This window comes from Lactuca serriola, chromosome 2, assembly GCF_051521515.1.
Source record: "Lactuca serriola cultivar US96UC23 chromosome 2, Lser_US96UC23_V15, whole genome shotgun sequence".
Classification (NCBI taxonomy): domain Eukaryota; kingdom Viridiplantae; phylum Streptophyta; class Magnoliopsida; order Asterales; family Asteraceae; genus Lactuca; species Lactuca serriola.
This window is the reverse complement of record NC_136409.1, coordinates 154,052,646-154,124,734: the sequence shown is the minus strand read 5'-3', so window position 1 is coordinate 154,124,734 and position 72,089 is coordinate 154,052,646. Positions and strand designations below refer to the sequence as shown.

Below are 72,089 nucleotides of genomic sequence, written 5' to 3'. Positions count from 1 at the left end.
TCCTTGGCTTATGAGTTCTCGCTATCGGAAAACCCCTCTCCTCGCAACGAAGACAACATTGTCACTCAGTCTATAGAAGAGATATCCAAAGGATTTTTGCGGATAACCGATGAAAATACATCGCTCACTATGAGGTTCGAGCTTGTCGTGAGTTTCTCGTCTTACGAAAACTTCACAGCCCCAAACCTTGATATGTGCCAACGAGGGAGCTTTCCCTGTCCACATCTCGTGAGGTGTTTTGGCAACCTTCTTTGTAGGGACTCGGTTAAGGATATGGGCGGCAGTCTCTAAGGCATACCCCCAAAATGAGATAGGTAGTGAAGCACGACTCATCATAGAACGAACCATGTCTAACAAGGTTTGATTACGCCTTTCTGCCACACCATTCAATTGTGGTGTCCTAGGTGGCGCCAATTGCGAAACTATTCCGCATTCCTTGAGATAGTCGTAGAATTCAAGACTTAGGTACTCTCCTCCTCGATCGGATCGAAGCATCTTGATTTTCCTGCCCAATTGATTCTCCACTTCATGCTTGAACTCTTTGAACTTTTCAAACGTTTCTAACTTGTGCTTGATTAAGTAAATATACCCATATCTACTATAATCATCGGTGAAAGTCACATAGAAGCGGTTCCCATCCTTTGTGGTGGATCTAAATGGCCCATACACGTCGGTGTGTATGAGATCCAATAAACCCTCACCCCTCTCACAAGTGCCAGTGAAGGGTGACTTGGTCATCTTTCTAAGTAAACAAGATTCGCACGTGTCATCTTCCCTAAGGTCGAATGACTCCAATACTCCATCCTTTTGGAGTTTGGCTATGCGCTTCTTGTTGAAATGTCCAAGACGACAATGCCACAAGGATGCTTTATCCATACTATTGGAAGAATCCATACACAACACATCATTTCCTAGGTTATCTACAACCATAACAGTTTCATAAATTCCATTACAAGGCATTGCTTCAAAATATAAAACACCATTTAGATAAGCATAAATTAAACCATTCTCATTATTAAACGAATATCTAAATCCTTGTCTAAATAAACCATGAAAAGAAATGATGTTTCTTGCCATATCTGGCGAGTAGCAACAATTATTTAAATCTAAATTCAATCCATTACTAAGCACTAAAGAATACACTCCAATCTTGGTAACAGGCGACGATCTTCTGTTCCCCATGATTAGATTTATTCTTCCAAGCTCCACATCCCTATTTCTTCCTAGTCCCTACAAATCAGAACAAATGTGGTAACCACACCCTGTATCAAGAACCCAAGAAATAGCATGAGATGAATCATTAGATTTAATTGTGTAAATACCTGCGAAAGATGGCTTGATCTTTCCGTCCTTGATGGCTTGCAGATATTCCGGGCAGCTTCTCTTCCAATGCCCTATTTTGTGGCAATGATGGCACTCTGCCTCCTTTGGGTTTGGGTTGGGCTTAGCAGGATCAACCTTGGTCCCACTATAATTAATTAATTATACTTTTAATTAATTAAAAGTAAAATTAATTAAATTAGACTACCTAGTATTTTAAAAGTTTAAAATACACCCTATATATATATATATATATATATATATATATATATATGTGTGTGTGTGTGTGTGTGTATATATATATATATATGACATTAAAAGTCTAATATTATGTATGTATAAGTAAACAGTCAGTCTTACCGTTAGTAGGCCCCATTCACGAAGCTGGTCTATAAGGGGTATTTAAGGAAATTGTCTATAAAATGGCGAATGAATGAGTATCCACTCTTACCCACCGCACTCTTGACTAGTGGAGGGTCGTTAGCCGAATGGGTAGGATAGGACAGAAACCTTCCATTATAAGTATAATGAAGTACAAAGTAACTAAATGCTTTTATGAATTCCCAAATCATAGTTACTTTAGGCAAAATGTGAAATTGTATGCTAGCCCATGGAATTACACTCCGTACCCTTGTCAAACGTTAATGGAGCATGTGTGGTTAACCGACACACTAATTTGGGGATGATATTGGTAGCGAAGGGTGGCTCGATGTTTATCATAGATCAATGGAGCGTGTGTGGCTAACCGGCACATTGATTAGGTGATAGTAGCGTTGAGTGCACCATGTAGATTCGTATGGTTATTCACACCTTATTTGTGATCCCCGACATCCCAGTCGCAAACTTGAAGGGCATAATCGAGATTAAACATGCCATTGAAAATTTCAATGAATCTCAAAAGACCTTGGAGTTTCAATTCATTTAAAACTTAAACCTCATTTTTGCTTTTCATGGTGGAAACTGGTGAATCGTCATTCATCTACCTTCAAATATTATGCAACTAGATTATGGCATCCTCTTCTAGGTTGTAGTGTATTGTGTTGGATCCTAGCCTTGATGTTTCATTTGGGTGTTACATCAAGGATTCTAATCAACTATCTTGAATTTTATCCCATTTTTGGAGATGTACAATGGTCTTCCCAAATTCCATGGAACAAGCTTTCCAAATAAAGATGACATTCCACGATATGATCGAGGTACCCGAGGTCATGCTTCACTTCCTCCACCTCCTCCTATTGTTCTCCCTAACCCACGTGATCGAAGGCTTGAAAAGTTCAAGCTCACTCAAGCCCTATTGGCAAGTAAGCACGAAGATGGAAAGTCTGTGTGTGCACATGTCTTAGAGATGAAGTCACACATTAACAGGTTGGGTATGTTGGGTGTTGTCATCTTCAAGGATCTGGGTGTAGACTGGGTTCTTAAGTCGCTTCCTGAATCATATAGTGAGTTCGTAAGAGAGTACTATATGATGGAAGCATGACACTCATTGATCTCACCTATTTGCTTGTTGTTGCTGAATCAGCAATGATTTGGCGCACTAGAGAAGCAAAGCTGATTGGTAGATCTGCCTTCCAAACCTCTATGGAAATAGGCAATGGCAACGAAAGACATGTCATGGTTAAAAGGTTTGACCATAAGAGAAAGGCAAGGTTTGAAGTAGTGTCATGTGTTGTTCCAAAAGAATCAATTTGCTTTTATTGCCAAGAGAAGGGGCATTAGAGACGAAGCTGCCCTATTTACCTGAGAGATCTAAGAGATGGGAGAGTCAAGACGTATGGCTCTACTTCAGGTAAAATCCATTAACTAACTCTATAAGTTCCTATTTTGATTCTTGATACATGACGTGATAAGATTACATTTTGATGTTTTGAAAGATCATAGAAAAGAAAGGAAGCTTAAGGAAGAAGAGTGTTGAATCTGATCATGAAGAAATAGATTTCAAACGCATGGATTCGAGGATCAGATTTTTGAGTTGCTACTTTAGAGTTAGGGTAGATTGCTAAGAAATATGTAATAGCATAGTTTTTCAGTTGAATTGCATTGTAAGGACAAAGTTTTTCCGCAATAAAATAAAATTTGATTTTGTCTTATTTATTTTTCCTTGCAATAGCATGTATGAAAAATTGATGTTTGAATGTTTCTACTATTAGCAATAATGGATTTGATTCTTAATTATATTATTTGTGGAAATGTCGAGAATTTACCAAATATGGAGAGTTTCTCATCGCCCAAGTTTCAATTGGACAGAAACTTGGAATCAGGCAACCTGCATTGTGTGATGAATGAAAAACTTTCATATTTGGAAATTAGATTAATTCCTTGAAAAAGAGTCAAGTGAAGGGCTAGGGATCAGGTACACTTGGTTGTGCGCTGGTTAAGTCCACCACAAAGAGAGATAAAGTATTCGTCATCATTTTCTAAAGTTTAGTAATATGATTATACTTATAAGATTAAGTGTAATTCTGAGTTGATTGAAAATGTTTCAATAAATGGCAGAACAAATAAGAAGAATCAAATAGGCAGAAAGATAAAAGTTTCTCCATTCTAAGAAGAAGGGAGAGTACATTTTATTGTGTTTTATGATAAGTCTTAATGATTAAGAACCATATCTCAATTGATCCTATAAGTGAGTCTTAGTGCATTTGTATGGCTAAGAAGAGGAATCAAGAATTGTGGAAATGGTTAAATCAAGAAGTCAATCATACTTCGTTCCAATATCAAGTCTTAGAGTCATACTCCAAGATTTTGACATTGAGTGACATGTCTTTAGTAGGTTTATAACACTCAACAAATGTGGAATTTGGAAGTTTTCTTATTCTTCCACATTTGAAATTGGTTGGTTGTGATGTCTTGGATAAGACAAAGACCACCCAGGACCAATTATGTGAAGTGTTTTTGTCTTGATAAGAACTACACTAACTCTTGAATATTTGTTTTGTCTAGGAAAGTTTCCTGACAAGAGAATCATATATGTCAAGAGGTCAGTGGGAGTTTTAATGATCTTGAAAACGTTTCAAGAACAAGTCAAGAATAAACCTTATCGATCATCACTAGCACACGACTTGAGGTTTACAACCTATCGTGTTGACATAATCTTGTTTTTGTGCCATTCCAGTTTGGTTAATTGTGCATGTGAGTTCTATGAGTTCTCATTTGAATGCATAAAGGCAAAGCACCTTGATCAATGGAAAGTACATTGATATGTAGGGGTGAGTTGTTGAACAACTTGGAAGACATGGTGGGCATTCGTGCTACCATGAGGCAAGAAATCAAAATTAAACAAGTTCAGTCCATATAAGTTTGTATTTGTCGCAAACCTTGTCTTACGATAATGGTTATGGCAGATTCACATGGATAGGAACACATACACTTTAAAATCTATGTGTCATAAGGTTTCTCTCCTTCATGAAAATGATTGTGAGGAAATACTTTCACTAAGAGAGATTTTAAGAACATAGCATTTTGAAAATTGTATTCTCAAAATTCGATTATGATTACGACATCCTTTTTCATAGTTCGAATTGTGAGATTTGGCAATTAATCTAAACATTTAGGACTTGTTGCTATAAGTTCTGAATTGATTAAGACACATATTCAAGCTATCTAAGGAAAGGTGTATGAGTTTAAAAGGATTAGATCAAGGTTTATCAAAGCATCTAGTATTAGAAATATGGACTTTGGAATTCAATAATTATTGTTTTCTAGAAGTTCAAGTGTTTTCTGAATACATATCAAAGCTAGTGGGAGCATAAGTGTTATGCTTGTATGGAAATAATCATTATGTTAGTGGAATCATGATTATTATTTTAAGTATTCCAAGTTAGCATTATTAATTATAGCAAACAAAGATTCACTTTGCAAAGTTGCAGGGGTTGAAAAGTTGTTTTACTATAATTAAGGGAGTAAATATTATACTTTGTTTCAAAATCTAAAAGCTTAGATCAAGAAATGTAATAAAAGTTAGAATTGTGAGAACATGGCTAACAAAATATTATGGCAGAAAACTGATAAAGTATCATGCCTTTATGTGAGACATTATGCAGCGTGTCCCATATGCTTCAGGTATAGGATCAATTGCATATGCTATAATATTTGACCATTCTAAATTTTTCCAAATGCCTAGGGCATTAAGAGGGAAAAGGGACTAGAACTGGTTTTGACTAAAATAAATAAACAACTATCAAAGGACGATCCAAAGTTCGCTGAGGATTGGTCGCTTGTGAGTAGTTGGAAGTAGAGTATTGGATGGACCATATCGACATTATTATGAATAGATAAGATTCTATTTAGAATGAGTTGTCATATGGAAAATATGGAAATGTTTCCATAATTGGGAGTTGGAAATTAAGAATTTATGTCTAGATTAGAAAATTTTATGCAAAAAGGATGTTCAAAGGAATGTACTTTGAGTGAGAGACATCACATCTACAGATTTGTTTTGTAACGATTTCTGATAGAGTACCTTGTGATTTGATTGGCCAAGTTTTTGTGACTTTTGTGCTGTGACTTCACGAAAGGATCATTGCATAAAATGTTAGAATCTGACATATTCTAAAAGTGGCAAGAATTTGGTATTCTTACACTAATGATAAGGATTGGGGATTGTGACATGAGTTTCATTGGAAAAGTTTTTCAATTGATCTATTTCACAAAGTATGGACCATAGGAAACCAAAGTGTGCATGCTTGGAGCATGGGACAGTTGTGGTTATAATTCGAGTAATAAAGTTAATTTTCCGAAACATTAAACAATGAATAATGAGTAATCAATATGGTGACTAAATAAAAGATGTTTTATTTATACTCAAGAGTTTGGGGCCATATAGGATTGAGTATTATCGTTGTGTTTCACTTTGTATGTTTTGACTTCCAGAATAACTGGGTTATTCGAATCTCCACAGTCGGTCATACGTTGGAAGTAGGTATGAAGGAAGACTGTCATGAATCTGTCTATAGATTTTCTAAAGTGTTTAGACATAGCACAAGTTTGCTGCAGAGTTCATGAGTGCTTTGATAAGATTTAAGTATTGGATTAAACCCACACTCACTTGAATCACTTCATGGATTTATCACGGGTGATTAATGAGACGATAACATTGTATATTCTTGAAACTAAGACGTGTGAGTTGTTATTTGCTGGTCGGTTGCACATTGATGATAAGTAAATGCACCAGTAACTTGGTGTTATAAAACTTATTGTTGTGTGTGATTCGATTAGTAGGTGCAAGCAAGCATTTGAGTCGAAGTTTATCCATTCCTTTACCCAAAGCAGGGTAAAAGCGATATATGTGGGCACCTCGATGATTTTGTGATGACACCCTAAGCGCTTGGCCAAGCCGGGACTAAGTTGATGTGTTTAATTGTAATCTGTTGTCAGTCGTCATAAATCAGATGTCGGGAAACAATACATAGACGGAGAGAATGATTTATAAACATGTCTCGTGTTTATACGATATCTTGAGACTGGAGGAATATATGATCCCTTTTCTAAAGGACACGCTATCTGATAAGATTAGAGTTGACAGCGGCTTTTGAAAGCTATGATTGCTTATCAGGTTCTGAAGTTATGCAAAATAGTTATTAGACTTATCCAAGTGGGAGACTGTTGGATTAGTGTCTAAGTACATAACTTATTTGGTATGTACTTGACCCGATTATGAGCATGGTCCTTTTGGGTTGCCTTCACCATAGCAACTTGTAGGATGAATTGAGGAGAGAAAGGATTAATTATGACTTATTAATATATTATAAGAAGAATATATTAAAAGAGAAATCATAATGTTTAATTAATATTAGTCCAGAATTAATTAAGAATTAGTTTTGTAGCTAAAAGAGATTAATTAAACTTAGGGGACTGATTGTGTAATTATAAGATAGTTACATAGATGGGCTAATGGACTCCATAGAAGGTGGAGTGGACGAATTTTATGGGGAAGCCCATAAGAATTCGTCCAAGGCTTCTAAAGAGGGAGTCCATGGGCTGCTTAGGGGTTAAGCAGTCAAATTAGGGTTTCCTTGTTAGATAACGTTAATTGCCTACCTATTTAAAGAACCCTTGAGACCCAAAAACGTGGCTAACCTTTTCAAGAGGGTTTCTGGACATTTGTGGAGTTCTCGTTCTCTTTCTTCTTCATCTAATTGCTATTGATGTTTGTGACTCCATTAGAGGTGCAACATTTGAGGCACTAATCTTTATGAAGCCAATTACAAGAAGGATTAGATTGTTATTGCTATATAACAATCAAAGGTTAGATCTAAACCCTATTTTATGTTAATATGATTAATTGTATGCTAGATCTAGGGTTTATAGCTTTGGATATTCAATTTCATGTTCATTAGACAAACTAGATCCAAATGCTATTAGGGTTTGCATGTACACCATATGAATGATGTAGTGCTTAAAACCCATCACTTTGTTGTGCTCTGGTGTTGAGTTTCTCCTTTCGTTCATCTCAACGCTTTCTCCTCTAGGTTTAATGTCTTTAATCTTGCTATTTTATGGTTTTTTCTGTGTTACCTTCGCTTAGGGTTTTGTTAGTTGTTGCAACTGTCAGCCGTCCCATGGCCTCTTGCCTCTGTCTGTCGCATATCATTGTCTTCTCCTGGTTTTTCTTTCGTCTCAAACTGTTCTTACCATTTCCAAGAACCGAGTGAAACCCCACATGCAACTGTGGAGATTGTGCCTATTTTGCTCCATATTTTCCTTTTATCTGGAAATAATAACACCTTTCAATGTAGAAAGTCGATTACGCCTATGATTTCTTCATTGCTCCAAAGGGGGGAATCGAAGAAAGCTTCATCATGCTCATATCAAATCCCCAAACGAGTTTCATCTATACATCCCATTCTACTTTGTGACTGTGAAATCGGCCATTTCTTTGCAGTTTTGGTGTTGTTTCCTTGAAGAACATCCACTACAGCAATCCCAGTTTACGACAACAAGAATTAGTTTTCATATACCACTTGAAAACAAGGTTCGTTTCTATAATTACATGTTTTGATTTTTACGGTGTCTTTTTCTTTTTAGTCTAAGTTTCGATCTTACTGAGGGAATTATTAGGAATAAGAAGTCATTAGGAAGGATTCAAAGACTAGGGTTAGTAAAACATAGGACTTTCTTTGGAAGAAAGATGATTATAATTTTGAACGTGTTGGGTTAATCGGTTGGTTCAACGGGTCATGGGTCGGATCTAGTTAATGATCTAGGAGCGTTTGATTGAGTCATGCTGAAATAAAGGGATTATACCCATGTTTTAGAATGTGCACATCAGAAAAGGTCAAGTTTGACCAAGTTTATAGGAAATCACGAGATATGCATGTGCATGTTTAGTATAAAAAGGTGCTTATTTCCTTTGTTCTGTATCTCTATTTTTTATTGAATTGAGAAGCTTTCTCCCAGCAAGTTTACTTTTAGATACATACATGACTAGTGTGTGTTGTGTGTGATTATTGTTAAGGACCTGTGCCAACAATGAAGCCAATATGGATGCCTTTTCGCCCACATACAAGCCAAAGAAAAAGTAACAAAAAACTATCAGTTTCATTATTGCAATTCATATATGTCAAAATTTATCAAAATAGAAAGTAAATATGATTTGGTATCAATTTATTGTGAATCTATGCAACAAATTTCTTTTTTACCTTCAATTTTGATTTCACAGATATTGGGATTTCAAGAATGATTTGCCTCCCGGTGTTACCAAAGAAAGAATTATGTAGTGATGTGTAAGGATAGTATGTACAACTATGATTTTTTCTATAAAATTTGTTAATAAACATACAGTTCGGTTCTCCCCAGTTCTCTCAGTTCGATTTGAGGGTAAGCTTTGGTGTTGGTGTTCCTAATTTGGACGTTTTTTTTTATTGATCACAAAGGGCAACGTATGTACTCTTTCATGTTTAGAATCCTGTTAATTGAATTGTTACTATGCTATAATGGTTGGAAACCACTAATCATACTAAGATTCACTCATGATGCTTCAAGTTGTGAGTACAGTATATCTGTTCACACACTTCTTTCCATAGGAAAAAACATTATTATATGATAATTTTCCATTGTTCATATGTAATATTTCTAATTCCAATTTTATGTTACATGTCATTTCGTTGGATATATTGTGAATGTTTTTCATCCGGAATATATTGTCATGATTGCAACTGCGTAAATTGTCATAACAATGTTGAAAATGAGGGTGCAAGGGGTAGATGTTGTTGAATTACTTTGGAACGCAATCCAAATGCATTTAGGCCTAAAACTGCTACCAGCCCACATTGAAACCATCATCATATGGCGAGTCTTTCTTAAAAATTTACAAAACAACCACGCATCAGTCAAATTATATCATTATTATTTTATGACACAATTGTTCAAGCTTTGCATTTATGTAATTACCATTGTTATTATACATGCTATGCGTATGAAACTTTTGCTACATGATCATCAGGTGTGTGTAAGCAAATTTTACAATAGTTCTGTTTTAATAGCTAATTAAAAATTATATTTTTGCATATTTACACCATATAAAAGTTTTATAATAATTCATTCTCTTTTTTGCATAGATGTGTTGTATGTTGTTTCAGAGAGGTTACCATCCAAGTTAGTTTCTTTGTTTCTTTGTTTGTTTTTATAATATGTGTATCCTTTATAATTTGTATTATCATATGTAGATTTTGTTTGGGATATGCAACACCCGAATCATTGATAATTGATACACAAAAAGTCTCAAAGGGGGAGATGGGGTGAGGTAACCGTGTAAGAAGAAGCAGCCTTCCAAATGCATATTTGTCTCTGAGGATACAACGATGGAGTGGTGTTTGGTCTCTTGAAATGGGAACATTTACATTGGCACCATACCGTAAATAGATCACAAAACGTTAGATTTAGACCACATGTAAGTTTCGGTTATTCAAAAGGGCATTTTGGTCATTTACTTTGTTAATTGAATTTATCGTCTAAGTTGTACTGTGATTTCTTCCTACAGTATTCCACCCAATATGTACATCCCAGGATCGTAATATAGTATCGGTAGAGATAGTTGAGTGCAACTTTTTTAAATGGCATAAGGTATGAAAACACCATTATTTTCAGTTGTTCTCACAACCCAAAAGTCATTTTTTTCTAAAAAGGATTAAGTTCAAGAATCGGTTAAGCGCATCTCACTTTTATGTGTTCTTATACAAAAGTAGCTACATTTGGCTTTATAGATTTTACTATTTAATCGACTTATTAGCAAAAAAACAAAAACAATTAAAAGATGCCTTTCTTTCTCAAAAAGTTCATAGAATTTCATCCATATATTCTCAATTTATTCGTTATTGTCTTTGTGCTTTCTAACATATTTTTATTTTTATTTTAGAAGATGTTGGCCAACACATTTTCCAAGGGTGTTCGACCATGATATGCATAATTTCATGTAGTTGGAACCAGGTAATAGCATCTTATTTTTATTTCTCTATGTAATATGCATTGTATTTTGAAATTTTAGCGTTGTATTTTTACAAGTGTCTTATTAGGATCTTGCAGTATAAAAAATTGTAATCAAATATAGCAATAAAGATTGCTTTGTATTTAAATGAAAATGGCTATAATGAGTACAATTTGCACTATATAAGTAATCTACTTTTTTTTACCATTAATATCAATTTACTGTCAATTGCTTACCCATTATAGCATTTTACTTCAATTTTTTTTACCAGTAATAGTAATACACAATTTGTATATATATTTTCATTTATATATAACTTATTTTACCTATAGGTTGTTAACCGACTAGAAAAGGAATACGTGTATGACACCCTTCTCAACTATGCTATAGAGTATGACCATACTCGGATATACAATAAAATTCGTCATGAAATCAATAAATTATGTAGTGTTCATGACTCCCTCCAAGAAATTTGTATCCAAATGTTTGATCATGTATATCGATTCTTTTATATAACTTTAATGACATATTCATAATAAACAGTATTAGTTTCATGTTTATAATAAACATTCCATTACCAATATGATCATTGTTCTTTTATTTGTTACATTTGCTACTATGGGTAAAAGAGTAAAGGTAGAAAAGAATAAAGTAGGTTGTTATATATTTGCAGATTGATGAAGATGTTCTTCAAGCTAATTGCACACATTATGCACCATGCAACGAGTTGATGAATTCAAACCCGCGCTATTGGCACGGGGGGCTTCACTAGTTACAAATAATTCGTCATCTTTTACGTATAGAAAGAGAATAAACAATTAATTACCTTGTATATATTTTAAAATGTGGTCATTGACCATTATTATGATTTAAATTGATGTAGAGTAAGTCAATTTATAAACCGCATAAACTACATCAACACCATACAAACCGCACACATAAAACTGCACCAAGTAACTCGGTTTACCATCTTCGTGGTACAGTTAGCGGTTGTGACTCTAAACTGCACCAAACCGCACCGTGAATACCCATAATATTTACTAATATTATTTAATATTTAAGAAAAGCATTCACAAGCATATACGAGACGGGTTCCATTTTTGTGAAATGCATCGACATCAGATGACAAAAAATAAAAGTTAGAGCAAAATGCCATAAGTGCAAAAACAGGGTGCAAAAGCACTAGAAAACATCAAACACATGCATGCATACGCTCACATATCAATTACAAAATAGAAGAAATAATTAACGGTCAAAATTTTAATAAAATTTAAGGTGTATATTGTGTAAATTGTAGCATTTTGTCATGATCCTGTTGTTGTCATCTAGCGATGATAATATATCTAAATGAGGTGTTAATCAGAAACATAGTAACACTAAAATTTGGAAGTCCAGTTATCTATTACCATAAAAATATCAACCAATGAGATGAACATTGCATATGTAAAAATATTGTATAGAAATAAGATAAGCAACTACCAAACTATTATATCAATCTAGATTATCTCGTGTTTTAATATCTTTTCAAAAATAATGAACTGGTATCACACATTCTAACAATAATCATTAGAGTAAATTACATGAATGGTCCCTATGGTATGGAGTAATTTGTACGTTTGGTCCCTGACTTATTTTTTTACTTGAAAGGTCCCTACTGTTTGTTTTTGTTGTGCGCTTAGTCCCTGTCTTACCTAAAAAGACTATTTTGCCCTTGATTTTTTCAATTTATTTAATTAAACAGACCCCCAACCTCACTTCCAGTTCACCTTACCTTTCCTTACCTATCTCACCTTATTTAAATAAATTAAAAAATCAATGGTAAAATAGTATTTTTAGGTAAGACAGGGACCAAACGCGCAACAAAAACAGACTGTAGAGACCTTTCGAGTTAACAAAATAAGTTAGGGACCAAACATTCTAATTACCCCAAACCATAGGGACCATTCGTGTAATTTACTCTAATCATTATTCTATCAAAAACCTGTCTTTTCTTTCGCATGCATGACATAGCATGTATCAAAAAATAGCTTCTAACTGATAAGTAAGAAGTGCCTTATCACATGTTATCTCAAAGGAATATCAACGTGTTAAAACAAACAACATGAAATAATGAACATACCTTAAAAAGTGTATAATTTAAAATGTGTGTCGAAATATTCCCCTTAGGATTTGCATTGTATTTGTCACAATTAGGAATTTTTGTGCCTTGTAACCAACACTTAAACCAATTTATGAATCAAAAATATAAGAGCATGTATGATGCATACTCTATGTCAGCAAAATTTCAATCAAACACCCCATGCAAGCAATTCAAATAGTCATTAAGCAATTGGAAACCCTAGAAGTTCTTGTTTAAGTCCATTTTGGACTAGGACTTCCTTATTGGGCCCAATGGACCAATAAGCTTCCAATTTGGCTATCTTGGGCTTAGAACTCTTGAATGGGCTCTAATTGGACCCACTTCCATTTAATTCCATATTTTGGGCCATATTGGGCCTAGAATGAGATAGATTAATTATATGAACCATTTTGGGCCATAATTAACCTAATCTAACCTAATGGGTCATAAAAATCATATTTATATTTTTTTAGGGCCAAAAATCATCCAACCTAGCTATAACATGGGCTTAAGGGCAAAAAGCCCAAAAACCTCCTCTCACCTTCCCCATTCTCGGCCCAAGCCCAAAAGAAAAGGGAGTTGACTTTGTGAGTGACACCTCACAATTGTTCATGGGACATCCATGCATGAAGACTCAAACATCCATGCATGAAGACTCAAACATCCAAGTCTAGCCACTCTTTTTCTCCCTCTCTCTCTTACTCTCGGCCGACACACACACACACACATTTCACTCACTTTTCTCTCAAGGAAACACTCTCATAACTCATCCATACTTCGAGATCTAACTCATCCATACGTCTACCGGCGAAATGTAATAGTAAATACACCTTCAACACCAAAATCGTTACCAAACGAATTGATTCTGTCTCGAATCAATAACGAATAAAAAATCAATAAACAATGATACTTCAATACACACGCTGAAATTTACGAGAAGTCAATACACCATCTTTGGGCTCAAAAGTTTCAAATCGTGCTTGTTGGGCCTAGCTAGCCCAATGACATGATCTTTAGGCCCGAAGGGAACACGCTTACATGTTATTGGGCCTTATATGACCTAATTCCGTGTAAAAGGACTTTCAATAGCTTTATTGTGCTGTTGGGCCCCAAGGGTCCTTTGGTACTGCTAGCAAAGTCGAGAAGTCAAATGCGAGTCGGGCCAAGTGCCTTTCGCATTCACGATAGCCTTGAACGACTTATGGAAATAACGGGGGGCTTCGCACCCTCTTTTCTCCTCGGTTGTGGGGCTATGAAAAGTCAGGGTGGTTGGATTAAGTGAGTAGTACGGACAACGCCTAAGGGATCGTTTGTATAGTTGTAAACTAGTCATTTTCATTAATGCGTGATTATAACGACTCACAACCCATAATTAATCCAATGTCACCTGGAATTATAGAAAAACAACGTCGTATCGGAATAATACTAACTAAGCCACATAATTTGATGTATTGGGAAAACATCGGGTTTTCCCTGGGAAATTCAACACTCTTGATTATGTGATATATATACAAAGTCTAATAATTATTCACGTTATAATAATTAACAAGCATACTTACGGATCTTCACACTTTTTCTCATATACAACATTTTTTTTAGAAAATATCGGATTTTCTGAGGTTTTCAAAACTATACAAATCATTTCTTTTCAAACCTTACTTATGAACTCACCAACATTTCATATATTGACGTTTTTTCAAAATACTTGTATTCTCAGGTAACAGGTAATTGAAGAAAAATGTATCCAGTGATGTCATGATGTTTGTTTAATTAATATCGAACGGCTTATGTTTGGAAATTTAATGTTTTGAAACAATGTACTGAATGTAAACAATATCGGTTGTAATATTTCAATGCATGGTGATGAATGATGTTATGATTCATGTATATTCATTGTGATGATATTCAATTGAGTCACAATAGCCCTCGGACGTTTCCGCCGTCTGGTTCGGGGGTGTTACAGGTTGGTATCAGAGCTCTGTTTATAGTGAACTAGCATATCTAGCCACACATTGATATGAAAATATAAACCAAAAGAGGGACTAACACAACTCTGAACAAAACAAGTAAAACATAACAATAAAACACCCTTGCTTGTATTAGGAACGAGAACCTAACACCGAATCAAACAAGATAATGCTAGTATCTCGGTTAATCCAGGACTGTACTTAGTTGTATCAAGGAACGGATGTAGCCTGATCAACTACATTCCTACCAAGGTATCACTACCACACGTCCTGAGGAGATCGTGATAGCTAGGTAACCTAAAAACATACCCCTTTATCACCAAAAAGAGAACATCTGTTTAGTCTATACCATAGTTGTAGAGTCATAGGAGTAACGATAGTTTATACCTTCCCCCAGTCTTCATGGAGGGAGAGCAGCAGGGTATCCAATTTCATCAAGTCCTAGTTGCTCACGGAATGCTTGAAGATGAACCAGAAGGGAATCAAGAGGAAGCACACGACGTCGGACCTGACGAATACACAGACACCGACTACGAGTTCGAGGAGACCGATGATGACATAGAGGAAGGACGAGACCCGGGCAAAGATCACGCCACGTCGTTTGTAAACGAGGCGCAATAGGACCACCCCGCCTCACCAGTGAACCCCCCAAGGAAGAACCGCTCTCCCGAAGCTGAGATCACCGCCCTGCGGCAACAGCTGTACGCCATGGAAGCACGTGCAGTGCAAGCTGAGCATGAGAGGGATGAGGTTATTGGAGACATGACTGAGATGGCTCAGTTGCTGGCTCAACACTTCGGCATATGACCCCGCCACCATATAGGACGCACCACAAAGTGTTAGGGATAGGTTTATCTGACCCGGCCATTAGGATCTATGCTATGTACCCCGACTCTATGTTTAAGTGACTACACTACTCATAGAGTCGTTATGCTGCCGAACTAATATCACTTTTGTATGCTCTTTCGAGCAAAATTTTCATGTATCAAATGCGGGTAATATTAATGAACTTTTACGTGTTTTATTATGACATTACAAATTGCTATGTGTTGCGAATCCATGATTGTATGCTAATTTGTAGAAGTACTTAAGTTCGTACCATGCACCTAGTCAGTAGGATCACAACCTCACAGAACCCACAAACACTCAACATCTTTCCGTTTCATGACAGAAAGATGCCTCGCCGACCTACTCGCGGAAACCCTGGACCAACCCCACCCGAAGTTGACTCCACTGCATTCCAGGCAGCCGTATCTGCTGCGGTCACCACAGCTATGGCACAAATTCACCAAGGGAACAACGGAGGAGGCAACGGGCAAGGGTTTTATGGGATGTCAAAACCGATTTTCTTAGTGGGAAGTTGGCTGAGGATGTTTATATGAGTCAGCCAAAGGGTTTTGTGGATGCTAAGTACCCCAATAGAGTGTGTAAGCTTGAGAAATCAATCTATAGTTTAAAACAAGCTTCTTGCAGATGGAATCTTTTCTTTGACGAGAAAGTTAAAGAGTTTAGCTTCTCTAGAAGTAAGGATGAATCTTGTGTGTATGTCAAAGCTAGTGGGAGTATAATGACCTTCCTAGTGTTTTATGTTGATGACATACTCCTTATGAGAAACAACATTCCAACTTTGCAAGAAGTTAAGTCTTGGCTTGGAAAGTGTTTCACTATGAAGGATCCGGGAGAGGCTACTTATATCCTAGGGATAAGGATTTTGAGAAATAGGAATAAAAGACTAATTGGCCTTAGTCAAAGTACGTATTTGGATAAAGTTTTAAAACATTTTTGCATGGAGAATTCCAAGAAAAGAGAGTTACCTATCTAGAGTAATACCAAACTTCGTAAGACTTAGAGTCCGAGTACTGATGCAGAGATAGAAGAAATGAGTCGAGTTCCATATGCTTTCATTGTTGGATCGATCGTGTATGATATGACATGTACTCATCCTAATGTGGCTTTTGCTTTGAGCATGGTTAGTCGATATCAAGAAAATACAAGTAAATCTCATTGGATAGCAGTCAAGAATATTCTTAAATATCTACGAAGAACTAAGGACCGGGTCCTTGTGGTTGGTTGTAGTGATAACTTGAGACTAACTGGGTATAGTGACGCCAGTTTTCAGACAGACAAAGTCAACTTCTACTCTCAATATGGCTAGGTGTTTACCCTTAATAGAGGAGCGATAACTTGGAAAAGTTTCGAATAGGAGATTGTGGTTGATTCCACCTGTTAATCAGAGTACATAGCTGCAAGCAAAGCATCGAAGGAGGCTATATGGTTGAAGAACTTCATCGGTGACCTTGGAGTTGTGCCAGCCATAAAGGAGCCAATGGAGATTTTCTGTGATAATGAAGGAGTGGTTGCCTTAACTAAGGAACCAAAAGATCATGGTAGATCAAGACATATCGACATAAAATACCATTTTCTCATACATAGAGTGGAAGAAGAACATCTCGCCGTGAAGAGGGTATCATCAGAAGAGAATCATGCAGATCCCCTCACAAGGGGTCTGAGTAGGGTTAAGCACATTCAGCATGCAAGGAGCATTGGTCTGAAGGATGATATTATTTTTAGTAATTAGATAGATATTTAGAAACTTGTAACAAAATAAATGTAATCGACATTTGATGAATAATTAATGGAGATTTATTTATGAGTATTGTTTACTATCTTTTGTCAATTATTTATTATTGTGTTTCATTTTGCATGTTTTACTTCCTAAATAACTAGATTATTCAAATATCCACATTCAGTCAAACTTTTGGAAGTAAGTAGTGAACCAAGACCGTCATAAATTGGATTGTAGATTGTCTAACGTTTTAGACATAGCAAAAGTTTGTTGCAGCATTCATGAGTACTTTTGAAATGGAGAATTTAAGTATTGGATTAACCCACACTCAGAGAATTACTTCATGGAATTTATCACGAGTAATTCTAAGACGATAATATCTAATGATCTTTAAACAGAGATATATGAGTTGTTGTTTATGAGCTGGTTGTGCATTGATGATACGTAAATGCATCAGTAACTTGATGTTATAAAACGTATTGTTGTGCCTGATTTGATGAGTAAATAGTACAAGCATACAAGTCAACTTTTATCTATTCCTTTTGCCCTAACGGGAAAAGTGATATCTTAGGCCCCTCGATGATTTGGTTTTGACTTATGTATCGCGCCCGGCCAAGACTAAATTGATGTGTTCAATTAGTAGCTCTTTGTCATTACAAATCAAAAATCAGGAAACAAAGTATTAGACAATGAGATTGACTCAGTTCCATGTCGTTTGTCCACATGATATCTTGCAGAATGGAGGATTATATGATTATTTATCTTAGGACTCATATCTGACTAGGTCAGAGTTCGACAGCGACTTTAAGAGTTACAACTTGCTAATCAAATTTTTAAGTTATATTGACAGCTATAGTTATTAAAGTTTATCCAAATAGGAGGTCGTTGGATTAGGTGTCTAAGCCCATAACTATAATTGGTATATATACTTGAATTTATAGTAGCATAGTCCTTTTTGGTTGCCTTCATACTAGCAACTAGACAGGATGATCTATTGAGAAAGAGGAAGAATTTATTATTTGATTAATAAAAATTGAAATGAATGATTTATTAGTGTATTATGAAAATAATATATTAATAGCAAATCATATTATTTCATTAATAGTTAATCAGAAATTATTTGGAATTAATTTTGGGATTAATTGAATTAATTAAAAGTTCAGAGGCTGTTTGGCAATTTATTTATAGTTAAGGAAAGAAGCTCTAAACCTACCTAAAGAGGATTGGATGAAAACTTCTAGGAAGGCCCTGTAATTTTCATCCAAGGGCTATTAGATGGAAGGTTTAGGGTTGCTTGGTCCTTAAGCAAAGCAATTAGGGTTTCCTACTTCTAACCCTAGCTTTGGCTCTAAGCCACCTCACTATATAAAGACCTTAGCCCTTGGTATATTCGGCACATGAAATCCTAGAGATTTATAGATGAAAATTGAAGCTTCCTCCTCCCTCTCATATCTCATCCTCTTGCTAAGTGTGTTTGTGATTCATTAGAGGTGTTACACTTCTAACACTTGCTCTCAAGCTTCCACATCTTCAAAGTTTTGGATTGTTATTTCTTCATAACAATCAAAGGTATGTATCATAACTATTATTATGTGATTTTCAATTATTTATCATAGATCTAGGGTTTATTGAATTGTTGTTCATAGTGTATGTTCAATTAAAGAAGACATAGATCTAATTGTGGTTCCATGCACACATAGGATTGTATGTTGTGTTGAAATCCCATCAGAACCGTACATCCTTTCCTTTTTATGTCCTCTTGTTATAGGTTTCCTCCCTCCCCCCCTCTCTCTCTCTGTATATATATATATATATATATATATATATATATATATATATATATATATATATGTATATATATATATATATATATCAGTGTTGTAAAAATCCCGATTAGGTCCCGATTAATCCCTAGGCGCTACTCGACTGATTAGAGAGCGCCTAGTGATTAATCCCGATTAACCTCAATAGAAACTATTTTGAGGTATGATTGTGTTTATCATATTAACCTATTTTGTTATGATATTAGTGATATTTATGAACTTTTATATGATATTAGTCATATTTAATTTTTTAAAATCTAACAAATTAGCAATTAATGGTCCCCGATTAATCTCCGCATAGCCGATTAATCCCTTAACCCCAGTCCACCGACTAGCTAACGTCGAACGATTTTTACAACCTTGCTATATATATATATATATATATATATATATATATATATATATATATATATATATATATATATATATATATATCAGCATACCCATCATCTCAAGCTAGGGTTTTGATTTTGTCCTTAAGGAAGAAAAAATATCAAGTTATCTTCCATAGATCGTCATCTTTATTTACTGCCACATTAAATGAGTTTTAGTTTGTACTCTCCATCATCCAAGAAAATCCTAGAGGAATTAACCATCAAAAAAGGTAGCATTCAATCTTCTCTCTCTAGGGTTCTAGTTTATTACAACAAGTCTATGAACTTGTGATCCTTAGGGATTGTGATTGTATTTAAGTTTGCTTTCGTTACGTATTTTATGATTTTAAAGTATCACCGTATTCCAACATGCCAATTGAAAACATATAAGCATCGTCAAAACATAATTGACCCATAATATACATTTCATGTATTAAACAGTGGAGATCAAGGTCTTATTTTTATGAAGCCACACCCCCTTGAATATACCCTTTTGGTAGTCTCGCCTCTTGAAAATACCTTTTTTGGTAGCCTTAAGAAGTGAAATACTCAAAACCTTTGTTGTAATGATGAAAAGAAAGAGTAGCATGAAGATACCTTTGTTGGATTACTCTCTCTATTTTGAACTCTTTGGTGGGGGATACATTGATAACAATTGAGGAATAAGTCGACCGGAGACAAATATGTATCCAAATATGGAATTTACATCCAAAACACATTTTATCCATAATACAATCTAAGAACCCGTAAGTAAAGGAATCAAATGTCTTTTCAAATTCAATTTTTAATATGCAAGGTTTCTTTTGATCCTTTTTTCTCCTAAGAAATAATATTTTTGAGAATTAAGGGTCCATCAAGAATAATCCTACATGTGATGAAAGATGCTTAGGTTTTTCCAATAATCGATTAATCAATGAGTATATTTAGTCTCTCCACAAACACTTTTGTAACAATCTTGTATATACCAACCAATAAGGTTGATTAGCCTATAGAAGGATAGAGAAATCAAATATCTCACTTTTGGCTCCAATGTTATGAATATGGAATTACTACTATCATTATCAAAGTAGAAGCACCTCTCTGAATCTGGAATTACTATCATTTTCAAAGTAGAAGTACCTCTCGAATTGGAAATATTCAAGAAATATGTATGCCCTTATAATTTCCCATAAGCTCTTGATAAAGTGAATGAGAACCCATTATATAGACCGAGGTGCTTTATCACTACCACAACACCAAACAACTTCGTGTTTTTGGTTGCACTTGTTATCACAATATTTTACCTACTCAATAGCTCAAATTCCACACCCCTGCTTCTGCTCTATATCGTCGAAACCCCACCTATGACCACATTCATGTTTTTGGTTGCACTTGTTATCCCAACATTTCTTCCACTCGACCTCATAAGCTCGCCACTCACTCCGTTCCTTGCGTTTTCCTCGACTGCCCCACTGATTTTTGTGGGTACCGTTGCCTTGACATTTCCTATGGACGCATCATTTTATCCTGTAACATCACATTTAACGAGGCCTCTTTTCCGTTTTCCTCACCCAAAAATAGCCACGCCACCCCCATCCCCTCCTACTCCTTCAAATCAGTCCCCGCCCTCTTCTCCTCCCTCGCCCACTGCCACTCCTCGGACTCCCATTACCTACCAACGGTGACAACGCCAAACCTCTACCCATCCCTTGCCAGCCCCCACCCCTCCCTCTCCACCGCTAAATTCCAATGATCATGAATTAAACCCACCACCTCCTTTCGCTCCCACCCCATCCCTCTCCATGACCACTCGCTCTAAAGTGGGAACAATTAAACCCAAGCTTCCTTTCAACCTTTTTGTCACCTCATCCTCACCTGTGCCCCCCCCTCCCCACCTCCCCACCTCCCACCTCAAGGCCCTGTCCGATCCAAATTGGAACGCAACAATGTCCGATGAATTTCGAGCCTTGATGGATAATAAAACTTGGGTCTTAGTACCTCAGCCACCGGATACTAATATCATCTGTTGCATGTGGTTATTTCGCCATAAGCCCAATGCAAATGGCACTTTACAACGATACAAAGCTCGGTTGGTTGTTAATGGAAAAGGTCAACAGGTTGGAGTAGATTTTGACGAGACTTTTAGCCCGGTTGTCAAACCAACCATTATACGTACGGTTTTCAGCTTGGCTGTATCCCGCGGTTGGTCTATTCACCAACTTGATGTGAAAAATGTTTTCCTTCACGGGGACCTCCATGAGACGGTCTACATGTTTCAACCACCCGGCTTCACTGATCAACACCATCCTAATCATGTATGCCTCCTTAAGAAATCTCTATATGGTTTGAAACAGGCACCCCGTGCGTGGTACGATCGATTTGCTACATACATTACCAAGTGTGGTTTCCGCAACACTATTAGTGATATCTCACTGTTCGTTTACACCAATGGTTCTAAGATGGCTTATTTGTTACTTTATGTAGACGACATTATTTTGACCGCATCAGACACAACTCTTTTGCATCAAATCATTCAATCTTTGTCCACAGAGTTTGCTATGTCCGATCTTGGCAGGCTTCACCACTTTCCCGGCATTAATGTCTCCAACTAGAATAATGGATTATTTCTCTCTCAAGCTACTTATGCCACTGACATACTTTCCCGTGCTCACATGTCTGACTGCAAACCTTCAGCTACTCCTGTGGATATCGGTTCCAAACTCAGTGCAACGAGTGGCAACCTTTTACCAGACGGCTCTCTTTATCACAGCTTGGTCGGGGCGCTACAGTATCTCACCATTACCAGGCCGGATCTCACATATGTGGTGCAACAAATATGTCTTTTCATGCATGCATCACGGGAACCACATCTTCAGTTCTTGAAATGGGTCTTACGCTATCTTAAAGGAACTCTTCATTACGGCCTCACTATCTCTCCCTCCAAGTTGAACAACCTTGTTGCCTATTCTGATGCCAACTCGCCGGGGGGGGGGGGGGGGGGGGGGGGGGTCCGGACTCTCGCCGCTCAAAATCCAAATATTGTGTTTTTTTGGGTGACAACCTTTTCGCATGGTCATCAAAGCGACAACCCACAATTTCCCGTTCTAGTGTCGAGGCTGAGTACCGATGCGTCGCTAATGCTGTTGCAGAAACTAGTTGGTTGCGTAACCTATTGTTGGAATATTTTTGCAGTATATTTATCAGAAAATCCAGTTCTGCATCAACGGACTAAACACGTGGAGCTTGAAATTCATTTTGTACGAGAAAAGGTTTGCATTGGTGTTGTTCGTGTACTCCACATACTCGCGGACTACCAATACGCATACATCTTTATCAAAGGCCTGCCACGACAGCTTTTCACCCGTTTTCGATCCAGTCTTTGCCTGCGTCCTTCTCCGGCTCACACTGAGGGGGTGTATTAGCCGTATATATTGTTTATATAATAATATTATGTTATATCTTAGATTAAAATAGTTTGTTTCCTATTTTATAGATTTCCTTGGTATATATACGGTATTCCTTTCAATGAAATCTTTGACCTTTTCTAAAGAGTTAACATCTTCACTCTCACAAACCCATTTAATTAACTTTGTCTTAGGTATAAAGTATTTTCTTTCTTAATTTAAAATTTTCAAGTTGAATCTTCAATCTCCAATCCTTGATACATCTCTTTATGTTTCTGAATTTTTCCAAGACAATTGCAATATGGGGAGAAAATATAGTCCAGAGTCACCTAGGCACCAACCTGTAGACAATAGAATGTAACTTAGATTCGCTGTGTTAAAACTTGTTGAAGTATGTGGGACCAAAGTCATAATCTTCCCAATTTTTTAGAAGAATGAGATAATGATCTTACAAGATGCAAGGAAGAGCCACAACTCTGGCATCCGGCCAAGATACTGCAAAATCATTAACCTAGTCTAATTCGCTTAGCTTAGGACCATCATTTGTCATTCTAGTAAACCGTTTTGTCTCCATTTTTATTTCAATAAGATCCAAGTTTTCAATAAAAAATTAGAAGTGAAGAGCCCCCCTAGACATATGATCATTTCCTTTCATCAAAGTATCTTACCTTATTAAAGTCTTTGGATACTACACAGAAACGGATAGTTTAGATTTTATTCCATATCAGTCTCTTCCAAGGAAGTTCACGTGGGACATAAGTTTAACAAACCAATATTTTTTTTCTTTTTTGAATCCACCATACCCTAGTTGCATGAAAATCCCCTTTATAATTACTTTATTACGAGTGAATATTCTAATATTTCAAAGTGATACATGCTCACCAGAAAGCCCATTGACAGGAATGAGTTCAAAATCCAGTTCATTATGTCCTGCAGCGATCTAACCAGACCACTATCAATCTCGTCAATTATTGTTACTAGAATACTTAAAAGATTAACGTTATTTAATAAACAACATTAATCCGTTTAATTTAGAAACATAGATTGTACAAACAACATCATTACGTATGGACAATGTCAACGATCGCTCAAGTCATTTGATGTAACAGTAATCTCTCCCGCGTATTACCGAAAGAAAAACATAGATCATTTTTTTCAGAAACATTTGCATAATAAACCGATTAAATAACGTTTTGCTGTAATCCAGAAAATATTGGCAAAAGATTATGTTGCTTGAGTGAATCTAAATCAGAATAAGAACAAATTGATTTATGTAAATGCATGGTAATAATTCGATCTACAAATACAATCCCAATTTTATTTTTATTTTATTCAACCTGGACATTATTGGCCATATCTTTTTAAGGTATTATTTGTATTTTAAATATACCCTTCTTCGGGTTGTGACCTGCCCAAATTCCCTATATAAACGCTATACCTGTATACCACCCGTAACTTTCACCCAAGGCTTTCTTCTTTCTCATCAATAGGCCATAAGTACGTACTTAATTATGGCATATCATACGGTTTCTCCAGCCAACTTCACCACCGTGGAATGCCATAAACAAGTCCGCTCATGGCGACTTCTCCGCTCCATCTTGGAACTACTCATCCAAGCTTGCACCTGCACCCTTGTGGAAAGACCAGATTTCAACGATGACAATCCTCCAATTCACCCTTACCACCACCGCAAACCCTCTTCTTTAGTCTTCCCGACCACCGCCACCAATATCACCGGCACCATCTTCGGTTCACGCACCGGAAAAGTCAGCTTCTGTATCCAAACAAACCCTAAATCACAAAACCCAGTCCTCCTCCTTGAACTCACAATCTCCACCACCTTTCTCGCCCGGGAAATGAAAAGTGGCAATCTGAGGATCGCCCTCGAGTGCTCGAATGATTCAGAAGCATCTCCAGATAAATCTCTCTTGGCTACTCCATTGTGGACCATGTACTGTAATGGAAGAAAAGTAGGGTTTGCATTCAAGAGACAACCATCAGCATCCGATCTCAAAGTTTTAAAGCACATGGAAATGGTTCATGAAGGTGCAGGGACTTTAAAAGCAAAAGATGTCGAAAGAAAACAGGATATAATGTACCTAAGAGGAAACTTTAGTAGGGTTACTGGTAAATCCATGGCTCGATCAGAATCCTTCCATTTCATCGACCCTGATGGTAACATCGGTCAAGAACTCAGTATTTTCTTTTTCAGACCAAAATAAGATAATTTTTTCGATCTTTATTATGTTATTCGATCACAAGCTTTTTGCTTATGTTAGGCTCGGTTTGTTTTTGAGTTGTGCTAGAATTTGTTAGCATGGCTTTCATTGTTACTCCCCACCTTTTGATCGGGTCACTGGTTTATAATTCGTATTTTGTGATATATATAACACTTCGAATTTGCCATAAATTGTTACTCATTGATTCTGCATATATGAGATGATGTTCGAATTCCTGAATATTTAGTATGAGACAAGTTTACAAAATAGAAATTAAAAAAATCTGACTAAAGATTAAATTAGTGGGTGCATGAGTTGTTGGTGATTCGCCATGTCTCGTCTCTACAAGACCAAATAACTTTAATGTTTTTGTTGCGTAGTGAAACACATAAAACTGTACACACACCAGTATCTTTATATATAGAATGTTTCCTTTTGCTTTACACTGTTTCTTTTGTTTCCATTTCATTCTTTTTCGTTTCTTAACACCACATCAACTACCATAATCCTTTTCTTAATCATATGGTTATGTGTAAGCTGGAAAGTTGAGGTTCTTTCGTCCTTATTTGATAATAATATTAATTATGATACACTACTCGGTTGTGCATGGTGTGAATGTCTAATGATGTTGCGAATAAAGGCATTCATTTTATATCATATATGTGAATGTGTGTCTATATATATTGGTGTTCAATCATTGTCGCCTTTATGCTTGTGATTGGAGTTTCGGCAGCAAAAAGATATCAAGGTGCTACAATATGGGCTCTTCAGGACCACAATATTGTGTGATACATAAATATTGGCACAAACTATTAAAAATGATGACAACATGCATGATCAAGTTATTGAATTAACGATCATAAGATATTCCATGGATTGAAATTGGAATCGTAATATGTATTGGTACTTTGAAGTAAATGAGCTTCCGGTTCCAATCACAAACCTTGTCAAAGTTCCCGAAGTATAAATTACAATAAGTACCATCTAGTACAAGCTAGGATTCTTGAAGGATCAATCATCAAGATTCATATATAGTGATAGTATAGTCTCCTAGAATTCAATAAGATCGATTATGGGGACATTTATTTGTAAAACTAGTAGTCTTTTGTGAAGAATGCCCAAACGAAGAACTTTTCATTGCTTTATTGTATATGCGAAAGCTAGAGCCTTTGAGCTTATTTCCACTTTTTGGAAGGCCTTTTAGTTTCTTTGACATCGCGAATTGACTAGTCATCAAAGGCCTTTCTTGATCAGGAGGAGGAACGTTCGCCACCGCTAATTGAACAATGGAAGCTGAGGACTCGTCCATTGAAACTGATCTCCTCATTGCTACTGACCCATCTCTCTGAACACGATGATGTTCAGCCAAATCACTAATCGCCCTTACCCCACTGCTTGTTTCATCCAGAATTCTACAAGTTTTCTCCACTTCTCCATCATTTTCAACTTCAATCACGTGATGATCAACAGTTTCAGAATCCTCGCCTGGGGACGTTTCCTCCATTGTAATTGGCTCACTCGAACTTGAATCGATTACAGTCTCAGTTGGTTCACTTGTGTTCTTGATGATCGGAGCTCGACACAGAGGACAGGTCTTATGTGAACGTAGCCATGTATCTATACAAGGGACATGAAAGGCATGGCTGCACTTGGGCAAAAGCCGAAGACTTTCATCGTCTTCAAACTCACTCAAACAAACCGAACAATCAGTCCCTTCGATTAACCCTTGGTCTCTTTTATACTTGAAAATTTGGATAGATTCGATCTGTGATTGCTCGAGACCTATGGTATTGATCAACCAAATAGGATGGTGAACAACCGGGCCAAGATCCTCGTTCACGAAATCTTCATGGGTTTCATCTGTATTCTCGTTGTTTCTTTGGCGAGTTTGATATCTTGCCGCGAATAAGAGGTAACAAATGAAAGAGAGCGACACAGAAAGACCACAGAACATGAAGATCAGGTATGGTGAGAATGGCTGATCGAGTGACGTTGGTGGCGGAGGAAGTGGCGGTGGTGGTGGTGGATGTGCATGACAACTATGATCATCACATGAGTCAATGAATTTTCTAGGACGATTTGCCATGGTAAGCACAAAGAGGGTAGATGAAACCAAATGTTGGAGGGTGTGATGAAGTCGTGTAAGTACTAGTGTGGTGGGGTCGGGGGAGACCGGAGACTTGGAGAGTTTCGTAAGAATTGCGTTGCTTAGATTTTTTGGGTGGTCAATGCAGACTGATTTAGAGTCTTTTACGCGTTTACGAGAAATTTGGTGCAAACGTTAATGACTATTATATTATTTTTATTTGATAATATTTTATAAATATATATACACTTATTATAAATTTTATAAAACAAAGCTGTAAGATTGTTTTTTAATAGATACAAATTTTGAAGTCTGCACACCATATCTACAGAAAAATAGTTGAACCACACGTATATAATATGCAAGAAAAAAACGGATTGTTTTTTAATGTTTATAGGAGCTAGAATAAATTGAAATTAAAATAAACTCATTATAGTTATATCTTAATTTTTTGATATATCAATCACCACTAAATTGTATACGATCAATCATAATTAGATAGTCCAGTACTAATCAAAAGAAAATTAACAATATTGTCATCTTTAATTACACTTGAATTTGATTGGTAAACATGAATAAAAAAATTGATAACGATATTTGTGGTAGGTCTCAAGCAATTTCCTAACTTTCATATACATTAAACACTAGATGCGACTTTCGTGTGTTATACGGATTAACTAAAAAAATTAAATATCAAACTATAAACATTTAACATTTTTAAAAGTAAATGTGAAAAAAAATATAAACAAAATTTGGAATAATTAAGTAATTAAATATATACTAATAAAAAGACTAATGACATGTATTAAATGATTATGTTGCATATAAACATGTAAACATTAAGTATTTTAAAATAATTTTTTGAAATAAATACAAACAAAATGATGAATGAATAGGTAATTGAATCTATACTAATAAAAAAAATATTGACATATTTTAAATAATTATTATGAATCATAAATTTTCAAATATTTCTTTGAATACAACATTAGATGTTCATATTGCTAAGTTTACTCTAAACAATGTAACATATAACTTCTTATGAGTGAACATTGGTTGTCTAGAAAATAATCCCATCTTTGACAGCGATTGTCATTGACTCTTGTTCATTGTCATTGCAAAACATGTATTCAACTGAAACTGTTGTCTTTGAAATGTGAAAGGAATCTATTTATTCAAGTGTGTCAAAGACATTCTTGGAATAAATGTAAGGTTTCCTATATTACTTTCAGAAATTATCTATGCTTCTACAACACGTTTACCCAATGCTATAACTTATAGACTCGTTTAATTTTACAAAACCGCATTTCAAATTAATATTTCTTACTAACATAACTGGAACACCGACTTTAATACTAACTTATGAATTGGCTAACCTAGTGGTTTATGAGCATTTAGAACATCGGGCGAGTATAAACTTTTATCAAAGTCATCATGGACAAAATCTTATTGATAAAGACTATTGGAACTTAAGTATTCTTTTTCTAATCCCAAAAATAATTATAACAAACGGTCGTTTATTTCTTAAATGGCTTCATTTTTCGGTGCAATGATTGCTCTTTCTTGAAGACAAAAACATCAGATTATTGGTATTTTGAAGAATAGAATGATAGAAAATTCAATTAATAAACCAATATGATTAAATGAACCAATAATGAGAAGAATATGTGTTATATCAACAATTGTCTCACCATCATTTAAACCCCCAACATTTCCTTCTCTTATATCCAAAATCCAATTTGAAAATGGCATTAAATGTAGACTTTACAATTTGACCAAATATAGGAGGAATGTAATGAAGCATTCACAATGTCTTGTCAACTTTCATTAGGAACAATAGATGTCTAAAATCGCCTCCAAAAGCAATTGTTTTCCTCCAAATGACAATCTTAAGTTGCTACGAAGATTATAACTCAATATATCTTTCAAAGATCGACATCATTACTTTTCGGCACTATAGAACAAAAAGAGTCATCAGTAGGATTTTGAATAATTATAAAGCAAGAGTGTGCACTCCTACCTTCTATTAATAACAATGAAACAATAACACTTAAAGCAACATTTAAAATGATTTCACCTTCGGATCTTATGGCTAGATAATGTATTCCAAATAAAAGTTTTCCCGAAACCTTTATAGCCATAAACAAAAAATACACCTCATTTTTTCTATTGAACAATTGTCATGATATCAAAAATGTCTCATCGTTCAAAATAAAGTAGTTGATTAAAGAGTATATTAAACGAATGGTCCATATGGTTTGGGGTAATTTGTATATTTGGTCCATAACTTATTTTTTTAACGTGGAAGGTCCTTATTATTTTTTTTTTGTTACGCGTTTGGTCCCTATTGTTTTTTTTTTTTTTTTTTGCGCTTGGTCACTGTCTTATGTAAAAAACTACTATTTAAATAGAGAAAAAATGATGAGATAGGTAAGATAAGGTGAGGGGTGGGGTTGGGGTGTGTTTATTGAAATAAATTACAAAATCAATGGCAAAATAGTCTTTTTAGGTGAGACAGAGACCAATCGCATAATAAAAACAATCAGTAGGGACCTTCTGAGTTAAAAAAATAAGTTATGGACCAAACATGCAAATTACCCTAAATCATAGGGACCATTCATGTAATTTACTCTTGAATAAACTGGTTCTATAGAATCGTGCTGTCAAAATCTAACTGCTTAATATACCAATTAATATTAATAACATAAAGAAAATATCATGAGCCCGAATTACTTACGGAATATAGCGGATATTTAATTAAAACGATACATAAAAAATTATTTAAAAAATGCATATTAATTAAGTTACTATAAATATTTCTTCATACACATTTATTAACTTATATTATAATTTGTGTGATAGTAAATCTTCATGTTTATTCTATCTTAAATAAAAATAGCATTACAGTTCAAACTAAAACAAATGCAACAATTTGTTTTGGTTTATTCCAAAACAAAAACAGTAAATTTTTAGACTATTTTATCAAATTTAACATACTTTCTTATAAATAATCAATACGGAGTATTGAACTATACGTATTTTTTAACATCTTAATTCATAATTAAATAACTACTCAATTACATATAAAACTTATTTTATGAAATATATAAATCCATAATAGAATTTAGTTGACAAGTAAAGAACAACATAAAACGTTGTGTACAATACATGCGTTTAAGGCAAAAATAAAAATAAAAACAAAAACAGTAGCAAAGTTTAAAAATAATTAGTATTATTAGGTATTATTAGGTGTCATTTAATATTTTATATACAGTGCCTTAAATTTAGCGAGTACATTATTGAAGGAATGTTATTTGTAAAAAGTTTTAATGAATTTATATTAATAGTATTAAATGGAATTCTTTTTAAAATTGAAAAACACAACAATGACAATCACAAATGGAAAATAAATAAATAAAAATTACAAGAAAAACTACACGTTTCAAAATAAAAGATAAGAAAATATGTGGCAAAAAAGATTTTTATCTTTTAGGTTATAGATAGATTACAACCACTTATATTTAATTTAAATAATCATATATCTTCCTAGAAGCCATATTGGGGCGGAGCTTGAAGTTGCGCTAGCCTATTATGTTTTTTAGCGGTAAGCTAAATCCAATGTTTTAAAAACTGGTTTGAACCGGCCGGTCGAACCGGTTGGACAGGGAACCGGAGGAGGGAGCGGTTCAACTATCACCGGTTTTATGTCAATTTCTGAACCGGATTGAATCGACCGGTTTTTAGAAAAACCCGGTTGAACCGGTCAAAATAAACCGGTTAAACCGAATAAAAACACATAAAAAAAAACCATTTACATAATAAACTTTCGTGATTTTTTTTTCCAAACCTATTTAGTTTTCTTTAAATAAAAACATATGATAAATGTTATAAAGTTTTTGATGTGTTTGTATTTATTTAAAACTATATTGTGTTTCGGTATTATACTTTATTTTTACGTATATGGATTGATGTAAAACACTAAAACTTATGGCTATATGTTATTTTAATATATATATATCGATTCATCTAAAACTTATTTTTATGTGTATTTTTAATGTTTGAACTTGTAAACATCAAATTAATGATTTATTTATGTATGTATGTGTTGGAAAATAGAAAAAAAATATGAAAAATATTGAAACCGGTTGATCCGGTGATCGAATTGATTAAACCGGTTGAACCGGTAACCGATCACCATACCGATTCAACTAAAAAACCGGTTTTTAAAACATTGGCTAAATCACTTAGAAATGTCAACACCATAAAACAAGAAAAAATATTCATTGAAATATATATATATATATATATATATATATATATATATATATATATATATATATGTGTGTGTGTGTGTGTGTGTGCGTGTTTAGGTTCATTTGAGACCATTCTAATTTTGTGAGACCGTAAAACCAAATCTAAAAATAATTTTAAAATGCAAAATAAATGGAAAAATCCAAAAATTCTTTTTTTAAATATTATTTTCGGAACTTGAATAAACTAAAAAAAAAATAAAAAAAATCTGTTTTTTTTTTAAATACGTGAAACATTCTAATAGAATATTACACTTACATATTCTAAAAAATAATTTTAAAATGCAGAATAAATGGAAAAATCTAAAAATTCTTTTTTTAAATATTATTTTCGGAACTTGAATTAACTAAAAAAAATAAAAATAAATTTCATTTTTTTTTTGAAAAATACGTGAAATATTCTAATAGAATATTACACTGTACATATTCAAAAAAATAATTTTAAAATGCAAAATAAATGGAAAAATCCAAAAATTCTTTTTTAAATATTATTTTCGGAACTTGAATTAACTAAAAAAAATAAAAAAATGCGTCTCACGGTCTTACAAAATTAAGCCGTCTCACATTAACCTAACCATATATATATATATATATATATATATATATATATATATATATATATATATAGAGAGAGAGAGAGAGAGAGAGAGATAGATAGAATTAGGTTCAAATGTTTTCAATAAGTATTATGTGTTTCTAATAACCAATCAGAATTAAGCAAAAATAAATTCAACAATAAATCATAAAAGGGTATAATAGTAATCTAGGCATAATTATTTATGGTACATTGACTTTTACACTAATTTCTCCCATATTTATCTATGGTCGTTCTTTTTCACTCACCCCACTTGTGTTTATGTGTGTACGAGAGCATAATCTTCATTATCGACAAACGCTCATGCATCCCTCATCAGTAGTAAGAGCAATCCTAGAATTCAAACTTTTCAAGGTATTTCTCAATTGCTCTGTCTCATAAAGAAACACTTTACTAATATCTCTAGCAACCGTGAAACGTGACGGGATACAAAACTGTGGAACAGCAACACTACAAAAATATCTGAACCCGTCACGTTCAACGTATGAAAATGGTTGCTCATCAATGACAATCATTTTTGCTAAAGCAAGCCTGGTTGTATTTTGGTTAAATTCCCAATTAGAAACAGTAGTCGCATCACTTTGACTTGTTCTAAAAGTGCTAATTTTCTTTTGTTTTTTATCAATATTATCAGGATTCTGTAAACATACAGCATTATGTTTACCCAAAGATGATGTACCATTCTTTGTAGTAACAGTCAAGATTCTGGAACAATGTTTGCATTGCGCCTTTATAATCTTGCCTGTCTTTGGATCTCTAACATCTGTGTAGTTGCGCCAAGCGTTTGATATCCTTTTGTCCCCAACTACCGGCACTTTGTTTTGCTCAACAGCCTCACTTTCACCATCCAAGTCAACATCAATTCGACTACTTTCCATTGGTGAACCTAAAATTTCAGACAACAAACATAAATTAATCAATAACAACCAAAAGAAAACAATGAACTTTTGACACCACAAAACACAAAAAAAACAGTGGGAATCTGAACACATATAGATACAGGGCACTAAATCAAAACACATACAAATACAACCAAAATATAACAATGAGTCGACATTTTAGTTGCAGGCTTCGTGAGATGGAGGAACACACCAAAATATAACAACGAATCAAAATATAACATACAGATAACAGATACAGCCAAAATATAACAATGAATCAAAATATAACATACATATATGGGATTTCTTTTGAACAACAATTTGAATGGGATTTCTTATAAGTGGGAATTCATGACTTATTTGTTGAACATACAATAGATACATGAAGGATTGAGCCAAGGTACCAAGAGATGGCGAGTAGGCATAACTTTCTAAACACAGTGACATTCGATGAAGCGTCATGGTATTTTCGGGATCAACATTCATAGCTCGATTATAGGAATTCATCGTAACTTTATCACAACTGAAACATGCTATCATGAACTACTAATAAGAATTAATTAAGTAGTGATAGTACTCACAAACTCGGGGAAGCAAGTTTAGGTCAACCAACTTCTAATTGTCTTAGACTCCCACTAGGAACCTACCTATGGAAGTAGTGATATTACACACAAACTCGGGGAAACGAGTTTAGGTTAAACTAAAACTAAACTATCATAAACTACACGTAGTGATAGTCCACATAACTCAAGAAAACGAGTTTGAATAGAACATCCACTATTCTTGAGGAACGCCTTGAGAAGTAGTGCCTACAACACAGTAAAAAAGAATATTAGGACAATATTATCACATACTAACCTTAAGATAAGGTAACAAGTATAATATACATCTTTTATCCAAATTAGGATTCAGATTTAGTCACTAAACTATCTGAATCCTACTACTAAATCATTAGAAACTATGCTAACATACTGACATAGGTGGTGATCACAACGAGTGCTAACTTAAGAACATCAACAAAGTATTTTTCACACTTACCAAACCTGTGAATTCACCAAAATTATGTTGACCCTCTCAAAATTACATGTATTCCTAGGTCAACCCACAGAGATAAAAGACTAACCACATAGTACAAACGACTATCAGACTATCAAAGGGAATAGAAACTCGACACGAAGGCGTCTTCCAGAAAGCTAACAATTCTGAAAGTCGGGCCACTCGATGTTTCCGCCACCAGGCCGAGGGTGTGACAATAAACTAGCCAATGACCATTGTGTTTGTTGTGTTGTTGTGTTTGTTGTTTTTGTTATAAAAATTGTTGTAATAATTTATTTATTCATATGGCATGTAATAAATTAAATAGATTGGTTTTCTTAGTTTACTTTTGTAAGTAATAGATTAGTTTTTCGAAATAATTTATTTGTATAAAAATATAACAAGAAATGAAGATGAAACCATTTTTTGAAGACAAAAAGGTGATTTTCGCAACTTTGAAGTGTGCAATGGCAAAGGCAACCTTTATGCAAACTGTTGCAAAAGGTGTTGTTGTTGGCAACCTCCCTTGGAGCTGTTAGACCTAATGCAACCTTTTCTGCAGTTATTTCTAAAAAGTGTTGCTATTGGAAGCTTCCACGAGTCTTAATAGGATACTTAAGGAGTGTTATGAACTTAGAATGATGAGTTAATCCTTAGAAGGTTATTTTAGTATTTGACACTTTATAACAATGATATTAGGTGTAGAGTTTGAGGAACAAGCTTGGTGAAGTGTGTAAAGAGTGAAGTATCACTAGCATTGGACTAATGTGAGTTTACCGTGAGCATATGTCCCAAACTATAACTTCAATCCAAGAGTTTTCACATGCTAGAAATTAGGGGTGTTCATGGATGGTTAACCGAATCGAAAACATCTTTCGGAAGGTTTACCGAGACTATCGGTTCGTTCATTTCTTCAACCTAAACCTAAACCGAAAAATCATGGTAACCGGAATTCGATTAACCGATTTTTTCGGTTCGGTTATCCGGTTAACCGATTAACCATTAGTAATTAATAAAAATGTATTAAGATTATCAAACCCCATAACAAATAAATGACAATGAATAATCCATATAACTTATTTAATTATGTTGTTGTTTCTATTAATAATGATACTATGATGAATTGTCAAATATCCATGGAATATGGGGAAAAAATTCAACTGTTACAAAAATGTTTTTTTAATTAATTGATAAAATATAGTCAAATATTTTGTTCTTTACGTGAAATGGTGTTGAAATACAAATGTCATTTATAATCTATATCAACATATGTCAAATGTTAATGATGATCATTATTGATTTAAAATGGAAAATATAAATAATATGACAATTATTAATTGTAACTGGATATTTCTAATAAGTAATTAGATATTAACTCAAACGACTAAATATTAAAAATATATATTTTTTAAAGTATAAAATAAAATTTTGGTTTTTCGGTTAACCGTCCATAGCAAAAAAACATGAACTGTAACCAAGCAAAAAACCGAAGATTTTAACGGTTTGGTTAAACAAACCGAAAAATTCCAAAATATTGGTTTGGTTAACCTAAAAATCGGTACGTTTTTAGATTTTAAGGTTCGGTTTTTCAGTGTTCGGATATTTTGAACATCCCTACTAGAAATTGCAAATACGCTATGAAATATTTTGTTGATTCTTATATGCTTCTACATGCTATGTGTTTTCTATATAAAGAAACAATTTGAGTATTTTATACAACAGATTTGAAAAATAAAAGATATTTTCCTTCAAAGGTTGGTTTGAAAATAAAATAGGTTTAAGATGAATATTGATAAGTTGCTTTATTTAAATAATAATAATAATAATAATAATAATATTTAAAAAAAGAAAAAAAAAACTTGTTGGTTCATGTTGGTATGATATTATATGATGTTTTCATGTTAAAATGATATTTTATGGAAAAACGTTGCTTTATGTTAAATGATTTTATGATTTAACGTATTAACATGTGCATACATACTAGGATGGGTACCTATGTGAGTCCTTTTTTATATCCATACGAGAATGGTGTTATGATTCACTAGGCAGGAGTGGGAGAGTTAACCATTATGTGATGGTCATGTGATGGTTCATGAATACCTAGTCTATGATGTGGACTTGGAAGATGTTTTGTTTGGAATACACTCCTTCTTACATCGTCCACATTAGTTGTGTTTGGAATATGCGCATTCATGACTATATGGTGTATGTTTGAAAGACGCTCCTTCATACTCAAATCTTAACCATCAAACTTGTGAGATTGGACTCTTGAGAGAAACTAGGGTTTGGGGATAGTTGCATATTGCATACCATTAACACTTTTGTTTGTTTTATATATGTACTAAGTTAAGTCTTGATATTAAATAACTTAAGAATATTGATTTAAGATTGGTTTATTGGTTTTGGGTTGTAAACCCTTCATTTGTTTTTTGTCAATAAATCCCACCTTATTTAGCTTAAGCTGTTTTGGAAATATTAAAATCAAATATATTAGAATTTGTTTTGGAAAGATCTTTGTTATGAAATCCCTAAAATCGTTTCGGAGTTTTTTATTTTGAAAGAAAGAAGAATAAATTACACGAATGGTCCCTATGGTTTGGGTTAATTTGCATGCTTTGTCTCTAACTTATTTTTTTAACTCGGTAGGTCCCTATTGTTTGTTTTTGGTACGTGTTTGGTCCCTACTGTTTGTTTTTGTTATGCGTTTTGTCTCTATCTTACCTAAAAAGACTATTATTTAAATAGGAAAAAATAATGGAATAGATAAGGTAAAGTGAGTGAGTGGGATGGGGGTGTGTTGATTTAATTAAATTAAAAAATAAAAAAATAGTCTTTTTAGATAATACAGCGACCAAACGTATAACAAAAACAAAATAGGGACCTTGCACGTTAAAAAAAATAAGTTAGGAACCAAATACGCAAATTGCTCTAAACCATAGGAACCATTCGTGTAATTTACTCAATAAAAAATTAATAAATAAAAAAAAATAGTCTTTTTAGATAATACAACGACCAAGCGTATAACAAAAACAAAATAGGGACCTTGCATGTTAAAAAAAAAGTTAGGAACCAAATACGCAAATTGCTCTAAACCATGGGCCTAATATGTCAAACGATTTTGATAAGAATTTGATAACAAAACTTCTACATTTTTTAAAATATTCTCAAAACAAAAATGAATTTAGGGTTGTCTCCTCACTCAAAATGAATCTACACAGGATATTCTCACTATGCAAATCAATAATTGTCTAACAAATTTTGATGTATGTTCAGGCAGGGCCGGCCCAAGCCCAAGGCGAGCTGGGCCATGGCCCAGGGCATCAAATCTTAGTGGGGCAGCAGTTTTCCAAAACCAATTATAGGTATTATGCTATTTGTTTGATTCATTAACAGGACTAGCGTAGCAGGCAGGAAGCGCTTAAACAATACCTAATTAGGCGCCAATGAAAAATTGATTTCATACTTTGACTTCTCGATCTAAGTAACACATACTAATATTAAAGATAAAGAAGATGAGGCGCCTGGTCCTGGAGAATACGATGGACGATTCAAATTAAAAATCTTCATCTAGTCTAAAGTGAAGTCACTGTTTTCTTCTCTTAATCACACTCAATTTCTCCTCCTAAATTCCTTCTTTCAAATCGTTTCTTCAAATCTCCAATTATATTCTCCTAAAAGTTTAAGAGCTCTGTGAAATTGGAGGTTTCAAACAGGGTGATTGAATGAACATGTCCTTCTAATCGATTTCTGTAAGTTTTTCCTAGTGATTGAATCATCATAACTTTTGCTTAAATTGAATAACTCAAGTTGTAAAAATCTGATAGTGATAAATATTTCTTAAATTTCAATGAAGTTGTCGATTCTAATTTTGAAAATCTAATTATAGAAATTCTGATGAGATTCTGATTTTTATATTATCTTATATGTATAATATGTGAATTCTGATTTTGAACTTCTGATATATGAATTTTGATTTCGAAATTTTGATATGTCATTTACGATTGAAAATTCTGATATGTTTTTGATTTCTGAATCATATAATATTGTATTTTTTTGAATATCTGAAGTATATGAAAATCTGATGTTTGTTTTAATTTCTAAACAATCTTTTGTTAAAAACTGAATAAGTTATTTTAATTTCTGAAAATCTGATGTATCCAATTTCTAAAAATCAAAAGTTAATTTAATTTATGAAAATCAAAAATGGTAATTAATATACCAATTTATGTTTCTGTTTAGGTTGTGGAAATGTATAGCTAACTTTAGGTTGTATTGGATATGTGAGTTCTGATTTGGAAATTCTAATATGTGATTTTTTTAATTGGAAATTCTGATATGTGTTTTTAAATTTTTGAATAATATGATATTGTATTTTAAAAATAATCTGACGTTATGAAAATCTAAGGTTATTTTAATTTCTAATTAATCTGATGTATCATATTTCTGAAAAATGTGATGTATTTGAAAAGCTGACATGTTATTTTAATTTTGACAAACTGATCTATCAAATTTCTGAAAATTTGATGTTAATTTACTTTTTCTGAAAATCTGAAAGTTAATTCGCATGCCAATTTATGTTTTTCTTCTCTTTGTGGTTAGAGATAGTTAACTTCAGGTGGTATTCTTATGGGGTTTTGCGAAGGAATTTGACATGTTGTCCAAACATTTAAGATTTCATTGACGAGGTGGTTGCGGTTGCTTCTAGGGAAAGATTTTTTTAAAATTGAAGTTACTGAAATCATATCTTTGAAGTACCATGAGTCAAGAAAGATTAAACCAAATAAAAAGTTTGAGTATTAAAAGTCAATTTCTACTAACTCTTGATTATCATAAAATAAGATATTTTTTGTTTCAAAAAATGCACGAAAGCATCGTTTTAGATGAATTTTTGTATGTTTTTGTTTGTATAAGTTTGTTTTAGTTTGACTATAAAATTTATTTCACTTGTGATATATAAATTTTTTCATATATAAGGGCATTAATTTAGTATGTCGCATTGGGCATTGAAAATCATTGGACCGGCCCTGTGTTCAGGTCGAAGATTGAATCTCACGTAGAAGAGTTAGCATGGATTTTGAGAAGACCAAAACTTGTGTGGTGTGTGGTGAGCTTGAGTGAATGTTGTCCATATTTGAATTGTTAACAACCTCGCCAAACTCAACTTTTAAAATGTTATGTTTTGAAACTTTTTTTTATTTCTGCAAACTTAATTATGAATTAAATTCTGATTTTTAAAACTTAATTTTCTTAAAGAGGGTTTCAAATAGGCCCTACCAAAGGATGTTACACCTGCAAACCTGTTAAAGCTTGTCTTAATGGCTTTTGTTGTGACAAAAATAGAACTTTATTAACTTTATTAGCATGATTAAAACTTTAATGGTCAAATAGTAATAATTTAAAACTTCAATGTTAAATGAGGTTAAAACTCCATAATTAAACTTAAAAACTTTAATCTATTTATTTTATCAAATATTATATACTATATTATTTTAATCTCTATTATAAAATATTATATACATAAAATATAATATAATATATTTTACTTTTATAACTATACCATCCTTTATAATTTTGAAAAAAATAAACATGGTTATGTTTTAAGCTATGTTTGCGGCTTAAAAGTATCAAATTAAATAAATAGCTTTACAAAACATTGCCTGCAGATAAATATAATTTAAATAATTAAAAAAATTAAAAATATATATATCATCTATCAAGTTAAATGAATTTAATGAAAAAATCTAATATGATAACAAAAAACCTCTACAAAAGGTTTACCATTTTCAAATACTCATATATCTCATGATTAATGAGAAATAGAGCTTTTTGTTGTATTCTTTTTGAAGTTCCTAAATCATTTGGTATCTCACCAGTGGAACAAAATGATGATATCACTTATTAAAATGGATGATTTTTGGTTGAAAGGGGACGAATACACAGACACACACACTACATTCATTGAAAATGTTGTGATTTTTATGTAAGTTTAAGTTGTACCAAAACCCATCCAACTGTAAAGCAGCACAAGAAAGGAATCAAAAGTGCATACCATTAACTCATTAAGTGCATCTCTTCCTGAAAAGCAGTCAAACCATATTTGACTCCTTTACAGACTGTTGTCACTAATAAATCCAATACACTAAAAAGGGGGTGAATTCATGTACTTTTAGCAATCCAAAATTATGTGTGAAATGAACAATAAAGATTTAAAAAATAACTGAAACATATACGATATACCTATAATAAGTATATAACCACAAACATTTTTTTGACTTATAAAACCACAACCTAAAAAGCGTTTGCAATGATGGAAGATCAAATTAAGCATGATATTAAAAAAGATAGAAAATCATTAAATTCCTAAATCTAAAGAGTTGATACTCGCAACAAGTAGAGCATTTTCAATCGAAAAGCAAACAATTACAAACCATAAACAGGTCTTGAGTAGGGAATTTTGTTACTCATCTGCCTTTGGTGCTTCTTTAATTTCTTCAGCACTGTCATCCTGCATTATTTCAAACCAACAATTGGGTATGAATATATGATAAATTGATAAATAAATTAATTAATTAAAGTAGTAAAGAATAAAAATTGAAATTAAAAAAAGAAAACTACCTGCATGTCTGAAGTCCATAAAGTGAGATTATCACGAAGAAGTTGCATGATCAGGGTGCTGTCCTTGTAGGAATCTTCTCCTAAGGTATCCAATTCTGCAATAGCTTCATCAAAAGCCTACCAAATCACAAAACAACCAGTCAAATTCAGAATAATCACAAGTGAATCTGAGAATATCATTTATATTCAAAGTTTTATACAGTTTACTGCTCACCTGCTTTGCAAGGTTGCATGCGCGATCTGGTGAATTTAGGATCTCATAGTAGAAGACTGAGAAGTTGAGTGCAAGTCCAAGTCGGATAGGATGGGTGGGAGCAAGTTCTCCATTTGCAATATCCTGCAACCATGAGAGCTTGATTCTTTTCTGACTGCTTTGGAAAAAAAAGTGAAAGAAAAATCGAGCACCGATATGGAAAACGTGTAACGGTTTTCATTTGATGAATGCAATAGAGTCGTATTGACTTGAGATTCGATTTTCAGAGTTAGATTTTAGAAGAGCTACAGAAGTGTGATTGAAAGGGCAAAGATTTAACGGAAATCTAATATGCAAGTCATGGAATGAATAGTTTCAGGTTTGACTTCTGGTTTAGAGTGTAAAAGCTAACAAGTGAAAAACGAAATTCTTCAAACAAAATTTAGAGCAAAAAGTGAGAAAACCCTAACCTGAGCCGCCTTGTAAGCAGAGAGTGTATTCTCAGCAGCTTCTTTCCTCTCAGATCCAGTCTTAAATTCAGCCAAATACCTGTAATAATCTCCCTTCATTTTCAGATAGAAAACCTTGGAATCACCGCTAGACGCGGATCCGATGAGCTTCGAATCGAGAAGCTTGAGGATACCGTCGCAGATCGACGATAGCTCCGTCTCGATCTTAGATCTGTAATCACGGATCGTCGCAACGTGTCCCTCGTTGCCTCTGCTCTCTTCTTTCTGCTCGATGGAGGAGATGATACGCCAGGAAGCCCTCCGTGCTCCGATCACGTTCTTGTAAGCAACGGAGAGAAGGTTGCGCTCCTCTATGGTGAGTTCTTCGCTGCCGTCCGCGGCGGCGACGACTTTTTCCATGAATTCAACCATTTCCTCGTAGCGTTCAGCTTGTTCGGCGAGTTTTGCCATGTACACATTGTCTTCGCGAGGAGATGATGCGGCGGCCATTGCTCTGTTTGTGTGTGAAGAGAGAGAATGCGAAATGGGGAAGGAGAAGGCGGTTATCGTCACAGCCTATTCGAGTTTTGCAGAGAGAGACAGTGTGGTGGTATATTGGCTCTTTTGAAAAAGGTATTTCCTCACTGGTTCCAATATAATATTTTATATTTAGAGTAAATTACAATTTTGGTCCAGTTGTTTATACAAGGTTTAGTCCTAGTTTTACGATTTTGACACTAGTAGTCCTCGTGGTTGGCAATTTCATAAGGCTGTTAAGTGTGGGCAACGCCTTTAGGACGTTTTTCCACGTTATAACACCATAAACACCGCCCTTCCTATCCGTTTTTACATGTTATTAGCATACACGTTGCTTTCCGTTATCACCACCACATCCTATAACGCTCGTTTTTTGTTTTTTCTTCTAAAAACGTTGGTGGGCATTGCCCACTCCAACCAATCTTATGGAAAGGTGTTTATTTTTGTTACCGTCAATATTTTTTGTGAAGTGCATATGAAATGATTAAAATGTATATGTTTTTGTCTTTTCTTACTTTTTTTAATTATTACTAAAAATTACAGTATATCACCAACATCATCGTATACCATCACTACAGCATTGTATGCCACCACCATTGTCATTTTTCACTACCACCACCTGCAACTCCAAACCAAATTAAGCTACCCACTTACCCAACCTTACATATCTCAATAAACCATAGTTGTTTGATTGGAAACAATGCATAAGGGGAAGGAGGAAGAAGATTGGCACCACCATCACCGCCATAGTCAAGATAAACTCAATCTCTTTTCTCATCATCTTTATCTTTGATGTTAACTTGAATTGTAATTGATGATGGGAGGAGAATGTGAGGAGGTGATAGTATGTAAATGAAGAGGAGATGATGCTTGTCGGAGAAGGGATCAAGAAAACAGATCAGTTGGATTTACATGCAAGAAAAAAAAACAGAAAGAAGATAGCAACTGGAGATGTGATTAGGAAGAAAGGGACCAGAGTGATCGTTATAGATCAAGCGGTCACTTAAGAGTGATGAAAGAATACCAACGACTAGTTAAGGAGAGGAGGGTTTTTGGATGTGATATGCATTCTTAGTGGGGATGGCATTGTCATTAATCTTTATTATATAGCAGGTTACAATTTTGGTCATTGATGTTAGAAAGTCGTATTACTTTTAGTCCTAAAAAAGGATAAAACAAAGGCATTTTAGTTATTTCATTTCATGTGTAGTTAAAAGAAAAACTATGACGCTAATTGAGGGAATGGCCATTTCTAATAGAATTGCCAACCACGAGGATCAATGATGTCAAAACCATAAAACTAAGATCAAACCTAAAAAGTGGTGTAAACCACATAGACTAAAATTGTAATTTAATTTTATATTATAAGAAACTCCGTCGCTTCCTCGGTTAGATTCAGTCTAAATTAGTAATTTACAAACATAATAATTGGATAATTCCATCATTTATCAATTACTTCTTGAAAAAAACATATAAATAGTGAAAATAGAATGAAGAAAATTATTTCGTCGTGGATATAGACAATGATGTAATAATCCATGAATTTAAATTAAAGGATTTAATAACCCATGTAATAAACTAAAATGGCATATTACCCATATAAAAAACAAAAAAACCAAAAGGGTATAAGACCCATATAATCAAATAATTGGTTTTATAAATCTTGCTATGAAAAATATGCTACCTTCAAATTTTTTTCTAATTAACAAATAGAGTTAATATTGATTAGCTAATAAAGATGAGTAATATATACAAACTCAATATGTTAAAATGGGATAATTCTACAAACAAATAACAATAATATGCATGCATCAATCCCAAATCGAGTCAATCTCATAAGTCCAAACTTCCCAAAATAGTGATGGTTAAATAATACGACTCATAATCAGTAAGCACGAAGCACAAACCTTAGCTTTTTTCCATTTTACAAATCTAGGCATAGTGAACCATCACACTAGCCACCAGGGGTAGCTAACCATACTTGCACGTAAGGCTTTCTAAAATCCTAATCACAACCCGCTATCTAGGAATTCTACAAATAATAGGATCTCAAGTGTAACAGTCCAAAAATCATGACATAAAAATAATTGGTTTTACATTTATAAATCGTTAATACATATCTTTCTCATAAAACCAAGGAATCCAAGATTTAACAAATTAATTCACAGAACGTGAAAACTTGTGGTGTGTGTTATGCAATCATTTCGAGCTCTCCCATTTAAAAACCGAAGTACCTGAAACATAAACTGAAAATCGTAAGCACAAAGCTTAATGAGTTCTCCAAAATACCACATAGTATACAACCACGAAATATCATGCAACATACATATAGTTGCCATGGGATCCCCCTCCCCCCCCCCCCCCCCTAATGGTCTTTACCTGGAATGTCATGGGCTCCCCCCATGGTCTAATATCCAAGTGTCATGAGATCCTCTCATAGTCTCTTCCTGGAATGCCATAGCCCCCCCCCCCCCCCCCAATGGTCTGATATCCAAGTGTCATGGGCTACCCTTATGGTCTTTCATGCAAGTATCATATAGACAACTAGCATTCCACAAACATGTAATGTGTCGGCGTTGGTGCCTTCGACCCATGGATATAGTGAGAAGACTCATCACACACTGCTGAATCATGCGGATAAATCTCTAGCTGCTGGCTGACCACCCCGAACTATCTATATCAAAACAACACCCAATTAACAATTGGGTTCCAATCCATAATCATGAATTTATACTTGGGGTAGAAAGACCATTTTACCCCTAGCTAGATCTATAAGAAATGGCTCTCAAGGTTGAGACTTTATACCTCCAGAAGTTAGATCTAGGTGAACAAAGTTGGATCCAAAAGCTCCAAGTCAAGCAATGACTCTTCAAGAAGTTCCTTCTTCCTCCCCAACGACTAAAATAAGTCTTAATATGAATATTTGAATTAAAATTATTCATGTATTAAAAAGTGATTTGATAGATTAAGTGCTTGTCTTGTGATTTGGAAGACATTCTCACATGACATTAACCTTCACTTTATGTCTTAAGCTATGGGTGAGTATGGTGAAATTCAATGTTTTTTATTGCCAAAACTAAACCACAAACCGCAAATACAATTTTTATAAGCACATAAACCAAATGATGTGGTTTTTAAGCGGTACAATTTTTTGTTTTTTTATGTGGTGTGCTTTTATTATGTTGCGATTTTACTTTAAAATGTATAACTTGATGTGGTTTTTTAGTACAGTTTTATACCACAAAAGTTTGATAATTGCTACTGTTAAAAAATAAGGTTATGTTATTGGAAATTGCTATTAAAAAAACTAAGTTGGAAATTGATACTAAAAAAATAAAATAATATTATCATATTGCAAACAACGCACGTTATGCAAATATAGGCTATGCAGCCTATGTTATACATACCTTCTGATGATTACTCTTAACTACGGAAGAATCCCCGCTTTGCGGGGTTCGATACGCCAAACAAGTGGACAAAACGGGAAGATTTTGTTGAGTTACACTGAACTGATTACATTAAACTTGTTTTCTAGTCCCATATTAGAAGCATATTTTCCCGATGAAATGCGTTTGTGCTACAATCAACGTCAAATAGGCAAATACAAGGCTATTTTCTTTTACACTACACAACATAAAAAAAATAGCTTCCATAACGGTAAAGAATCATCAACTTGTTATGCATTCCCAGAAGAGAAGTGGAACATGCAATTATTTAAACAAAATTGAAGAACATAACCAATCATTTATGTTGGACTCTTCTTGAAACGAAATTACAGTCGTACCATGTTGTTGATGCAAACACCTGTAAGTTGATTAAAACAACAGTAAATACCGAAATTCAAAAAAACCACAAAACGCGAAGATGTTCTTACCTGATTATTGAAAATAAAAAATTGAGCCTTGAAGTAGAAAATAGAGCCCTTATTAAAAACTTCCATCCAAAATTAAGCCCTTGAAATTAAAAAAAAAATACAATTAAAAAAATTCATGAAAAGTAAATAGGCAACTTACCTCTTAAGAAGTACAAGGTTCAAATGGGTTTGAAGTCATCTTAAGAAGTACAAGGTTCAAATGGGTTTGAAGTCACTCACTTAATTGAGTTAATTCATAAAAAAGTTCTTTAGGCCAATTTTAAACCTTAAACAATTATAAAAATGATTTTCATATTATTAAAAACAAATAAATACAAGAATATAAACATATTTTCATTTATTTGTGAATACTAAAGCAACAAATGGAAAGTATAGTGGTTCGCTAACCCATGAACACCAGAGTCCACTACACCATCAACAACCATAAAATCAATTTGACTAGCATCAATGACCCTATTATTTGATTTCATATTTCTTATAAACTTGTCAAACAGAATAATATCAACCTACTTTGAAAGTTGATGTAGTTCTAGTTACATGTTGTTTGCATATTTTTTTAAGTTTGTTAAAAGGAGCAGACAATCCTATTGCTAACAACTTAGCAACAACACATCTTAGTAAAAAATAAAATTAGAAGTTGCCATTGATTTGAATGTGAACTTGTAATGGTCGAAGGAATAGGAGAATCAGAATTTTGAAAAATATTAGTAAAAAAAAAAAAGAATCATTGATTCTTATAAGCAAAGACATATGTGAATTGTGATGCAGCATCTTCTATTTGTCAAAGAAGTTGACACTCCTAATCGTTTTGGAGGAATTAAATATATTGGATTTGAGAAGCTTACTTTTGTTTCTATATAGGTGTGCGTGTGTTAATGTCTATTTTGCCCTTTTGTACAAATCTTGAATTTTGATTTTAAGTAAATTAAACTTATTGTTAAGTTGTTAATAATTACATAAGTTATAGTATGACATTATGCTTTCTAATTCTTTCCACTTCTGTGTCTAATATAGCAATATATTTTCATTTATAATTCTTAAGATTCTAAAATTTTATTTTAATATTTTTTTCTTATTAAACAATTGTATTTTCAAACTTAAATAAAAAAGAAAAGAAATAATGAAATAATGTTAAAAAAAAGTTAGGAAATAAAAGCAAAGTTAGGAGCTATAATTTCATAAACAAACAAGAGTATATTGCTATTTTTGCATTTCTCCTAACCAACATTGTTAATTTTAGATTATATTCATTATGCACCCAAACCTTAGGTTGAATGCTTTTTAATTTTTAGATTAATATAACCTTATTGGAGTTGAAAATCTCAAAAAAATAGATGACCAATCCGATCAATTTGATGGTGAGATTGTTGGACTCTAGCCGTAACAATTGAGAATTTACACCAAAATAGCAACAGGGACAGGAAAGTGACTTTGCAGGGGACAAAACTTGAAGGGCAAAACTGGAAAAACTTATGTAGTTTTGGTAATCTGAACAGGGGACAGAACATGCCAAAGCTTTAAAGGCTTTTCTTATTGAACTTGAATAACAGAGAAAGTGACACATCAATCACGTACATAGCAGGTCTATTTAAAACAAAAACTTACATAAAAATAGGAACTAACTCCACTAAGCTAAAGACCAGGACTTTCAAACACTAGTTTGACTTATTCCACATTAAAATAAAACATGTGAGCAGCAGCCTCTGAATTAACTCTCAATACTTTCCCCCTTAATTCAGAGGCTTAAAACTTCTTGACTCCAATAAGATTCCGCATTTCTTCATGTTTAATTCTTCCCAGTGTCTTGGTGAGTATGTCAGCCTTCTGCTATTTGCTGCTGACATGACTCACTGTTATCTCCCCATTTTCTATGCATTCACGAATAAAATGGAATCTTATATCTATGTGTTTGCTCCTTCCATGAAAGACTGGATTCTTCATGAGGTCAAGTGATGAACGATTATCAACCAGCAGAGTTACAGGTGGCACAGTTTGCCTTGTTATTTCCCTGAGGAGTCTTCTAAGCCATATTCCTTGGCAAGCTGCTAGAGTGGCTGCCATAAACTCTGCTTCACAGGAGGATAAGGCAACACATCTCTGATTTTGTGAGGCCCATGTAATCAAATTTCCATTCACATAAAAAGCCATCCCACCTGTACTTCTCTTATCATTCACATCATTCCCTAGATCACTGTCAGTGTATCCAGCAATCACAACTTCTTTTCTTCCTCTTGAGTACTTCAGACCATAGTCAAGGGTGCCTTTCACATACCTGAGTATTCCCTTAACAGCTTGAAGGTGTTTTGTAGCTGTCCTTTCCATGTAGCGGCTTACTATTCCAACTGCAAACGATATGTCTGGACGGGTATGGGTCAGATACTTGAGTCCTCCAACGATGCTCCTGTATTCTGTGGGATTCACCAACTCTCCTTCTTCATCCTTGTGAAGCTTTAGCTTGTGTTCCATTGGGCTCTTGGTGGGGTTACAATCTAACACCCGGGTCTTGATGAGTAAATTCTTAGCATAGGCTTCTTGCTTTAGTGTAATCATACCATCCTGTTGACCTACTTCAATGCCCAAGTAATATGATAAGAGACCAAGATCACTCATCTCAAACTTGGTATTCATATCGCTTTTGAAGTCTTGAACTTGCTTGTGGCAGCTACCAGTTACAAGTAGGTCATCTACATATACCGCAACAATCAGTATGTCACGATTGTGTTTCTTGGTGTATACTGAATATTCATGAGCACAACGAGCAAAACCCAATTGTTTTAGGTATTGATCCAAACACGCATTCCAGGCCCTCGGGGCCTGCTTTAAGCCATACAGAGCCTTAGTCAGTTTGTACACCTTGTTCGTCTCTCTTTCTTTCTGGTAATCTTCAGGTTGTGAGACGTATACCTCCTGTTCTAATTCGCCATTAAGGAATGATGATTTCACATCAAGATGGTGCACTCACCATCCATTAGTTCCTGCTAAAGCTAGAATGAGGCGTACTGTTTCAATTCCGGCCACTGGAGCGAAAACCTCGTCATAGTCGATTCCGTATTTTTGGATGTACCTCTTTGCCACAATCCTCGCTTTGTGCTTTATGATCTTCCCAGTTGGGTATCGCTTCAACTTGTACGCCCATTTTAAACCTATGCGTTTTCGATTCTTTGGAAGATCGACTAACTTCCAGGTGTTGTTTTTTCAATTGATGCCAATTCGGAATCCATAGCGGCTACCCACTCGCTACTCTTACTCGCATCTGTGTATGATGTTGGTTCTCCATCATTGAGGATCATCAACAATTCTTTTGGGGGTAGGTTGATTTCATCGGTGTTCTCGTACAGCTCGGTGAGCAGTCGATAGCGCTTCGGGGCTCCACTGCCTGTGGAGCTTGAGGCGGTGCTGGGAGTTGCTATCGGAATTGGAGTATTTGGTGTACCAGGTGAATTTGGCGTACCTGATGTATCAATAAATGGGCTTGATTGAGAGTTGACTTCAAAATTAATGGGCTGAGAGTCTTCAGCCCACTCATCATTATTTAGAGGAGACCCAATTTCTTGTTGTGAGGTATCCGACTCCCAGTCGACTTCATCATCATAAGCCTCATCTAGGTTAAAACCTTCAACAATGAAACTCATACCTGGTACCACTTTAATTTTCACACACTTCTCCCACACCCAACCTTGCTGTTCATCGAATACTACATCTTTACTCACGTATATTTTCCCGGTATCTGGGTCCAACAACCTATATGCCTTTGTGCCCTTTTCAATTCCCAGATGAACCAGTCGTATGCTCATCTCATCTAGCTTCTTTAGATGATTCTTTGCAATTCTCATGTGAGCGATACAACCAAACACCCTAAGGTGTTCCACATTCGGTTTTCTTCCAGTCCACCTCTCGTAGGGAGTTGTATCACTTAAAGCTTTCATATGTGCCCTATTTAGAACATATACTGAGTGAGTTACAGCTTCCCCCCACAGAACATCAAGCATCTTCATGGTCTTCATATTACATCTAACCATTTCGAGCATTGTTCGGTTCCGTCTCTCCACCACACCATTTTGTTGTGGGGAGAATGGTGTTGTATAATGTCTTTCCAAACCTGTTTCATTGCAGTATTGGGTGAATTCATTTGACAAGAACTCACCCCCACGGTCTGTTCTAAACATCTTCAACTTCTCGCCAGTCTCTACTTCTACTCCCCTTCTGAAGTTCTTAAAGACCTCAAATGCCTCATCTTTTGACTTTAGCAAATAAACCCACATTACTCTGCTAAAGTCATCAACAAGTAGCATGAAGTAACGGTTCCCTGAGGGTGTAGGAGGTGAAACAGGGCCACAAAGATCACCATGAACTAGCTCCAGCCTTTTCTTTGCTGTATAATTAGAGTGTGAAGGAAATGGTTTTCTTACTTGCTTTCACACTAAGCACCCTTCGCATGGCTGTGATGGAATGGACATCTTAGGCATTCCTTTTATTAATTTCTTCTCCTGCATATACTTCATTGAGTTGAAATTAACATGACCCATTCTCATGTGCCATAACCACGATGGGTCATTAGATTTTGCTATCAAGCATATTCCTTTGACTTCTTCCAACTCTATTTTATAGAGTCTATTTGAGGACCTTCTAACCTTCATCAGTAATTTCCCAGTGACATCAAGGACCCATAAAAATGGATCTTTAATTCTTATTTCATCTCCTCCCTCTGCTAGTTGTCCCAGGCTTATTATATTACTGCATAAGTCTGGGATATAGTATACCTAATCAAGCTTGCATTGACTCCCATCCTTGCATTGAAAGACAATTAAGCCCTTTCCTTCTATACAGACTTTTGCTTCATTCCCAAACTTCACATATCCTTGAATTGACTCATTCAGATTTCTAAACTTGCCCTTATCTCCAGTCATGTGGTTACTAGCCCTTGTGTCAAGATACCACATACTTGACTGACTGAAGATGTCACCTTGTGATCTTAACTGTGGGGTCACATTTTCTTCATTGAGAAATACTTCACCATGTTCGAAAGTTGATAGAAGCAAAGCAGGTTCATTGTCATGATGATATTGTATCAAATTGTTTTCTTGATTTCTTTCTCTTCTGGGATTCTTACACTCAGTTGCATAGTGTCCAAACTCCTGGCAGTTGTAGCATTGGATCCCACTCTTGTCTTGACTACCAGATGCTTGGTGATTGCCTTTCTTTTGATGATATGAACCCCCTCTACCACGACCACCAGACCTACCTTTGCCCCTGCCTCGACCACGTGAGTTTCCAACATTGCCCCTATTTGACTTTTGCTTGGTTTCCCCATCTGTTTTCTTTTTATTCCTCTCTGACCATTCCTTATGAGTCAAGAGAAGTTTCCTTTCATCACTCTCTCCATGGCCTTTCATCCTTTCTTCGTGGGCTTTCAGTCTTCCAATAACCTCTTCGACTGTCATTGTCTCTAAATCACCAAATTGCTCCAATGTATAGGCAATTTGAAGAAACTTGGATGAAACAGCCCTTAGCAGTTTCTTCACTACATAGGACTCTTCTATGGTGTCTCCAAGAGTGCGCAGGGTACTAACTGTGTTGATTACCTTCACAGTAAACTCATCAACACCTTCCGCCTCCTTCATACTTAATGCCTCAAATTCAGCTTTCAATGTCTGAATTCTTGCAGCCTTTACCCTATCTGCTCCTACAAACATCAATTTTAAGGCTTCCCAAGCTTCTTTTGCTGTTTTCTTCTCAGCCAAGGATAGTAGAAGGTCTTCAGGAATCCCTTGATAAATGGCTGCAAGTGCCATCTTCTCCTTCTTTACTTCCACCACAATATTGCTTGTCCTGGGCTCCACTGCATCCCACACTCCCTGGGCTTGCATGAAGACCCTCATCTTGATGGCCCAAGCAGAGTAGTTACTTCTTGACAACATCGGATAGTGGAGAGTAACCAAGCCTTCCTTCTCACCATTTCCATTGTTTCCTGTCATCTCTTCACGAGATTGATATTTGGGCATGCACCAGGCTTGCTCTGATACCAAGTGTTGGACTCTAGCCGCAACAATTGAGAATTTACACCAAAATAGCAACAGGGACAGGAAAGTGACTTTGCAGGGGACAAAACTTAGAAGGGCAAAACTGGAAAAACTTATGTAGTTTTGGTAATCTGAACAGGGTACAGAACATGCCAAAGCTTTAGAGGCTTTTCTTATTGAACTTGAATAACAGAGAAAGTGACACATCAGTCACGTACATAGCAGGTCTATTTAACCTATAAGCAAGAAAGGTCACATAAATAGGAAAGCAATTCCATGAAACAAAATACCAATATATAGATCACATAACTATTTAATTCAACCTGTTTTCTCTGGCTAAGAGCAAATTTAGGTGCAACCACTTTAGCTTCTGCCACAACTTTATCATGAAGGCGAGGTAAACCCCCCAATATCCTAAATATCATATACCAAAACCCATCAATCAGTGTGTGTGTGTAAGAGAGAGAGAGACAAAGAGAAAGAGAGAGAGAGAGAGAGAGAGAGAGAGAGAGAGAGACCCGAAGTCATTTTTAGAGGAGAAAAAGAGATACAACAGAAAATTCACACCCATACACCTAATAGATAAGCAAAACTTAAAAGTGACTAAATTTAAAAAAGATGAAGAAAAAATTAAAAAGAAAAGGTAATAAAAAATTACTATGTATAGTTTAGGAATTTTGTTTATATATGTGTTAATATGCCTGTAAACGGACCGAACGAACACAAATAATTATTTATAACAAAATTTTACATGTTAGAAAATAAAAAAGTTATGATATCTTAAAAACATTATACTAACAACTTAAAAACATTTTTTTTTTTGATGATTTTTGGAAGCTCAAAATCATGTTATCGTTTATTATAGTTATACAATTAATATATGTAAATATATGTATAATTTATAAACGGGGTCCCCATAGGGATTTTGGGACGGGATCGCCTACCCCCACCCCACCTCGAAATTAAAATGGGGGTTAACCTTGCCCCCGCCTCCGTCCCCGCCCCCGATTTTTTAAAAAAATTCCCCCAAATGAGAAGAGCCCCCACGGGAACGGGGTCCCGCGGGACTTTTTGACATCCTTAGAATCAACGAAGAATTTATTGTCATCAAGATTCCTTATTGCCCATTCTAGATACCGAAATCCACAATGATTACTTATTGCAAATAAAATCCCACTTAAATATAATTATATATCTAATAAATCCATATATTCATACATATTAAATAATTTATTGGATTTCAAAGGTCAATTATTTTGTGTGGCGGCTCATGCTAAACAGGATTTAGTAGTTTGCAGCCTTGCTATTAGAGGTGTTACTATTGACTATTTTCCATGCTAATTCTGTCAGAAAGAGGATGAAAAGACAGATCATGTTTTATTTCATTGTGATTATGCTACAAAGGTGTGGAAATGGTTCTTCTCATGGGTGGTGTTAATTTGGCAATCCCTCACAATTTCTTTTCTCTGATGTGGTTGATTAACTCCATGAGAGCGGACAAGATGAAATGCAATTTACTCATTGCCTTATCTTATCTAGTGTTGTAGTTTTTATGGAAATCCATAAATAACATTATCTTCAAAAAATGAAAATGCAATCTAATGCGGATGATAGATGATATTCAAGTCGCATCCTTTAATTAGATCAAATATCGAGCTAGATTTGAGTCGTTATCTTGGTTTGATTGGTCAATTCTTCCATTTTTAGTTGTAATTTGTAACTTCTTCTAGCGTCTTTCTAGATTCTTCAATGAGTTTCTGCCGTTCAAAAAAAATATTATCGTCATCAAAGAAAAATATAATGTTTTGTAAATTGTCGTGTATCTAAGAAGAGTCAAATGTTCAAGTTCTTGTGATTTAGGTTTAACAAGAAGAATAGAAAAATAATATGTTAGGGCATCTTTAACGAGAGTTTTATTTAAAGCTTATAACTATTAGGTTTTTTTTTTTTTTTTTTTTTTTTAAATTTAATTTTGAGCACTTATTACCATTTGAGGCAAATAGTTTTTTTTGTTCTTTTTTAGGGAATATGACTTATTAAGGTAATTAACTTTTCGGTTTTTTCGCATATGAGTACAACATGTCATAATGGTCATATATGAACACTTTCAACAAGTTCGTTACCTAGATGTGTACAAAAAAATAGTTATCCAAATATGAACAAAACGAAAAATAAATAATAAATTACACAAATGTTCCCTTTGGTTTGGGGGAATTTATGTGTTTGGTCCCTAATTTATTTTTTTAAGTCGGATGATCTCTACTGTTTATTTTTGTTGCGCGCTTGGTCCTTGTCTTACCTAAAAAGACTATGGTGCCCTTATTAATTAATTTTTTTAATTAATTTTCTTATTTATGTATTTATTCTTTATATATTTAACAAAAATTAATAGACCTCACACATCTGTATCTCCTCACCATCTCATCTCTCATCCTCCTCAACTTCTATTTCATTTCCATCTTTAGTGATATCGATGTCTTCACCATCCTTTTTTTTTCAGTCCTTCAACTCTGTCAAATCAACATCACAACCCACTAAAGATGAAAAGACAATGGGTTATGGTGTTGATTCGCTAGAGTTGAAGGACAAAAAAAGGATGATGAAGACGTCGATGTCACTAAATATGAGAAGGAAATAGAAGTTGAGGACAATGAGAGATGAGATGGCGACTGGTGAGACCCAGATTAAATTTCTCAAATATGGTTTCAGGTTTACGATGAGGAGATCCAGATATGTGGGGTCTATTAATTTTTTTAAATATATAAAAAATAAATACATAAATAAGAAAATTAATTAAAAAAATAAATTAATAAGGGCACAATAGTCTTTTTAGGTAAAACAAGGACCAAACGCGCAACAAAAATAAAGAGTAGGGACCATCCGAGTTAAGAAAATAAGTTAGGGACCAAAAACACAAATTCCCCCAAACCACAGGGACCATTCGTGTAATTTACTCTTACTTTTGGGTTTGTTTATGTTTGGATAACTATTTTTTGGTACACATCTAAGTAACGAACTTGTTAAAAGTGTTTACATATGACATTTATGACCTATTGTAGCAGGATGTAACCTGCTACAGCAGGTCATAATGGTTATATGTGAACATTTTCATCAAGTTTGTTACCTAGATGTGTACAAAAAAAGATAATTACTCAGATGTAAACAAACCGAAAAGTTAACTACCTTAATAAGTCATGTTCTTTTTTTTATTGACCACTCAATATATATTAAATGGTCAATATAGTTTAAAACTTTATACACCTAAGTCCTCTTTCTATATTTTAGTTTTAATTTATTGTTATTTTTTTACTAATTAATTATTGTTATCAAATATTTAATGATATTTTATTTATGAAATATAATTTTGTAAGATTATATAAATATTTTCATTTGTTGTGAAATTTTAAATATGATGTATGTTTAAAAATGACTCTTGAGGGTAATTAACTTTTGCGTTTGTACTCATTTGATCCCTTTTTGTATTAAATATATCATCGAACTTGTTGTTTGTGTTCACAATAATCCTTTTGACCGGCTTTTGACCTTTGATAGTCGGTCAAAGGGTTATGGTGAACACAAACAACAAGTTCGATGGTATATTGAGTATAAAAAAAGGAAAGGGACCAAATGAGAACAAATGCAACAGTTGGTTACCCTCCTGATTCATTTTCCCTTACTTATTTAGAGCAAATCACATGTCATCTCCTACTGATATTAATGACTTTATGAGATTTATTCTTGCTTCTCTTCAAAACATAACCCACGAAAGAACATTATTCATACATGTACAACTTTGTAATGCACTTGAATATTTATTAGGGGAATCTTGGCTAAGCAGGCGCATTTCATGACTACATTTACATTTCCAATCAAATGATTTATCGTATCATGGATTCTAGACAAGTCTACAAACGATTAGAATCACAAGTGCTGTGATTTTCGAGTTTACTTAGCTTTAAGATCGAATTCATGAGATAAGATACAACATCAATATGTACAATATCATGCTGCTTTTGTAGACACATCACCATAATATACCTTGAGACAAACGTTTATGCTGATAAATATACCTCTCATACATAGTCATATCCTTTTGCAGAGAGGTGTTGACAGCTAACCACAGTAAGCATAACATAGACCATGTTTTAACAAGGTTACCCCTTTGAAACGCTCTTCATATACGTTATAGCCAAAGAAGGCTGCAGTTTTGATAATTTTGCAATTTTAATTTCATTTAACTTTTCGGGGAAAGTGACTCAGAAGGGTAATCAACTGTTGAGTTCGTTCTCATTTGGTCTTTTTCCTTTTTTTACTCAATATATCATCAAACTTGTTGTTTGTGTTCACCATAACCCTTTGACCGACTATCACAGGTCATAAGCCGGTCAAAAGGGTTATGATGAACGCAAACAACAAGTTTGTTGGTATATTGAATACAAAAAAAGGAGAATGACCAAATGAATACAAATGCAAAAATTAATTACCCTCAAGAGTCATTTTTCCTCTTAAGTCATGATATATGTTAACCATTGAAGTGCTTTTATTATGATATAGGGATATTCTTTTAACAAAAAATATATTTAGTTTTACACGAAAATTTTGAACGAATTAGACTGAAAATATCTACTAATTGAAAATCTAAACTTCTTTAATTTAAAGAAAAAACAAAATAGAAAGTCTTAGGGGTGTTTGGTTTAGCTTTTAAAAGCTCAAAAGATCTTTTCCAAAAAGTTACAAAAAGTCAGGATTTCCTGATTTTTCTAAAAAGATGATTTTTCTTGTATTAAAACTCCAAAAGTTCCTAGTTTGCCAAACATCTTTTTGGTTTTTTTTCTTTTATAAAAAGGACTTTTACCTGTGAAAAGCTAAGTGAAACACCCCTTAATACGGATAAAATATAAATCGAAGCGAAAGAAACCGATGATGTTCATGAGTTTATTTTTTATTTTTAATTTTTTTAATTTTTATTTTTTATCGGTGGGTTTAAAATTAGGGTCATATCAACACCTCCTCGATCGATCATCAGGTGCTATCTCCTTCGTCAAACCATCTTCCTCCGACGACGATCTTCCATCGCTGCGATTCCTCCGACAACCTGCTTCCGGGCGCTGCTCCCTCCGACAACCATCTTCCATCGATCCCTCACTATCTCCCCTTCCATCGCATCTGCACAAACTACAAGAACACCCTATTTCTTTCTCTATCCTATATAAAGGGGTTTCCAGGAGAAAATAGAAGCAAACCCACATTTCAGGTAAGGCTTTAAATCCGTTTGATTCGATTAGCGATTTTAATTTTGATTTTAATTTGGATGAAATTCAACTCCTAATTATGGATTTTGTTTTGTTTTCTTGTCTGGGTTGATTTTAGTTTCGATTCTATATAGTATTGGTATTGACAAAATATATTGAAGTTGGACCTGTATGCCCTTGAACCTCTATTTGTCTTCATTCTTTTTGTCGATTAGCCTACTTGCTGGAAAATGCAATTTAATTTACTTTTCCATTAGTGTTATATGATCTTATCAATGATCTCAAAAGAAAATGCTGTAAAGGGAATATTTATGGTTTTAGAGGGAATTGGTGTTGTGATCATCCATTTGGTTGGAAAGATTGATGGGGAATATGAGAGCTTATGGCTTATGGCTGTGGTTTTGATCTTTAATAATATAACAGAAAAGATAAAAACTGCAAGTTATACAATTTCACTTCAATTTTGTTTTGGGAATTTCACTTCAATGCTATCAATGCGATCATGGAAGGTAAAGTTGCCATTGTTAATGCTTCTTGTTAGGCTCTTATGTTTGGATGCTAATTTATATAATTTTGGTATAGAAATTGTTGCTATTTTCTTGAAATTACAATGCCATCATGGGTTGATTTTCAAAGTAAAAATCTTCAAACACATTGATGTCAGTTATCTTCTGATTTCTATAGTATCCACAATATATTCCATTTTTTACTATTCAAGTCTCTGATGTATGAACTATAACATAATCTATTTCTTATCTTTTCAATTTGTGCACTTGTATATGTTATATTTGAACACTAACTATGTTTCCTTAAATGTTTTAGAACTTTCAATAACATAATTTATATCATCAGGATAACCATAACCGATCATGGATCCACCTGCAACAGTATCAGTAGAATCCAAACCCGAATCCAAACCCGATGAATCAAAACCCAATAATCCCAAATCCTACGATTGTGGACTATGCGACACAGAAGTCGTCTACAAAATCGCTCAAGAACTTCTTCCCGGATTAGCCTCCGCCTGCGTCGACAACACAACCGGCGGCCTTTTCAAGAACGCAGGAACAGTCGCCGTCGACATGAGAAAAGAAATGTCCGATTACCTCACACAACGAAGCGAAACTTACGTAGCCGAATTCCTACTTTCCGAAAATACCCCTGTACCAGAAACATCCGAACACCCATACGACATAATCATAACCCTAATCGACGATTTCGCAGCTTCAAAACGAAACATGTTTAGCCGTGTCTCCGAGTGGGTTTCCAGCGATGGAAGAGAAGACAGAATTGATGATTTTGTACAAGAAATGGAAATCAATGGCTTCTGGTTACTCGCTCGAAGAGAATGCATTGCTTCAATTCTCCTTAAAAATGTCGACTACAAGAATTCGTTTCATTGTAATGTGGCTTGTGGATCCGAAGAAGAAATCGGTAAACATCGATTGGAGTGTAAGTTTCGAGGTATGGATTGTGTGAATGAAGGGTGTACGACAAGATACTGTGCTGCTCAAAAGGAAAATCACGAGGCGATTTGTCCATTTATGATACTTGCTTGTGAACAAAAATGTTCCGATTTTGTTATGAGGAGAGAAATGGATAGACATTGTGTCACGATTTGTCCTATGAAGCTTGTGAATTGTGCGTTTTATACTGTTGGGTGTAAGTCTTGTATACCAAAATGCGATGTGCAAAAACATAATACGGATGATCTTTCGGGACATTTGTTGCTTATTATTCGAACTGCTCATAAGGAAGCTAATGAAAATGATCTTAAACATCGGGTAGAACAAGTCCGAAATGTGAGTTTTTATCTTTTTATCTTTTTTCTTTTTAATAAATTTTACAATATGGATGAAAAAAAATGTTAAATTTCACATTGTGACAGCTGACAAATACTGAAAAGTTGGCAAGAGCACGTGACGCTAGGGCTTTAACATTTTTGATCAAGGATGCTGAAGCAAAGCTTGGACCATTGGAATCGAAAGCCAACTCATCATCTGACTCATCTAAACATGATGACATCAATAAAATCAATCCACCCAAGGAAACCGAGCCATTGATTGTGAAAGATGACTCAGCAAAAACCGAGCCATTGGTTGTGAAAGATGACTCAGCAAAAACCGAGCCATCGATTGTGAAAGATGACTCGGCAAAAACCGAGCCATTGATTGTGAAAGATGACTCGGTAAAAACCGAGCCGCCGGTGGTCAAAGATGAGTCAAAGGAAGACCGCCCGGTACCACCGCCGGAAAACCCTGCCGTGAAGGACGTCCACCAAGAACCACCGCCAAAGCCTGTGGAATCACCGGAGGAAAGGAAAGATAAACAAGACGCGAATTCAAATTCTCCACCAATTGAAAATGGTGAATCGAAAGTGCCTATAAAAGAAGAAGAGACTAAAGAGTTATTAGGAAAACCATCGGATAGTAAGGAAGAAGAGAAAACAAAGTCACCAAAAGGAGAAGTCAAAGAATCCATGAAAACATCCATAGAAGATGAAAAAAGCAAAAATGGTGATGAAGAAGATAAGAAGAAATCACCTGAAAAGGGAACAGTCGAAGAGTCCACGAAATAGGTCAACTGAGTTACCGAGTTTTCGGTTTTGAATACAATTTTTTTCGTTTTATCAAGAACCCCTCACTTTTGGGATTTCTTCTGTTAATTTTTAACGGCAATATTGCCTTACATATATGATCATATTGTATTTTTTTTATGTAAATGCAAGAAAGTCGCAATGTACTACCTTCTACTTGCTATATGGCTGTTTGTTTTTTACTTAATCTGGATAAATATCGTTAAAATTGATGGATATTGTGAAATTTATTTAAAAAAATATAAGGGTAAATGGTATCTCATTTAGATAGCTTAGTTTATATATAACATCTTATTCAGCCACTTAATCCATACTTGATTTGATAAGGAAATAAAAAAGAAAAAGAAACAGCCCTTAAGTTATGGAGGTCCTTCATTCGCGACAATCAAAACTGTGAACATTTTGTATGATGGATTGGCAAAAACTCTTAGGTCCCCAATAAACAACATGAGCACACGAGAGAATGTGCTCCAATATATTGCACACATACATGATCAACAAAAATGCATCACGGGCTCATATCCAGGTTAAAAGATTTATGCCAAACTAGAATTTATTTATGGTAGGTAAAAAGTTTTATTAATATTGTGGGGTCGGTGACAATTTGAAAGACATCAGGTTAAATGCAATAAACAATAACGTACTATCATTGATTTGTTTCTTAAAACATTATACGGTGAGTTCTGTTTATTTCAGTATTGTACTTTGAAAATCTATCCACATATATAATTGAATAGATTTTAAAAGTATAATGTCCTAGTGTACCGTGTGTATTTTCAAATTACAATATCATAATAAGAAAGTATTTATAAGTGCAATGCCTCAATATGATCTTGACCCCAATTCTCTAATCAATATAGCATTTTACTTTGATTTCTTCCTATTACAAATCGTACTTTGAAAACACTACCCACTTAAGTTATAGTGGGGTCATACAAATACAAACCAATTTTCATTGCTATAGATTCTTCTAAGTATAATGTCATAATAAAAAAATTTCAAAAGTACAATGCTATGTGATGATCGGCAAATGTCGGTTTCAAGTGTTAGTTTTGAGTTTTATAAAATATTCATAAATTTTGGTTCTATTTATTTTTTTTCTTTTTAATTCCCATGAATTGGTTTAAATATATGACTCATATCGGTTATTCGGAAAATTGTTTGATCATTGTTCTTCATATTTCTTTAAAATCCAATATTGTGAAATCATCATTCCTCAATTCATATATATATATATATATATATATATATATATATATATATATATATATATATATATATATATATATATATATATATGGCTGTCATGTACTACGGTAGTGATGGATCTTTTTTGTTTATTATCCCATAAATAAACTATACTTTCTAGAGTTGCGACTCCCATTAAAATTTAACAATTATATGTTTGTGTAGGTTATACACAGTCATTTAAAATATAATACTAATGCATTGTCTTTGGTAAGCCTCAGTTTTCCCTCTCTAGATATATATTTTATTTTTCATATAGTCAAGATTTTGCAAGTTGTATTAACCTTCACATTCAATGGTTTTCTTGAATCACTATTTTGTTTGACTTTTAGATGTTGATGATACCCTTAATTATCCTTTGAGCTTCGGGTTGTCAAATGAGTGCAACAAAAATTTTGGTGATTTTAGTGTCACCATGTCATTTTATCTAACTGGAACTAACATGTGAACTTAGGGACTTTATAATTTGTACTCTAATATATGTATGAGTTTGTGCACATATGTATAAGATCAAATTAGAAGCCAGTTCGACGACAAGTCGGGGGTATGGGGCAGTGCCCCTGGGTTTGGGGTTTCCAAAGGGGCGGCGCCCCTTTAGCGGGGTCTAGGGGTAGCGCCCCTAGCGGGTTCGAAGGGGTAGAGCCCTTGGCTGGGTCTTGTTGCCAGGTCAACGCCCTAAAAACTCTTCGAAAAATACATATGGGAATATAGTGGGAAAAACGAATTCTTGAGGGTGATTATGGTAAAACTGACGAAATTCGTCAGTTTTCGAAACCCTAAATCCTCATTGAAATCCAGATTTCCTTGACTTACTTCTGAAGCAACCCATGATGACCAACCCTAATAAAAACCCTAATCTCGTTTATTATATATACGAATCTTCTTATTAAGAAGAGATACACAAAATTCTTAAGCTCTTGTTTTCATCAAATAAACATAGAATCTTTCTAGTAATTTGGCTTATGACTTCTGTGCCTAGAATCGTAAGTGTCATCTTCGATTATCCTAGGCTGAATTTCTTTCAACCCAGACATATGGTAGAAATATCAGTTTGAAAAGTGTTCTCACAATCCAAGTGGTATCCAGATCTCCACTACAAACCTTACTTTTTCCAATACATCCATCTCCTTTTTTAATCATCTTATGTTTGATAAATAGTAAACAAAATTAACTTATGATCTTTGTTACTTGCACAGTTTGCACACATTTTTTAGAGTATATCGTGAATAATCGTGCCATAGAGGGAACCACGTGGTTAGTTTTTTCTACAAGCATTATATGCAAAATATGCAAGAAGTTATATTAATAAAATGGTAAATGGCCAAAACAAACAATATACTTTAATTTTTTACCAATATGGAAAATGTACTGTATTTAGCACATACTTGTAAAAGAGTTGTACTTTTAGTTAGAGATATCATATGCCCCAAATAAATGTTTAGCAGCATCCACATACATACGAGACTACAAGTACTAACAACCTAATTCTGACATACCTTTGTATCAAAAACATCCGTTAATATGAGGGGATCGATTATTAACAAAAAATAGTTAAGTATCCTTTTTCTAATTTCTTGTTTATTGATTTTGCTACCAATAAGTTACATTTGTTCTTTCATGTTCCTAATCGGTTTGAGAATTCTCTTGCCCTGACTTTTCCATTTCCTTACACTATTTTTATGTTGTCAAAACTCATTTGTAATATTCTCGACTAGTGTTTATCTTGTTCAAGTTAGTATTGATAGATGACAAAACTGTAAAAAGGTATGTATAGTATGTCGAAAATTGTTATTTTGGTCCAAAAAGTTGTAGACTAACACCATCCAAAACTTTGATTTTGTTGCAAGTTTGGTCCAAATTATTTTGAATTTATTTTATAACGATGATATTTTTTTATTTTTGTTTTAATCATATAAATAAATAAATAACTGAAAAAGAAAAAAAATCGGGATGTTGTAGACTAACACCATCCAAAACTTTGATTTTGTTGCAAGTTTGGTCCAAATTATTTTGAATTTATTTTATAACGATGATATTTTTGTATTTTTGTTTTAATCATATAAATAAATAAATAACTGAAAAAGAAAAAAAATCGGGGATCCGATTTTTTTTCTTTTTCAGTTATTTATTTATTTATTTATATGATTAAAACAAAAATACAAAAATATCAATCCTCCGGTCAACATCACAAACACCGTCTTTGGTCACCACCACTGCCGTCGGGCACCACCACCAGCTTCAGTGTCAAACAAAATTTTTTAGATTTGAAAAACAAAACAATCATTTTTTCATATCTGAAATCTCAAACATGAACAATCATTTTTTCTACGAACTCAAATTTTTCCAAATCACTCAAATTGGAACAAGATTACTCAAGAGTAAGATATTTCTACAAACTCGATTTTTTTAGATCTCAAGAACAAAAATACATTGTTCTAGACTTGTAAAATCGAAAACCCTAGAATCATTCAGTTTTTCTAAACATACACACGATTAACATTTTCTGAAACTAAGTTTTAGAGATATGCAAACTTCCAGAAAATGAGAAGAGGATAGATGTTATTGGTATCCTAATCTGGAACATCACCATGAACATCGCTCGACGTTAGATTCACTGGAGCCGAAGTCACCACAAACACAGAGTCATCATCTATATGGAGGCGATGGCAGGCGTTTCACAAACCCTAAATAATCACCACGAACAACTCCAGATCTCCACAGCCACACTCATCTGATTTCTCAGATCTATCTTAGACACACCCTCGAAAAAGCTGAAACCCTAGAAACGCTGCCCTTCGTCTTCTCCACCTCATTCATTAGAGTCGCTGCCGACCAGGATTGTTGACGCAGGTGGCGTTGAAAACCCTTGCGAGTTTTGATGCCTTCAATATGTGAATGGGTGGTTCGATGACTAGGATTTTTCGACAAGAAGAGAGTTCCAACGATCTATTCATGATGAGTCACCGATCTGTGAAAAACTTCATTTTGTCTTTCTCTTTTTCCGCCGAGTCACCTGCCACAACTAGCATTTTAAGGCCAGGATTTCATATCTATGTACAAGATAGTTATTTGTGTAACTATGTAACGAGGTATTTAAATGCGAACCGCACTTCAAATGTTATATCAATTTATACATCCAAAAACTTGAACTCATGTCGAAACTTCCTCGTAAAAGCCGTAAACCTAATCCAAAAAGCTTCATTCACTCAACTTTGGGTTTAGACCTTGGATCCTCGGTTCAACCCTTCTAATGGACCAAAACCTTCTTATTGGGCCCTAATGGGCCAATAACCTCTTAACTTGGTTCTTTTGGGCCAAGAATCCACATATGGGCCCTAATTGGGCCGAAATTCATTAAGCAATAGTATTTAGGGCCATAAGACCCTTAGTGGGCTTTATTGAGCCGTGAATACCTTTCTTGGGTCATAGTAGGCCCAATACTCCATTTAGCATTATTTTAGGGCTAAAACTCTCTTAATGGGCCTTATTGGACCATGAGAAATTATTTTAAAAACTTAATTGGGCCAATACCCTCCATAGATCATTTTGGGCCAAGAACCATTTATTTTGGGCTTTTTAAAAACCCAAAACCCTATTGGGCATAGGGGTTCTCGGTTACACTTAAAACCTAAGCCCAAAACTTTGTTTCCTTCTCTCCTCTCCTATTCCAGGTTTCTAAAAAAAAGAGATATAATGAAGATGTATGCTTGTGGCACCTCATTATTGTATCTCATACAACCAAGCAATTTTATTGCATACTTACATGCACCAAAATTTTAACCTCCATATAAAAATCACTCTATCTCCTCTATCCTCTCCTTATCTCGGCCAAGCACCCATCACCCTCATTCTCACTTCAGTCTCATTTTTCGAAATTTCATTCTATCATATTTCTCTCTCAATAACCCAAGAAAACTCTCTCTTCTTCTTTAAAAATCGTGTGAGTGTTAGTGTATGCTCAAGGGTTCCTCACTAAAGATCCTAACTTGGTAAGCTTCTAACAAACTTAAGGTGTTCCATATACATTTTATACTAAGAGTATCCTCAAAACCCACTCTCTTTTCGTGATATGCTTCTAGAAACCATCTTGGGTTCAAAAATCTCTTCAAGATAGCAAGCAAAGGCTAAGAATCACTTTTACATTCCTCTTCAAAACCGATCAAGCCCAAGGTGAGCTTCATACCCCTTGTTTTCGTGATTTTCCATCTTTACGGGGGAGGATACAAGCTTGGTTTTGTGTTAAATCTTATTATTTATGCTTGCATGTGTATGTTTGTGTGATATATGTGTTAACATGTTGTGATATTACGCTAAAAGCCCAAAAAATTAAAGATCTACCCAAACCTTGAAATTGTTGGGATAACTCACATTATGTATTTCTTATGTTTGGTAAAAGATGCTAAGTAAGCTTGAATATTCACAACAAAACTAAAGGAATTATAAAAAGGGGACCATATGTGTCATTTGTCATAAAAGTGGGCCTTATTTATCATTCTCGGTATTATTGGGGCCAAAAGTGTCATTTTTCATAAAAAAATGGACTTTTATTGTCAACCTTGGCATTAATGGGCCAAAAGTGTTATTTTTGATAAAAATTTATTAACAATCTTGGTAAAAATGGGCCTTTTATGTCATTTTCGGTATTAATGGGCCAAAATGGACATTTTATCATAAAAATGGGCTCTTTGTGGTATTTTCGAGATTTTGGGCCAAAAGGGCATTTTTGATAAAAATGGGTATTTTATTGTCAATTTCGGTATTTTTGGGCTAATATGGTCATTTTTGGTAAAAATGGGCTTTTTACGGCATTTTCATTTACAATGGGCCGAAAATGAACTATTGGGCCAAAATTGACATTTATAGATAAAATGGGAAAAAAATTGGATTATTTAGTAAAATGGGCCACTTATAACAATTTGTACCAAAAATTGGACCTTATATGGCCTATTTATCCTCATTGGACCTTGTATGACACCCTTTATGTTAATTGGGCCTTAATGTCAATTTTGTGTAAATTGGGCCTCTTGTGAACATATAGTTAACAATCGACTATTTTGATAACAACGATGAAACAACGAACTATTCCGACACTCTCGATAAAAATGATTACATTTTTACTATTTACGAGTTATAGTAAAAAATGTCACAACTAGCATTTTGGCTAGGAAAATTATATTCTCAAGTAATCATTCAACTATTGTGAAACATGTACTCTAAGTGAATATCAATCAATGCACATTTAAATACATCTCTTATGTTCAATTAAGGGTTGAAAACCCTAGAGATTCAGGTTCAAGTTCATTATGGACTAGGATTTCCTTATTGGGCCTAATGGACCAATAAACATTCAATTTAACTACATTGGGCTTAGAAACTCTATTTGGATTCTAAATGGACCCAATTCATAAATCTATAACATTTTGGACCATTTGGGCCTAGAATGATTCATTCTAACCCTTAATGGGCCTTATTGGGCCATAATTGATCCAATTAACCCTAATAGACCATAAAACCCATTCTTATATGTCAATTGGGCCGTGAATTACCCTAAAGGCCCAATGGGACGAAAAGTAATTATTGGACCTCATAATTTCAAACCAAGGCTAGAAATGGGCCAAGCTAATCCACCTCCTTTTCTCTTTAGCCCATTCTCGGCCAAGATAAAAAAAAGAAAGAAAGAAAGAAAATGGATAATTAATTTTAACCATGCCACCTCATTTTTGTTTAAAGGATAACTAGGTATTTGTTCAACATACAACTAGACAAAATCTCATGTTTCCATGCACTCTTCTTCCATCCGTTCTTATCTTCGGCCGAGAGTAGGCTAGCAGCACACACACACACACACTCAAAAATTCTTTCCAAAACATCTCTAAAATCATTCTTTTCTTTCATCAAAGATCTCGAAAATTTGCTTGTGTTTCAAGGATCTTCATCAAGTATTTTCACTCTTTGGTAAGTTTTTATCAAACACAAACATCTCCTTTCATTTTAACATTACGAACTCCTTCTTACATAGCTTTACTCCATGATCACACTTCTGGAAACTTCTTAAGCTCGATATCTACTCAAGAAGGCTTGCTAGGGCCGAAAAAACACTCACTTCTTCTTCAAAACCGAGAACAACAAGCAAAGGTAAGTTCATACCCCCTTTTTTCGGTTTTTACATGTTTTTGGGAGAGAATACAAGTATTTATGTGTAGATATATACATTTATGCATGCTATGTGTGATATTTCTTGGCTTTTGTTGCGTTTGTGTGCTAAACTCGATGAATCTATAAAACCCTAACAAAAATAAGTGAGATTATTAAACAAAAACACTCTAGACATCATGCTACAAAGTTAAAAGTGTTATAAATGCCTAAGTTGTGAAAAACAAAACAAAATCTTGTGTAAGAATCATTTTTGGCAAATAAACAAAAGTTTGGGGTCATGAGTGACACCCACGGTTTTATAGGGGATAAAAGGGTATTATTAGCTTAAAAATGAGCTTTTATAACAACCATATTTTTCCTAAGGGTCAAAAGTGTAAAATTTGGCATTTTGGGCCTTAATGTGGGCCTCACGGTTTATTGGGCCCAAAATTGCAAAAATATAAATCTTTGGGGATTGAAATGTTATTTAAACAAAACTTGAGACAAAAATGAGAATAAACGAGATTAGGGGCTAAAAATGACACTTATCTCAAAATTTGGGCCAAAAATGTTAGTTTTGCAAAAATGGGCCGGAAATGTCATTTTATGCAAATAAGGGGCGAAAAATGTAATTTTCTTCAAAAAAATGGGTCGAAAATGTCAAAGTATGTATTTTTGGGTCAAATCTGTAAATTACTAGACATTTGGGGCGAAAATGCAAATTTTTATAAATTGATGGACTAAAATGTTATTTTTAATTATAATGGGCCAAAAATGACATTTTATGTAAAATTAAGCCTCTAAATGTTAATTTAGTTCTTAAGGGACCTAAAGTGTAATTTTATTAAACACAAATTCAAATTACAAAATTTTGACGTATCACGCTAGAAATAACATTATAACAATACACTAGATTTTTAGAAATGTATGAATAAAATTTTCCAACTAAATGAACCATACTATAATAAACAAACGAAATACAATAAGGGTGCGAATATTGGGCCTACTGCTTCTTATACATGCTTATTGGGCCTTCATGATCCGTTTGCATGATTAATGGGCCCAATATATTCATTTCATGTTTATTGGGCCTTAGTGACCCAATTACATGCTTAAAGGGCCTAAATTATCCTTTACATGTTTATTGGGCCTTAGTGGCCCATTTACATGATAATTGGGCCTGGATTATTCATTGTATGCTTAATGGGCCTTAAGTGTCCTTCTGCATGCCTAACAAGCCTTGAAACAATTTACACGTCTAATGGATCACAAGTGTCCTTTTGCATGTTTTGTTGGGCTTTATCATTTCACGTCCATATATCAACTAGTGTTTGTAAACTAAATACATATAACGTTATACGTATTCATGTGGAAATATTTGGGATCTAGTGGGACTTGTCGGTTGACATCACTTAGTGTATGGTCGTAGCATGTAGTTATGATCAGAGTCTCCGGGAGGGAGAGCGGGAGTTTGTGTATAGATCTATACGGGGTGACCCCCCACGCCTTAGCTGTTCGCTACAGCTAGACTAGGCCAGTCTAGGGCGACAACCTTGATAAAAAACCGACGTTTGGAAAAATGCCAAGACAAACAATTTAGTCATTATCATGTATGGTTATAACGGCTCACATAGTGATCCAATACCATCTTAACATTTCGGAGATTAAACCCTTCGATCGTGTCAATACAAAACAACTTATACGATGATGCAAGAACTATAACACTTTTATAAATCAGAAAATATCGGATTTTTTGGGGGGAAACACTATTAATCATTACCTTTTTCTCATAACAGATATAATACACGGAATTTGGAATTTTCATTTACACATGGTTTTACAATGAAAATCACACATGCATTTATACTTAGTCATTACATCTTTTTCAAAGAATTTTTATAGAAAATATCGGATTTTTTGGGTTGTGCAACCAATACAAAGTTTTTCAATCAAACATGCTTATGAACTCACCAACATTATATATGTTGATCATTTTCAAAATAACTTGTATTCTCAGGTAATCGTTAAGCTGGAGAACCATCAAGAGTATTTTGGGATTTCTTTTATGCACGTGTCAAATATCGTAGAATATATATTTTCGAATTATGTAATGTAAAACAATGTACTTGATGTGAACAATGCCAGTTATAGTATGTAATGTTGGTGAAGATTGTGTTATGTTTCATGTATATTCATTGTGATGATATTTCAATTTATAATCACACGAGCCCCCGGACGTCTCCGCCGTCTGGTTCGGGGGTGTGACAAAAAATTATACACTTGTATCATTATTTTAACGCTAAATAATGAAACACACTATTTGCGTAAGAATTTCGTTAAAGCTCTTGTGAGATGCACTTTCACCGTACCTACATTAGTGTACATCGTAAGTCCTGTAGTTATAACCAGAGTCTCTTGGAGGGAGAAAGGGAATTTATGTATAGATCTATACGGGGTTGACTCCCCACACCTGAGCTGCTCGCTACAGCTAGGCAGACCAGTCTAGGGTGACAAATGTCTTCTACGAAACCGACGCCTGAAGAACGTCAAGACAGACACCCCGTCATATTAGTATGGTTATAATGACTCACATAGAGAATAACAAAACTATTATAAGTTTTACACTGAATATACATACCACTCAGTTTTTGCAAAGTATAAACACTGTGTTGATTCTTTGTACTGTCCACCTCACTCCGGTCTTTGGGTTTAAGACCACAATTTTTCATGACACAAAAAATACAGGATTTTCTAGCAATCACTCTCGATACATTTTTCAAACAAGATAAAACAAGGATACACATGCTATAATACGATATTTGAAACAAAACTCACAAACTATTTTTTTACAAGAAAATATCGATTTTCTGAAATTTGCAACTAATACAAAGTTTTCTTACAAATATGCTTATGAACTCACTAACATTTTATATGTTAATGCTTTCAAAATAACTTGTATTCTCAGGAACACAACAGGTTGGAAGCTTTGGACTTTTGGATATTGTTGTATTTTGTTTTCATCATACACTTGATATTTTTGGGATGTAATTTTATCAACAAACACAATGATGTAAACTATGTACGTTGTTATATTTTATGCATGGTGATGATAATGTCTATGTTTCATTTATACACACTTGTTATGATATTACAAGTTGAAGTCATTTGCCCTCGGACGTTTCCGTCGTTTCGGTTCGAGGGATGTGACATCACCGCCTTCGCCGGAGCCGGAGGTCCGGTGATGACAAAATTAGAGTGAATGTAATGTAGAGAGAGATAGAGATGGGAGGGGTGGGGTGGGGTGATAACACATACCGATTTCTTTTTTCCTTTTTTGTTTTTAGTTATTGTAATAAAATAAAAATGGAAAATAAAATAATAAGGGGCAGATTCATCGTTATAAAAAGTTTCAAAATTTTTTTGGACCAAACTCGCAACAAAATTAAACTTCTGGACTGGTGGTGCTAGTCCAAACCTTTTTGGACCAAAGTGAGAATTTTAAACTAAACATAGATTTGTTCAAAATATGTTTTCTTTTGAGATTAGCAATTATATTTTTATGGGTTGTTTGTATCTAGTCACATAGAGATTATGTTAAATATGTGTGATCACTTTATAGTGAGGGTTTCATGAAGAGTTAGTGTACACTACAAATAAAGAGAAGAAACCTAACAACTCATCCAAATAATTGGTAAGGCGTTCAAACATGCATGATCACAAAATTCTCTTTTAAGTTTAAAATCAAATAAAAATCGATTTGGAGACCAATTGTCAAACTCCTCTAAATATTTTTATCACTTATACGACAAGTTGAGATCCAGCAACACTAATTTGCACTAAACAAACATCGAGATACAGATTACATCAAAATCCTACTCAACCAAAGACTAAGCACAAACTTATGTGTTAATTCCAACAACATAACAATTATATTGTTATGGGTTGTTTGTATCTAGTCACATAGAGATTATGTTAGAATGTGTAATCACTTTATAATTAGGGTTTCAAGAAGAGTTAGTGTACGTTACAAATAAAGAGAAGAAACCTAGCAACTCATCCAAATATTTGGTAAGGCGTTCAAACAAACATGATCACAAAATTCTCTTTTAAGTTTAAAATCAAATAAAAATCGATTTTGAGACCAATTTTCAAACTTCTCTGAATATTCTTCTCTCTTATACAACAAATTGAGTTCCAACGACAAAAATTTGCACCTAACAATCATTTAGATACGAATTACATGAAAATCTTACTTAACCAAAGACTAAAAATAAACTTATGTGTTAATTCTAATGACATGCAAAATACAATTAGAACTTAATAACAAATTAAATATTGAATCATCAGATTCCATTAACCAATTTTACTAAAAAAATTCAAAATCAATTTAGATGTAGCCTTTTTTAAAACGCTTTACACATGCATCCACTACTCTATTCCTAAATTTACACCTTTCGTCCACAACATGACTTCAACCCTCAAGCCAAATGAGGGGCATATATTTGTCATCTCCTCATACCATCAGCCAAATGACTATTTGGTAATTTTGATCTAGCCGTCACATGAGCAAAATATATAAATTTAACCAAATTCAAACAAATTAAGGGTTGTAATGAGGAATTACCCACAAACCACCGAATCAAAAGAGTCTTACTAAACTAGTCTCATCTAATAGCACCAACTTAAACTCTTAAATGTTTAACATGGAAAATTCCGAGAAAACGGGGACAAAATCGTGCAAACATTATTGGGGTTTTAGGTTACCAATACAATGTACATGCGGAATTTCACTTAAACACTTAAGGGTACATGAAACCTAAAATTGGATCTATGTCTTTGTCACATATAATAGCAACATACTTATAACGAACACAACTAAACCCTATAAATTCAAAATTCATGTTTAGAACACATACCTGTTGTAGATCCAAGAAAGCTAGTCAAAGTCTTCCTGTCTCCTTGAAAAACCTAGCTCCAAAATTATGCGAGCCTCTAATGTTTCACACCTACAACGCAAAAAGCTTGAAGATTGAGTGGAGAGTGGTATGATTTTTGGATTTTCTTTGTA

The 72,089-nt window shown here is 34.3% G+C and overlaps 4 protein-coding genes across 4 annotated transcripts; 2 read left to right on the top strand and 2 right to left on the bottom strand.

The window, feature by feature from the left end:
- The first annotated feature begins 24,412 nt into the window (after positions 1 to 24,412).
- Positions 24,413 to 25,386, top strand: LOC145090513 (MIZU-KUSSEI-like protein (Protein of unknown function, DUF617)). Its single transcript, XM_079028685.1, has one exon. The coding sequence runs from the start codon at positions 24,488 to 24,490 to the stop codon at positions 25,196 to 25,198; it is 711 nt and encodes a 236-aa protein (XP_078884811.1). The 5' UTR covers positions 24,413 to 24,487; the 3' UTR covers positions 25,199 to 25,386.
- A 681-nt stretch (positions 25,387 to 26,067) lies between these two features.
- LOC145087086 (uncharacterized) lies at positions 26,068 to 27,321 on the bottom strand. The gene has a single exon (XM_079024986.1). It carries the CDS (start codon positions 27,279 to 27,281, stop codon positions 26,253 to 26,255), a length of 1,029 nt encoding a protein of 342 aa, XP_078881112.1. The 5' UTR covers positions 27,282 to 27,321; the 3' UTR covers positions 26,068 to 26,252.
- A 13,091-nt stretch (positions 27,322 to 40,412) lies between these two features.
- On the bottom strand, positions 40,413 to 41,996 carry LOC145087084 (14-3-3-like protein). The gene is made up of 4 exons (XM_079024985.1): positions 41,381 to 41,996; positions 40,932 to 41,054; positions 40,718 to 40,834; positions 40,413 to 40,607 (listed from the first exon to the last, which is right to left on the bottom strand). Exons 1-4 carry the CDS (start codon positions 41,867 to 41,869, stop codon positions 40,560 to 40,562), a joined length of 777 nt encoding a protein of 258 aa, XP_078881111.1. The 5' UTR covers positions 41,870 to 41,996; the 3' UTR covers positions 40,413 to 40,559.
- A 14,758-nt stretch (positions 41,997 to 56,754) lies between these two features.
- LOC145087083 (TRAF-like superfamily protein) lies at positions 56,755 to 59,801 on the top strand. Its single transcript, XM_079024984.1, has 3 exons — positions 56,755 to 57,044; positions 57,895 to 58,844; positions 58,931 to 59,801. The coding sequence occupies exons 2-3, from the start codon at positions 57,912 to 57,914 to the stop codon at positions 59,618 to 59,620; spliced, it is 1,623 nt and encodes a 540-aa protein (XP_078881110.1). The 5' UTR covers positions 56,755 to 57,044; positions 57,895 to 57,911; the 3' UTR covers positions 59,621 to 59,801.
- The last annotated feature ends 12,288 nt before the right edge of the window (positions 59,802 to 72,089 follow it).

Coding starts and splice junctions, on each gene's coding strand:
- LOC145090513 (XM_079028685.1), top strand. CDS start 24,488: ATGGCATATCATACGGTTTCTCCAGCCAACTTCACCACCGTGGAATGC.
- LOC145087086 (XM_079024986.1), bottom strand. CDS start 27,281: ATGGCAAATCGTCCTAGAAAATTCATTGACTCATGTGATGATCATAGT.
- LOC145087084 (XM_079024985.1), bottom strand. CDS start 41,869: ATGGCCGCCGCATCATCTCCTCGCGAAGACAATGTGTACATGGCAAAA. Junction 41,055..41,380: donor CTGCTTACAAGGCGGCTCAG/GTTAGGGTTTTC, acceptor TCATGGTTGCAG/GATATTGCAAATGGAGAACT. Junction 40,835..40,931: donor CATGCAACCTTGCAAAGCAG/GTGAGCAGTAAA, acceptor GTGATTTGGTAG/GCTTTTGATGAAGCTATTGC.
- LOC145087083 (XM_079024984.1), top strand. CDS start 57,912: ATGGATCCACCTGCAACAGTATCAGTAGAATCCAAACCCGAATCCAAA. Junction 58,845..58,930: donor GGGTAGAACAAGTCCGAAAT/GTGAGTTTTTAT, acceptor ACATTGTGACAG/CTGACAAATACTGAAAAGTT.